Source organism: Euprymna scolopes, chromosome 26 (genome assembly GCF_053919585.1).
Source record: "Euprymna scolopes isolate OS-2025 chromosome 26, ASM5391958v1, whole genome shotgun sequence".
Lineage (NCBI taxonomy): Eukaryota > Metazoa > Mollusca > Cephalopoda > Sepiida > Sepiolidae > Euprymna > Euprymna scolopes.
Window position 1 is genome coordinate 62,312,198 of NC_136507.1, and position 71,783 is coordinate 62,383,980.

The window sequence follows — 71,783 nt, forward strand, 5'->3', positions numbered from 1 at the left end:
ATTATAGTTCTCCATTCATAAAATTCAGATTTAAACTTTTATTCATCTGGTCTCTCAATTAACAGATAAAGAACAAGGTAAAATTTAGTTGCAATTCTAGAGGTTTATGGTTCAATCCTAAGTGCGGGTGATACTAAGAATACAATTGTGAATTATTGAAGACTTCTAGTTGGTCATGACTGACGAAATGAGAGCATACTACTCCTGTGGATTAAATAAAGAGTTCCATTTGAAATTCCATGCAGATTCATAAGTTCAAGAGAAAGATTCCTGAGTTCGACAAGAGACACTTAGAAATGGTCAGAGGTTACATCATCAGAAACATTCTAAAAAATGGCACATTCTAAAAAATGGCACTCAAGATGAGAACAGTAGTCCAAATAATACAAATTTATTTTATTTTTAATTTCTATATTTTGTCATTAAGATTTTTTGTTTGTTAACAGGTTTTAAACTCAGTGCCATGAAAATTGCCATTACGCAATGAAGATAATGTTAAGCAGTGTCGAAATTAGGCAACTTAGCCATGGATGATATTACCAATGGGATGGGATTGTTCAATTCCAGTAAAAAGAAGCATAGTTCTTAGGTGTGTGGGTTTGGAGGGGTTAGTCATCGTCGACTCATACCACTGTTTTTTCTAACTGATCTGACCTTTTTATTTTAAACTCAGATGTCAACCATTCTTAATTCAATCCTGAAATGATACTGTTTTGCAGAATTGGGTCATCATGACATGCACTTAATGTGCTTATGTCAAACTCCATATTTCAGTTTTTTAATTTTTTAGATGAAAATTGGTTATTCATATTATTTGGGTTCATCGGGCTACTGTTCTCATCTTGCATGTGATTTTCACAATGTTTCAGCTTCTAAAATTTGTACTAGAATTTCCACAAGGACCCGTGGCGCAGTGGTTAGAGTACTTGGAAAAATCAATTGTAAAAAAGTGACCTTCAAAAGGTTGAAGGTTCAATCCTCAGTGCGGGTGACCGAAAAATACAATCGCGAATTACTTAGGACCTCTATCCAGTCATGGCTGATGGAACAAGAGCACACTATCCCTGTGAAGTAAATAAAGGGTTCCACTCGAAATTCTGTCCAAATTTCCGAGTCTGACAAGATACGCCTGAAGAAGGTTGGAAGTTACATTGACCAAAACATTGTGAAAATTACACTCAAGATGAGTTATAGTAGTTTGATGCATCCAAATAATACGAATATTCATATTAAGTTGACCTAATCACTATTGACACATGGTCACAAATATTTAACAGGAAAAGCATATTTTCTTACACAAAAATTAGTTTGCATCCTTTTAGATACAATTGCGTGTGATACTATCAAGGTCCCCCCTCCCAAAAAAGTGTTAGGAAGTAAAAAAAAGATGAAAACCTATAACAAAAAGGAGGAAGTAAGTTTATCAGCAGAACAAGTATATAAGAAGTGAGGTTAAGATAAAGACAATGAGGAGAAAGAAGTATTAGGAAGTAAAAAAAAAAAAAAGTTTATCAACAAAAAAATGTATAGAAGTGAGGTTAGGATAAAGACAATGAGGAGAAAGTTGTTCACCAAGGCGCACAAAGGCAGCTGAAATAGTATTGTTAATCAAGGTGTGGCAGTAACTGGGACAAAAGATCTGACATAGAGGTTGATATATTTAGAGTTAGTTTATGACAGTTAGTTGCAGTTTCCAGTTTGAGACAGTAGAAGGTAGGTTTCGGCCCAGAACAGATCAAGATGAGCTGACATCAACTGGTTAAAAAGAGAGAACTAAGATGTGACTCTTAGTGCTTAGAGTGTTGTTTTCTGCTATGGTGTTCCACACACACCTAGAACACAATTGATGATTACAAAATGTGTCGGAGTTTTCGTTTTTTCTTGCATTGTTTATTCGTTTTTATACTTGTGAACGTGTGCTCACCCCTTTCGCAGTCGCTAATACCAAGAGACAATGACATGGCAGAAGAGAAGAAATCTATGCTACATTGCGTAGGGGTTGGGAATTATTGTGAGACCCAACTAGCCACGATGGTCAGAGATTACCACAGAGGAGGATTAAGGAGAGCTGAATTAGAGCTATGGTTGAAAACTGCCCCAAAAAGGAGGCCAATGAGAGATGAATCGAAGCCTTTTTATTTGGGTAACAATCCAAGGATGATATCAATTAACCCTGCCAGTTAAAAAGAAAAAGCGGTTGATCGATGATGTGAAATGCATTTTCTTTGTAATGGAAAAAGCAAATATCAAAGGTGTGAGTTCCATATGGAAACGTTGATTTAATTTGAATAAAATAAAATATGCATCAAGTATTTTATTTTGGAAAAAACAAAGTCGAAAATATGAAACTATTTTTGTAAAAGTAATTATTTGGAAGTATCTAGCCATTGTTTGGGTTAGAGGAGTGACCGAAGCCAGCCAGTCCATGAGAACCTTTGTTGTCTGGAAAATTACCTCATTGGGATGTATAAGGGAGGTGGCTAATGATACGATCAAGGCGAAGCAGATTATGACAGACTGGCCAAAGGAGAACCGCCGGTCTGACCAGACGCCACCCACTCCTCTAATATATAAGGGGTCGCAGATGAAGAAAAATCAGTTGGAGCTCAAGTTTTTGAGGAGTCTGAAGTTTTCAGCAGGTGGTCCACCACCCCACATCCCTAACCACACAAAAGCACTTATCCACTAGCCGATTCACAAGTAAGGTTGTAAAAATAGAAAAGAGCTCCGGTTGAATACTATCGAAACTACCAGAAAAAAAAATTATAATCAAAATTTTCTTTTATCATTTTTTTATTTTATTCTTTTATGAAAAACTGTATATAATTTTTTTATTTGTCGTTTTTTGTTATAATTGATTTTATATGGAAACTACCACCAGACTCAGCGTCAATTTATTGTTATTATTACTTGTGAGAGAACTTAAAGAAAAACCAAATTGAATGATCTTTTTCAGTGGGCGACCAAAAAGAAAAAGAATCGCCAACTATCGCATCAGAGCATCAGAGCAGGATCATATCAACCCTGTTTTCGTGGAAGCGACTGAGACTGCATCATTGAACTTTTGCGGATGTTCGAGCCGAACCACCTGGGACTAGACTTGTAACCATGTGGACACTTATGATCTTCTTCATGTTACATATCAACTAGGGGAGGTCGGGTCATCACACTACATTATAATCGCCAAGCATGGGAGCGCGTGGTTGCATATGCACGCTAATATAAAATGCAGAGTGTTTTAATCTTTCTTGCTGTAGGAAAAAAACCTTTTCATTTTCTCTTGTTCGAATTAGTTGTATGGCATTGCAATGATATTGTCCCATTGACTACTGTTTACTTTTTAACCCTTATCCTCTAGTGGCTTCTGGGCCTTGATAAGTGGTGACTCCTATGTAAAAAAAAAAAAAAATATCTTAAGAACTCTGTTCTTTGTAAACCTGTGCAACAAAATGAGAGCCTTCATTGGCTTTTTATTCTTCATAAAATTTTCCATTATTACTATGGCTATGACAACAGCATATTCTTATCATTGTTTTGACTCTCGAGTATATATCCGACACAGTATGACACAATTAATCAATTGAGAACCACATCACTCTATATGAAAGCATATAAGATATCAACGGATACACAACCGAGAGTCAAAACAATGAAAAGAATATGCTGTTGTCCTAGCCCTAGTTATTGCTCATCCAGTTGATCTACATGTTTGTTCCATGTTTGACGCACATTCATACACTTCATGAATTTGCATATTTTTCAATTCTTTTTTCTTTGCACCAATCATAATCATTACTTTGGTTTTATTCAGAAAGAAGCAACATTTCTTTTCTCATAATCACCCCAATCAAGGCAAATTGCCATGGAGATGTAAGGGACTACTGCAAGTAAGGAACCATGCCTACAGGGACAATGTAACTAGGGAGTTGAGCAGCGAGATGTCTGTTCACATTACACTTAAATTTCTGCATGTTAGTACAGTTGGAGAGGCAGGATATGGAGAGAGAATTCCAAAATTTTGCAATTTAAGGAAAAAAAACTGTTAGAGTAGACGGCTTTCCAGCACTGCGGAACCTCTACAGTGAGATTTTGCTGCTTGTCAGATTAGCCGAGGGTATTTACGTCGAGAGGGGTACCAGTGCCATGAGTTCAATGGAACACATTCCATTAAAGTTTAGGTTGTTTTTTTTAGAGGCCGAATGCTTTAAATTAGAATTAATCACATAAAAATATTTTTATTATTCAAATATGTGATTTATCCCAAAAATAAATTTGTGACATTTATAATTTGAATACAACTTCAGGCACGGCTCATGCATATATGACATAATCTAAAGATCCAATTTTCACAACTCTATGCATTAAATTAGGCCATATTTCGGCAATAATGCATCAAACACTGTTTTCCAAATGGTCTATTATGTCTGGTTTACCAGCGTAAACATGGGACTTTAGATTATTTTCTTTGGAGATATGTAATGGGGTTAAATCGTATGAACGAGGTGGTCAGTTGACAGGTCCATTTTGTGAAATTATATGTTCATCAAATGTTTATCTCCGTAAATTGATCGTATCGCATGCTGTGTGGCATGTGGCTTCGTACTGCTGAAACCACATGATGAATTATTAAACCAAGCTGAACTCAAAATAACCAATAGTTGCCAAATCTGCAATTAAGTCAATTTAAGGTTCACTGCCTCTAAAAACACCTCATAATTGTAAAACAAGCACAGGGATGCAATATTGTGGTGATGGGACAAGGGTTGGAACTTGGTTGACAGTGTGGCACCTATTAGATTGGAGACTTTTTTTTTTAAACCTGTCATGCATGTGTTCTCTTCCTCCAAGTAACGAGGTCATTTTGTTAACTGCTATCAAAAGCCACTTTCCTTAATATAATTATTCAATTAACTGAAATAATATGCTCTTAGAAGAATAAAGTATTTATTCAACCAGATGTTCTTCTCACAGCTGAAATGTCAAAAGAGAGAGAGAAAGAGAGTCATTTATGTTTTAAGCACATGGCTTAATTATTATCAGTTTGAAAGACGATTTTTAGTATGTATTTTCTGAACTGAGGCTTCCACAAAGCCTATTAATTTTCTCCCAGAAATTCTCGCAGCTTGAAAATATGTTATCTTCCTTGTATTGAGATAGCCTGGTCTAATAATAATCTTAACGAGTTACAAACTGAATCCTTTATTTATTTAAAAGGTGTGGAAGGCTGAATTAAAGCAATTTAAATAGATTATGTAAAGGGTTATAGGTCGAACGTGACAACAGATGGTCTATCAGGACAACGGAATGAACACCTCGTGAACATAAGAGGTCAAAAGGAAAATCAAGAACAAAATGGAGGGACGACCTGATACAACACATGGGTCCCACATAGCAGCGGATAGCTCAGGACAGAGATAGATGGCTAAAGTCTAGGGAGGGGTTGATTGATTGATTGATTGATATGGGTTGAAATTCCGAGAGATTTACTGATAATGGCAAAAGGTGCTTGAAGACTACAACAGAAACTATGTTTCTGAATTTTTGAGATGAGGATTGATAATTTGGACCAGTGGCGGCTCGTGCCTGGAGCTGTGGAACTGCAGCACCCCCAATCATTTCTACTCAATATTATCGATACACGGTAAAAATAATACGTTTATTTTTTCCTTTCTATGTGATAATATATCATATTAATAATAATAATAATATATATATATATATAATCCTGAAGCTTAATGTCAATAACTGTCCCCATATTCATATAAGTATAAAAGTAAAACTTTGCTTGGAGCTGCCAAATTCACAGTTACACATTCTTAGCGAAGTTCGCTTATACGATGAATGTTAAGAAGAACCGTGAAATTTTATCTAAAATAATAGATTGTATTTTCTTTTGTGGGAACTTTGAAACTCCCTTACGAGGACATGATGAAAAAGATGATTCAGTAAATGCAGGTGTATTTAGAGGATTAGTAAATTTTGCATCTAAATTAGATCCAGATTTAAAGAATCACTTAGAAACCAGTAGTGTCTTCAAAGGTGTTTCCAAGACCATTCAGAATGAGATACTTGACTGTCTTTTACAAATATACCATGATGAAATAAGGGCAGAAATTAGCAAAGCTTCCTTTGTAGCTGTCAGATGTGTCTGAACATACACAAATGATCATTGTTTTACGGTACGTTTTGGATGAAAAAATACTTGAACGCTTTTGGGGATTCTTTATTCCAGAAAACCAAACCGCTGATGGAATATCAAAATATATTCTACAACAATTGGATATAATCCTTCAAGGGAATCGCCAAAAACTGATAGCTCAGACATTTGATGGTGTAAATGTCATGAAAGACAAAAAAGCTGGTGTTCATGCGAAAATGAAAGCAGTTTAGAGTAATGCACATTTCACTCACTGTTATGCGCATCAACTTAATTTAATAATGAGGAATGCAGCAAGCATTACACGAAATGCTAGAATATTTATCTCTAACATTTTGGCTATTCCGACTTTCTTTTCTAGATTACCACAGCGTCTGTCCATTCTCAAGAAGCATCTGGATGTAAGCATTCTACGTCCATCCGCCACAAGGTGGAACTTTAACATACGGACCATAAATAGAGTTCATGAAAATGTTCAAGCATTAAAAAAATGTCTCACTGAAATTCAGTCAACATCATATGTAGATGAAACCGTTACAGAAGCAACAGGAATTCTGAAATATTTGAACGATGAAAATTTCATATTTTGGTTAGAGCTATTTCATCAAATTATGTTTCATGTTGAAATTATTTATAATCAAATGCAATCTCGGGAAATTAGCATATATAAAGTCAATGAATACATAGCAAATTTCAAAACTGCTATAAGATAAGAAACTCCAAATACTGTGAAAATCCTTCACAAACACTCAAGGCCGAAGCTAAAGAACTGTGTGACTATATATCTGTTGATATAACGGACATATATTCTTCAACTAAACATTTAATAAATTGTTTAACAAGAAAAGCTTTGCTAGTTTTAAGAAAGAACTACCTACAGACAAGATATCCTTGACAACTGAAGCATATCCCATGATTGACAAACAAAAGCTTGAAACTGAGTTAGAAATATTTTATAGTAGGTCAGATATCCATGAGTATTGCAAAGTAATTGATCTCCTGAAATTTATTTTGGAAAACAATTTAAACGATGTCCTTAGTGAAATCACAAAACTCATAAAAATTATCTTGACAATTCCCATGACTACATCAGAGGCAGAACGTTGTTTTTCAACTCTGAAAAGAATAAAAACTTTTCTAAGGAGCACCATGGGTTGCGAAAGACTAAATGCACTTGCAGTGCTTTCAATTGAAAAAAAGTTCTTCAGCAGTCATTCAGAAGTTAAGGAGAAAATTATCAATCTTTTCTCACAAATTAAAACAAGAAGAATGGAATTTACTTTCAAATAAATATAATAAGTAAGCTATTCCAAATATTTACATCTATTTAGAATTCCTTTAAGTTGTTGTATTTTTATGCGTGTGCATACGTATAAATTATGTATATTTTTTAAAACAATACGCATTTTTTTAAACAGCACCCCCACTAATCTTAGGCACGAGCCGCCACTGATTTGGACTCATCTTGGGTGTTATTCACACAACGTTTCAGTCAATGCAACTACTGATCAAATGTATCTTGTCAAACCCAGGAATCTACATGTAATTTTGAACAAAACTCTTTATTTAATTCCCAGGGACAACATGCTCTCTTTAGTCTGCATGACTAGGTTGAAGTCCTAGGTAATTCGCAACCGTATTTTGAGTGTCACTCACACTGGGGATTGAACCTTCAACCTTCAGAAAAGTGTGATGTACAACTGAATTTTACCTAGTGATTTATCCACTACAAAGGTTACATCAACCGAAACATTGCATGAATTCAAGATGGGAACAATAGTCTGAGTAATCCAAAGAATACAAACAGCAGAAATGTTATGAAAATAACAGCAACTAATATGAAAAAAATAATAATAAAAAACACGTAAATAACTATTCACTATTCCACATCTCAATAAATTTTGTCAAATGCAATTGAATCGTGTTTCGGAATTTTTGAGATGAGGATTAATCATTTAGATTATTTATGCTACTATTCGCATCTTGGTTGTTATTTTCACAGCATTTTGGCAACTTTAACTTTCAGCCTTCTTCAGGTGCATTTTTTTTTTTTAACTTGAGAATCTTTATGTCAAAACTCTAGAATATATACAGAATTTCAAATTGACTCCTTCATTTAATCGACGAGGGAAGACTGTTCTTATTCTGTCAACCATGGTTGGGTAGAAGTCTTCAAGTGATTATCATGTTATTTTTTGTTATTATCGTCTCTGGTAAGGATTGAACCTTCAACCTTCGGATGACTGGCTACATGTACCCAAGGTGCAATGGATAAAGGTGTAGCAGCAGGAGCAGCGTATACTTGCAGCTTATGACTTTGAACAGGTGTATTTTGTAACAGCTTTGCTGATTGGTTGTAACAGTCAACTTCCTTTCTGGCTTGCCAATCAAATGCCATCTCTCTAGTGAACTGCACACGTGACAAAGTGCATAAAGGTTAAATCATGGCAACTTCCCAGATCTTGTACTGACAACAACTCCATGTGGCATGGACCTGTCCCCAACTTCTCTCTTGGGATGCCACATAACCCACTTGGCCTTTGGGCCTGGAGTTTGACTAAGACATAATATAAATAATCCCGCATTGTAACTGAACTTTAATACGCTACATAAATGAACTTTTTCTCTTCTAACATGCTTGTATAATCATTCATCAACGTCTTTACACAAGAACTATTCCCAATACTAACCCTTTCTCTATACAAAGCTACTAACAAAGATAATCAATAGAGTTGTTTTTAAATGTTAGGATGAGACTTCTAGTCTGCCTTCATTTCTATAAAGATGTTCATTAACAATCAGTTATAAATGGCAATGCTTCATTCAACATATTAAGGCCACCTTAGGCAGTTACAACACAACGTGACTTCAGTTTGCGTATCTTCAGTCTCAATAGCAAGGAGTCAGAACTAACTATGTTCACAAGGCACATGTCACAAATCCACCAAGTCATAGCCATGGTGTTTCTCTGCGTCTTCAAAAAAAACGAATTAGTGAGAGTCCAATCTCTACTTGAATTTCTAGAATGAAATAGATCTGTACTGAAATAAAACTAATGTCACCTCAAATGATCCAGCCTCATTCACATATATAAACTCTTCTCGTCATTTTTTTTTTTTTTGGACAAAATGGCAAACATGTTGTGGAACCATATGCTCTCCTCTCACTTGACAAGAATTGCCGATCTCATTGCTGTGTGCCAGGGTTTCCTTCTCGTTCATCTTCTCTTTTGCCAGTTCTGACTGTGTCGCTGTCTCTCACATTGATGACTGCTGGGGAGGCTTTTTGAAGCTCGACCCTTCGGACGACAAATATCGAAAAATTGGCTAAAAACATTAATTCTTTCACTTTCAACTAGGCACTTTTCTACAAGGAGGGGTCGATTTTTTGTGAGCCATTTTTGCAAGTTATCGTATCGGTTTGCTTGACTTTGCCTTTCGTTTGGTCATACGTAGAGAATATCTTCAACATGACCCCCCCCCCGCCCCAGCATCAAAGCCAGCCTGATCACTGCCGAGTATTTGCCAAGTTCCTGCCAGTGCTTGTGGAAAAGGCATGTTCCCAGTTCTGGATTCGTATCGAGGCAGTGATTGATGCTAAAGGCGGCTACATTGAACAGATGTCAGCTCTACTACATAATCAAGTTACCTGAATTGATTTTTTCAATAAAAATTTTAAAATAAAACTGTAGTGTTGTTTTATTTAGGGGAAACAATTTTATGGTTCCACCCTGTTCACAAAATGAAACTTTGAACAAACACACGTTTCTTACGCTTTTGTCCTTTTCTCACTGCGAACATTCTGCAAACAAAAACTTTTTACTCACTCTAAAATATCGTCTGCATAACTGTGAATGTGTATATGTATAAATATGTTTTGTTTGTTGACTCTGATTTTCTCTCCTGAGTACGACGTCTTTTGGGTGAATTTAGCACTTGCTAAATGGTGACCCATTTTCAATCATTCATGTTTTCATTCATTTTCAAAACTTATAACATTACATTGCCAGCGTGAATCTGGATACATTTACAAATATGTGACCATTATCTATTACTATCCGGGAGCCATGCTATACATGTAATGAAAAAATAAAATAAAAGGAAAATAAAGACAGTTTTATTTATGGAAATTGCTTCAGACAAAGCATGAAACCACTTGATGTAAGAAGCTCACGAAAGTGATTAGTTATTACCACAAAGATGGGAGATGCTGATTAACCTTAGTCTTGAAAAGACCAAGCTATAGGTAAGAGAAAATCAATCAACTGGAAGAGAGTTCTACAAAATTGAAATTCTAGGAAAAATGATACTGGAATAGGAAGTTGTATTATAATGAGATTTCAAAATAGCGAATCGATAAAGACCACTAGACCAACGAGTCAAACGAGTTGCAGCAAAAGAAGCAGATAATGGATCAGACAATTCGGAAGAACACATATCATAATAGTATTTATAGAAAAAACTGAGACCAACAACATCACGTCTGTGAGAGATAGGTTGCTCATTTACTTATTTCTGGCTTGAAAAAGTATTTTGGTTTAAATATGTTTCTAAAAAAAAGGGGGGGATATTAATTTTACTCATGCATAATGCTCATATCAGTTCTGCGATGGAGGTAACTTATTACTCTACAGATTTATAAAAATATTTGTAAAAACGTTAATTTTTAACTGTATATATTTAAAACTAGCCTCGGTGGTAAAATATGCTTAAATATATCATGCAGATTTTGTATTTATTATCACAGAGTCAATTCTCCATTGAATATTAGATTGTATACCTCATATATAATACTAATTTCAAAAGTTAAAATATATATATATTTATATATATATATATATATATATATATATATATATATATATATATATATATATTTTTTTTTTTTTTTTTTTTTTTTTTTTTTGAGTGTCAGCTAGAATCGAAACCAAAACATTTGGAGCTCTAACTGCATTCTCTACCATTTGAGCTATCACTTAGAAATATTTAAAATTAAACTACTTCAAGCTATGAATAAATTTGCGCATGCGCAGAAGTAATAGAAATATGTCGGCAAGTTGAAATGAACATTTTGCATTTCAGCTTGCCTACGCATTATTCATTAATCCAAAACAAAAAGATTTTACTCGTTATAAACTATTCTTGGTGTATGATTATTATTTTCTGTTAATTTCATTGTTATGTAACGAGTAGTTTAAGAGTTTATCGATTAAATATTTACACACACACACACACACACACACACACACACACACACACACACACACACACACACCTACTGTTTTATTCATATATAGATGACAAAGTGCTGTTTTATTACATCTTTGGGCCTCCGTAGATTTGATTAGCTGAACGCTTGGTTCATTTCTTTTGTGATTCCTTCAATCATGGCTTCTGTGTTGACACCGCGCTGTTTATCCCAGTTCGCCAGACAAATCCGCCTGGTCGCCGTAAGTAATGTTTATTTTGTTTATTTAACCGCTAAAATTTTATCATTATCTATCTTTATTCCTTAGTATACTTTTTTATTAATTCCATATTTATTCGAATAGAATAATCTTTATAAATGTCCACACGATTCGAATAATGAATGAATGACCTTACCCTTTAACCTTTTTAGGTTTTTTTGTTTATTTGACTTTGTCAATTACGAACATGTTATTTTTTTGTTTATTTATTTTTTAAATTTAATTTTATTTTACAGAAATCTTGAGGTTTTAATTAGAATTTGGATTATAATCGTTGCTATTAACGATATGCATTAAAAGATGGCTCTTCGTTAGCGAAATTCAAAAATCGAAATATTAAATGTCAAGTAAAACCAATGGTATCCACCTAATTGTCATGTCGTAGTAATGAACATATCCAAAAATTACGAAAAACGATAAGGTAGGAAATTAATCATTAATGAAAATACTTTTCGAAGACATTTAGCGAAACAATTTTGGTCTAAAATTTTCAGTTTGCAGAAAATAATCACCTCTCTTGTTGCAGTAAGAACTATCCGGTATAAACTCAATTTTCGCTAATTTTAAGGGGTGAAAGTACAGACTTAATGCAAAATGGGCAATCGTGAAGAAAGAGAGAGCCTGTTTCCTCGGTTTGACTATAGGTGGCGTTACTGTCTGTCCACCCCGTTACGGAAGCACAAAATGTATATAATGCTACCCTTGAAATAAAAATAAATGTTTTTGTTATATTTTAATTTTTTAAACATGTTTTTTTTTTTGTTTTTTTTTGCAAATATATTTAAGTTTTATTTTTTTTTAAACATTTACGTTTTGTTTTTGTTTTTGCAAACATATTAAGTTTTATTTTTCCAAACATTTACGTTTTGATGCTTGTTTATTTTTAAACATTTACGTTTTTTTGTTTTTACTTTTTTTTTTTTTTTTTGCAAGCATAAACTAAATGTTTTTGCTATATTTTTCTTTTAAACATATTTATGGGTACAACAGTTTTTCCGCGAGTATTTTTTACGCTCTTATGATAAAAAAAAAAAAATCAACGTTTTTTTTTTTTTTTTAAATCTTTTATGGCCCCCCCTTTTTTTTTTTTTTTTTTAAAAAAATTTTTCTGCACTTATTTTACCTTTTCCGCGAGTATTTATATATATATATATATATTTGAAAAAGGATATTGTAAAACCTGAATCTTACTTGAAACTACTATTAAAAAATAGCGCGGTACAATAAGTGCATAAGCAAACTTTTCAAAAAGAAAAATATTTAAAAAATATTTAGTTCATGCTTGCTAAAAAAAAAAAACGTAAATGTTTGAAAATAAAGAAGCAACAAAACGTAAATGTTTGGAAAAATAAAACTTAAATATGTTTGCAAAAAAAAAAAAAAACGTAAATATGTTTGAAAAAATAAAACTTAAATATGTTTGCAAAAAAACAAAAAAAAAACATGTTTAAAATTAAAATATAACAAAAACATTTATTTTTATTTCAAGAGTGGCATTATAAACATTTTGTGCTTCCGTAACTGGGTGGACAGACAGTAACGCCACCTATAGTCAAACGGAGGAAACAGGCTCTCTCTTTCTTCACGATTACCAGTTACCTAAAATGTGCTTTCTAAATTAAGCAATTTGAGTTATGTCCCGTTTCTGCAATAGAATTTTTAAAAATCGATTTGTCGCCTTTCTGTATACAAGCAACATTATTATTTTTATATATATATATATATATATATATATATATATATATATATTACATGAGTAGAGTCAGCCGGAAGTAAAGTGGAAACGTTAATCGTAAAGATAATCGAAAGAATTTTGAATGAACCCACATCTAATTTAATAGTCTGGATAACAGCTTAAAATTCAGACGGTATTCTACCCTAATTCCCTTCCGATCCGGTTATGTATAACTTCTTTTGGTACTTGTACAGTTTAATCAAGACATTAAAAAATGAAAATATCGAAAAAAGTTTAAATTGTACGTATTCATTATGGAACGAAGTTCTCCGGAAAAAAATTTCACTTAATTTCGTCAAGTAGTTTTTTTTTTTTTTACAGCAAAAAAAAAACAATTTGTTATGATACCGAGCAAAAGGTTAGATTTTTAGGAAGAAAAGCTAGTATTAAAGATGGGGAGGGAGTGTCGGCGCTTTAAATTAAGTTATTTCCCCGTGGTGTGTTCAACAAATTTCATAATGGCTGACTTCCAATGCGCTCTCATAAAAACGTGTTTTTCTGCTGTAAAAAAAAAACTACTCGATCAAATTAAGTGAAATTTTTTTTCAGAGATCTTCAGTCCAAAACGGATACGTACAATATAACTTTTTTCGATATTTTCATTTTTCAATGTCTTGATTAAACTGTACAAGTACCCTTCTTTTTCATAATTAACATGGCTGAACGCGGATTATTTTGGTCATAGCTAATATTTACGGAAAGTTAATGCAAATCAGACTAACGACCGACTCGAACCCCTAGTAAATGGTGTTTGATCAGAATTGGTTCCTAATATTGAACGTCATCCGTAATATAACTTCCGGTGAGATCCAGATTTTCTCCAACGTTGCTGAATAAAAGCAAATTACTTTGGCCAGGTCATAAATGCGATCCGACAGTATTATAATTTTTTTTTTTGTTATTATTACATTTTCACCCCAAACAAGGCACATTGCCACTTTGATGTAGGGGGTTACTATTAGGGACATAAGTTGCAGGGATACTATGTAGGTAAGTTGAGCAGCAAGATGTCTGTTTACATTATACTTGAACTTCTGCATGTCAGTACAGTTGGGGAAGTAGGAAACTGGAAAGGAATTCCAAAGTCTAGCAGTTCTGGGCAAGAAACTATTAGCATAGAAGGCTTTTTTACATCTAGGGATCGCTACTGTGTATGGGTGGAACTTTGCTGTTTGTCGGATTTGTCAGGAGTATTTACGTCAAGGGAGTACAAGGACTAATAGTTTATCAGAGCATCCACCATTAAAATGCTTGTAAAACAGGCAGAGAGATGCAACATTTCGTCAATGGGACAGGGGCTGAAGTTTAGATGACAGTTAAGGACCTATCAGGTTGGCAACTCTCTTTTGAATCCTGTCCAGGAGTAAGAGACTAGTAGCAGATGCACCAGCCCAAATGTGACAACAATACTCCATACATGGGTGAATGGTGGCCTTGTAGAGGTACAGGATACTTTCAGGCATAAGTAACTTTCTAGCATGGTAGAGAGAGCCCACCTTCTTCACAGCAGCCTTGGCAATGCTCTCAATGTATCTGTTCCAACTCATATTCCCTGTGAACATTAAGCCGAGGAGTTTGAAAAAAGTACTTTCAGGTAATGTATCTTTAGTCATAGCTATTAGTGGTTAAGAAGGTTTCTTGTAATTATTGAAGGAAACAAGCTTAGTTTTGGCAGTATTGAATGTGACCATCAATTTTTGTCCCCATTTCACCACAGATTGGAGGTCATCCTCTAGTGTTTCTGCCATCGCCTTACATATGTGTTCATTCATTTTCCACTTGTGCCTGTTATAATAGAGTGTGGTGTCATCAGCAAATATATCCATCTCAGAAACAATTTTATCAGGGAAGTCATTTACGAATATTATGAATAATAACGGTTTAAGGATAGATCCACATTTATATCATATTGTTTAGATGTACAACAGTCGAGGGCAAACTGGATTCTTTTCTTATTTAAGAAGGATTTAATTATGTTAAGTATTCTTCTGTATGATCTAATTTTCCTGAGAAGACTGTCGTGCCATACCCTGTCAAAAGCTTTAGATATATCTAGGGCTACTGCCCTCCCCTCCCCCGCTTTGTCCAATATATATACATTTGGAGATTACAGTTAGGATATATGCAGTAGAACGGGCTTGCCTAAATCCATATTGTTGGTCGGTCAGAAGTTTAGCAAGTGGAAGGTGATGGACTAGAACTTGATTATGGATTCAAATATTTTGGCGAAAAGCAGGAGGAGGCTAATAGGGCGATAATTTAATAGGTCACTTCTTTTTTGCAGAATTCTTGTAAACTAGTACCACAAAAGCAGTTTTCCAGCAGTCATGAAAGCAAGATTTGTTAAGGCATTTGTTGTAAAGTTTGGAGAGGATTGGAACAACCTCAGTCGGGATGAGATCGGGCTCACATGCTTTTGAGATGTCTAGGTTTTTTATGATATCATGCACCTGAGAAGGGGTGATTTTCAAATCATCTAGTGTGGTGTCAGTCCGCAAAGGAAAATCAGGGAGGGAGTGGTTTGCTGGGTCCAATGTAGAGATTGAAGCTAGCCTTCTCGGTTGCCTTGCAAACAACCTCATGATTGTTGGATAGTGGAGGAATTGTTAATTGCCCATTATTTACTACACTTGTAGATTTTCCAGAAATCACAATTTCGTAATTTCTGCGCTTTGCAGCGTTTTCAGGTGGTTTAGGTATATTCTCTTTTAGTTGTCGCTATTAAGTAAACCATTTGGGAGAGTGGGGTTTGCTATAGAACTTCCACGTGGGAACATGAGCTTTAATTGCCACTTTGAATCATTCAGTGATCTCATTTGTGTACTGTTCTGCAGGAAGAGAAAAGATATTTCCCCATGGGGCATCTCTGATGAGATCCCTGATGACTTCCCAGTCAGCCTTCTATAATACCTTGTTGTTTTGAGTAATGGCTCTTCAGCTTTGGGTCAAGAATTTAGGGCGATTTCTCCCATTATCACAAGTGATCAGCATTCCTGAGCTGGCAATGGGTATTCATTACACAATCATCCCGGAACTGTGGTCAGAAATAGATCTAGAAGTGAGGCTTGTTGATCTTGCTGGTTTGGGAAACGTACCAGAAACGTAACTGTCTGTGATAGGGAATGAGATATAGAGAAGCTATGTGTTATGCTACCAGCTGTGTCTGTGTAAGTAGAGAAACCAAGCCAATTACTGTGGTGGACATTAAAGTCGCCGGTACTTGTGCATTTAACGAATCAGACGTAACTCAGCATTTGTCCGGCGCATGACGTCAACAGCCGGATAAAACCGAGCGTTGGCGATAAAATAAAAACGACGCTACAAAATAACTGTACAATGAAATTGTAAAATGTAGAAACATAAAAAAAATTAAGTAAAAAGCAAAAAACTTTTCTTTTTTTTTTGTTTGGAATTGTTTTCTGTTTTCAAAATGAATATAAAACAAGTATTTTTTTTAAATAATAGGAAACTTTTTTTTTTGTCTGAACTTTTTTTCAATTTTTAACGTAAAAAAACATTGTCTTATACACGTAAAAGTTAATTTTTTTCAACTCTTCATGTCAAATAAATGGAAAAGCCTAAAAAAGGGGCAATAAAAAGCATGGGGGGGGACAAGGGTTATTTGTACATTTTCTTTTTCGCCAGAAACAAGGATTTCTTTATTTATTAGTGGAAGGAGGGTTTCAGCGTTCCTATTTGGTACAGTGACCAAGAAACCCTCCTTTTCGTCGGGCTCGTATCCACCGAAGACCCAGACCGGTGTCACAAGTCTGCCGGCGGTTAAAAATGGACTCGTCGATTTCTACCGTATGGCCTGGGCCTCCAATCTGCCGGGGATTCCTCAGAAAATAATCCCTGCATATATCACGCAGGAAAATTTTCCAATCCACGATTGTGTGGCGAGAACGTAACCCACATTCGCGATGGAGATTTTTTTGTAGATGCCATCTCGAACGCCCATAAGTAAAGTATTTTTATTATACACGCGATGGTTAGTCGGGATTTTGAGAAGAAGGTCCCAATCCTAATGGAGGTCCATCAACGACATGTTACACTTCTACACCTCCAACCGTAAACGTCGGAAAGGCCTGTTCTCTTTGCAAGTACACAATCCTGGCCAAAATGTAAACACCTTTTCTCTTCTGCCAACAATTTCCGTTGCTGGCAAAAGTTTAGTGCAGCCTCTGGGGTCTGGAGCTGGTCCGCAAGGTTTGTAATATTCATTATTTCGTCAGTTATCTTTTTAAAACAATTTTTTTTAACTCTCTTCAAATAAGCGTTTCTTGAGTTGTGACACTCTTCCAATTGATAGCGAAATTCTCGTCTGCTTAATCGACAACGCTCGGTTATATCCGGCTGTTGACGTCATGCGTCGGACAAAGCCGAGCAAATGCTGAGTTACGTCTGGTTCGTTAAATGCACAAGTACCAAGTCGCCAAATACATGTACTTGTGTGCTAGTATCAAGGAAGAGTGCAATATCTATACTGTCAGAGATTTGGTTGATTAGAGTACGGTCCTGGATCGAGGGAGAGTGATAAAGAAAATATAAGTAGCTAACGCTATGTTGCAGGTGAAGTCTAAAGCACATAAAAGCCTGGTCCTCTGATTCTACTTTTTATTCTCTAATCAAGAGGAGGGTGTTTCAAATATAGACTCCAAATCCATGCATATTTTTGTCTGAGTCCTTTTGCCAAAGTGGGAGATAACCAGACATGTTAAAGATGTTAGACGGGATGGAGGAGTGTAAGTTAGTTTCACTTAGCGCCAAGATATCCGGGGTGTTTGCTAAGAGAAATGATTCAACATCATCTAAATTAGTTCTAAGATCACAGATATCGTGAATGCAAGCCTCAAGGGAGGAGGCAAATTGGTTATGTTTGAGTTTATGTCTGGTTTGATCATAATTTTTGACTGAACTACCATTTTATTTTATTTTATTTCAAAGTTTGTTCTTTTTCTTTAATTTTCTTCCTTTGAAGATTGTAATGCTGGGTATGGGGCAACCAAACCAGCTGCCAACATTGCCCCGCTTTTTATTGAAACCAACCGAGAGCTCTTTTTAGTATCCTCGCCGTTCCCTTAAGTGCAATTGTCTGGATCTCTTTTGCACTTGGTTCACCAGGAATATTAGTTAGGTAGGACTTCAGGTTCTTCTTCATAAGCCCTGTGGCACCTATGATAACTGGTATGATTGATATCTCCTTAAGATTCCAGTTTATTTCATATCATACATGAGACCTTGGTATTTGGTCTGTTTCTCTCTTTCAGCTCTGTTCAGACCGCCATCATTAGGAACACTCATTTGAATGAAGGTTGTAATTCTCTCTGACTTATTCCATATAACTATGTCAGGTTTCACAGCAGCATTTTCAAGATAGGTGGCTGTAGGGATTAGATGGTCCTAATGTATGGTATATAAGTCATTTCCAACTGTTCTTTCAGGTTGATGTTCCCAGGACTTGCTGCTACACTGGATGTTTAATTTTTTACAGATGGTCCAATGGAGGTACTTACATACTCCATCATTTCTCGCTGTGTAGTAGCCGTCCCCTAGAAGAGCCTTGCAACTTGATATCAGATGACTAACACTTTCCAATTCTGTATGTTTCAGTTTTAGGATGATAGATGCTGGACAAAGTGGTTGTGCCAAACATGCAATACAAGATGACCATCAACCGACTCTTCATCTAATTTAAACACAAACAACATCATTTTGCTCTGAGTTTCCATTGTTTTTTTTGTTAATTCATTTTTCTTTCCCTCGGTGCATTAACATTAAATATACTGATTATTGCACAGTAAGAATATCTTTTTCATCAACCATCTCCCATAGAAATGGATGAAAATGTCCCGAAAAAAACTTGTTGGATTCAATGTTTAACATCCAAAAGATGGATTAGATTTTATTATTCTTCCACATCGACTTCCTGTCATGACATCGTTTCCTTAACACGTCAGTTGAAATTCTGTAACTTTTCATGGAAAATTTCTATTTTTACTTAATTTAACTTCTTGTTTAAAATTCTATTTTTTACATAATCTACCACATCCCACATTGCTATAAAGGATGATATATTTATATTGAATTAGTATATGTATAACTGCCAAATATGTTTATATTATCATATTCTAAAGAATTGTGGTGGTGGTGAAGAGGGGAGAACAAAAAGCAGAACATGCTAAGAGCTTGTATTCTTTAAAAGAAGCACCCGGCAAAAACGACTGCCTCCGTGATGCACCATCGTGATGATGAAATCAGAAAAGTGTGGTGACAGTTTGGAAAGACAGAGAGACTAGTGGTCATGACTGGCGTGTAACTGCATGCGAGGACGAATTCGTAACTGCCTGACTGTGGAATGCAATTAAAAAAAAAAGCACAATAAAAAGTGTGGCATATTTTGCTTGATAGAAATCATTTTTGCCACCACACACAGCTGATGTCGTTCGCTTGTGTTTCGATTATCATTGGTAACAATAGTTAAGCATTCTTTCGTGGTTTCCAAGTTTCCGCATCACTTTATTTGTCTGAGGACTCACACCACGACTTAATTGAATTGGAACGAATACTGCTGCTCAAGTCCAACATAAAACAAGTTCTTGATGAGCCGTTCCACTTAAGTTAACAAATTTACCGAATTTCCATTACTAACGATTACTATATTGTCCAATCGACTACTGTACACTCTTAACCCTTATCCTCGAGTGATCTCTGGCCTTGATAAGTGGTTATGCCTATGTAAAAAAAAAAAAAAAAAAAAACTTGTTGGTGAAGAGAAGAAAAAAAACTTCAGCATTAGAAAAAAAAAAGCAAACATACCACAAGCTAAGTGGCTGACTAGAGTCGAGGGTGACACAAAGGCTCCCTTTACATTAGCTGCTACACCAAGATGTAAAGGAGGGTGTCATTCCATTCTCAGGATTGCTCCACTTGCCCTTGATCCTTCCTTTATAATGTTAAGTGTTTAGCAAGGAGGCATTAAACATCATTTTTCAAGTCTTTGGTACGGCTTGACCAACGATTGAACCCTGTTCACCCGACCCATTAGCCAACACTGTTAGCATTATGCTAAATGATAGCTGATATCCTTTGTTTTCTCAATTATTGCTACTACTTGCTTTAAAGAAATAAATGGGAATAGAAACTTGTGTGATGCATCTACATTCAGCATTTTTAAAAATGGGGCTTTTGGAACATGAAAGGTTGACCATCTCTGGCCAAAATCATTTGCTCCACTAAATGCACAGATTGAATGGACACATGTTTTTTGGTTTTGTTTTTTTTTAATTAAAATTCTTTGCAGTTTTCTGTCTTTATGATTTCTTGTTTTCTTCTTTACTTTCAGAACAGTAGCATAAAAAATGTCAGCTGCAGTTATCAAACAACTGCAAAAAAGAACCAATCAGCAGTGAGTTTAGTTTTTTTTCTGTGAAAGGGAGATAATGGAGGGGTAGTTCTTTTATAGTAATTTATAGACTCTGATTAAAAAAATTAAAACTGCATTAAATTTTGATCTTATAAGAAAATAGATTATAGTGAGGTTACAATGACAGTTCAAACTTCAGAAAGAAAGACTTATTTCATTATGCTTTTTTAAATTTTAAAATTGTTCAATTATTTTTTTTATTTCAAATCTTATTTCCATTTAAGTTCATTTTTTTTTTTAATTTCATTGAAATTTTCCTTCTTAAAATTAAAAACAAATATTTCTCAGTTTAAAAAATATTATCAAAGCAAATTTCAAAATTGATTTTTTGTTAATAGTATTATATTTTTGGAATAAATTGCCAGATCAGATTCAGAACAGCAGTGGTGTAGAAAAATAATGGTTAAAAAAAAAAGAAATTAAAAGAAAACTTTTTGAGTACTATCGGATGAACTATTTAACCGAAATTGATACCTAATGAATTTTATGTTTGAAAAGGCTGAACCTGTTTCCAAGACTGCGGGTCGGCATGTTGTCACCATGATTCCTGGAGATGGAGTTGGTCCAAGTCTGATGACCAGTGTCCAAGATGTCTTCTCAGCTGCTGGTGTACCTGTTGACTTTGAGGAGCTTTTCATCAGGTAATAAATTTCAAAGTTTTCTAAGATTTGTTTTAGAAAAAAAAACAAAAAAACTTTTGGTACTTGTGCTATGGAATAAGTTTTTGGTTTTTATTTTGAAGATCACAGAAAAAGGGGAAACAATTCAATTTCAGAATGGGGGAAGTGGGGTGATCAATTCAAGTAGACCATATCTGACAACAATACAATAACATAAAATGAATAAAGTTTCACAGGATTGTCTCCCTTTTACTGTTGAAATCTTAAGGAGGGGTTGTATAATTTTTGTTTTTCTTTTATAATTAGAGGGTCTCATATATTGCTGATATGCTTGGTCTGCTTAGTATTTTTTTTTCTTTTTTTAGCATATGTGCCACTTCTTTAAGTCATCTAACTCTCCATCTTCAAATTCAGAACTGAAATATTTGTTTATTTTTTTTTTTTTTTTAAATTCTACATTTTACTGGCTTTCTAAATGTACAAATTTCAATTCAAATTCGATCGATGAGAAAACAAATCACTAATGTAGATGCTTTTTATTTGAGGTTTCACATTTATTTGTTCTGATCTACAAGTTTGTATTAAGTTATTTCTCCTCAGCTTCACTCCTCACCAGTCTACTCACATATCGTTTTATAAATCCCTTCTTCCTTTTCTGAAGACAGAATTCTCCATCTGGTTCCCATCTGCAATACCTTGGTTGCCAAATTCTCCAGACAATTCAGCTTACTTTTACATAAACCTCTGGATATGTTTGTTATTATTTTAGTTGTGTTTATACTGTATTAGTTTGTAAACTTTTACATTAAGATCATTTGAACGAAAATTAACTCTGGTAAAAGTAAAAAGCAAGCATTTATGGGATTTTAATTTCAGTATTTCACAACATTCCCTGGTATATTGGAAAGATTAATTTTTTAACGGCATTTTTCAATTTCAGACAAAGAGTTATAATTTCAACATTTGTAAACTTCATAATGTTGCAATATTTTTGGCATAATATTAGTGTATGATCATAAAGACTTGGACGATTTATAGCCAGGTGTGATCAGAATGAACCAATCAGGTGTATACGCTGTATAAAATATATTCAATCTGTCTGAAGTTTTTAGTCCTGGCTTTTCGTCTTGACATGAGAAGGGAACTATGGTCTACTGAATCTGACGGAATTTTTGGTAATAGTCAACTAACATATTTTCCTAATTTCCGGTGTAGCATTACCGAAAGTGGTGACAAGGCAAATCAGTTCTTTCACTTTTATTGTTCTTCAGTATTTCTATTATGAAGCGATTTATTGAAATAAATGTATAAGAAAATGACACTATTGAAAACTATACAATAAAAATTAACAAAGTTAAACAGATAAAAATAGCACAATTTATCTTTATTTGCATTTTTAATAATAAAAAAAAAAAATTTTAAATGAAAGTTTTTTTTTATTTTATTTGAAATTCTATAAGAAATATACATTTATGAAATCATAAAAAAAAAAATGGGGGGGGGGGTAAAAATAAAGTTTTTTTTTTCTTTGAATTTATATAATAAATATATATTACATAATAAAATATATACATGCACAAGGAATATATAGGTGTGTGAGAAAAAAATGAAGGAACTGATTTGCCTTGTCACCGCTTCTGGTATCCCTATGCCAGAAATTCAGAAGTACATTAACTGACTATAACCAGATTTTTGTTATGAAATGAAAAATATGTTTGCCCATTCAAACACAAAGTAAATATTGAAGCCAACTTCATCGCTAAACATGTCAACATCAACAGGTTTTGTACATTATGCCCCATACACCTTTTCATAATCAATTTTGAGAATGAAACTTTTGCTTGAAATAAAAGAAAAAGGTTTGTCTATATGAGTTCTAATTAAAACAATTTTCGTTTTTGTGTCAGTGAAGTTCAACCTGGACAAAGTGCCAGCATGTCGTCTGTTATCGAGTCAATTGAAAGAAATGGTGTTGGTCTGAAAGGAATCATCGCCTCACCTGCAAACTCAACCACGGGTGCACTAGGGAGCCTGAATATGAGACTCAGGTAAGGAATTGACAATTTTTTTAAAGCATATCATTTGTTAATTTATTATTTTTTTTTATATGTGTACTAGACCAGTGTCCGAACATTGCCCTAGTAAAATAGAAAAATAATTTAACTCAAAACCTGGCTTAGGACAGTGAAGCAGGATGCTGAACTGATTCTGGGCCTCTACCTATTAAGGGTCCATCACTGGAATTATGAATGACTTACTCATAACAGAAGCAGCCTTGAATCACTTTGCTTAGTCGGCCAGTGTTTGGGATGTGGTGAACTTGTTGGAAAGAGCTGACCCTACCAACTCAGGGTGAATGCCGCAACCATGACGATGTACACATATTAACTATCTCTACTATTATATATATAGTCACTTTGTGTGTGTGTGTGTGTGTTTGTTTGTGTGTGTGATTGAGAGTTCCTTCCTTCCTCATCGGTTCTGAAATTTTCAAATTTCAAAAAAAAAAAAGCTAATTTATATGTCTGCCAGTGTTCTTAGATTCGTTTTGTACAGAAATTCATCCGATAAGTATTGAAAATAAAAAAAATCAGATCTTAAAAACAGCTTTTCTCTCTGATAGATAAAAATAGAATAATTTATGGGGGAATATTTTACCTTACACCGGCCAAGAGAAATTAATAAAATCTCAGCAAATCAAAAAAAAAAGGCGGATTTATTATAATCAGGAGATATAGTTTAGTGCTAGAGCATTCAACTACAGATCAAATGATCCCATGTTCAAGCCTTGGTGTACCTCACCATTTTATTTTAAGTTTATTTTTATTATTGAGTTCAATTTACAATAAAAGAAAAGGTACCATTTAAAATTGCTACAAATCATTTCTTTTTTTTTGCATATTTTTAAACTATACATTAACCAGAAGTGACTTTTCTAGGGCATTCATTGTCAAGCCCAAATAACAGCTGACATAATATTGTAAACAAACACAGACAGATTTGATAAACAACATCATTATTAGTATTTTATTTTTTTTGCAAATTAGTCTACCAGACAAATTATTCCTCGTAATATATAACAATCAATAGAGGATTGATGCTATAATACATACACAATCTGCATAAATCAAAATATCATGTTTAAGCATATTGTACGACTGGGTAATGCCGGGCTGCCAGCTAGTCCTTTATAAAAATAGCAAAGTCAAGCAAGCTATAAAGCTTGCTTGACTTTGCTATTTTTTGCCAATAAATTTGATTTGAAATAGCATTTAATAGTAATACACACGGACGAAAAAACGCTTTGGATAATCACAGATTTCAAGGTAGTTCTACTAAAATAGCCATATTTTTTAAACCAAAGCACTTCAAGTCTTCAAATTACTACTGTTTTGTTCGGAAATGAATATACTTTCAAATGAATTAATAAATATGAATGTACATTATATATTTTAAGAGTTTTAAGCAAATAAAGTGATAAAAATGTGAACGTCATAAAATGGCGTTTTCGGTAAGGTTTTGTAATGACCCCCCCCCTGTTTTCTAAAGGTCCGTACCGTGATTGTATGAAGAATTTCGTCATGAAATTTGGGAACCAGTTAGAAGAGGTGTTAATCTTAATACTGTCAAGTGTCCGAAATATTTTTGACGATTTTTTTTTTTTGTTGTGTTAAAAATAAGACTTTAATATGACGAGTATTGAACATTTTGAAAAAAAAATTCTTCGGACACCCAGTAGTAAGTAAATCAATCTTTTTACTATCTTTATCAATTAAAAGTATTATTTTATGTTGAGTAGGACCGCGGTAATTGATAATTCAAAAGGACCTACCCGAAAAAAAAATTGTTTCTATTTCTCGAATTTGGTCAAATGAAGTTAGTATTACTAGAAGCAGCAGCAGCTCCAGCCTGTAGAATCAGCCATAGCACAGTGTATAAACAACATGCGTTCTTTAATTTTTATTCAAGAACGAATTAAGAAAAACATGAAAATATGAATATAAATGTTCTTATGTTTAATTAGAGCTATTTTGTTATCAGAATAACATTAGTTTAGAACTATTCGGTTTTCAGAATGTATAATAACAACAATCCCAACCAATTTGGCATTATGAATCTGTTGCAATTTCTCACATTTCTCGTCAAATTTAAAAACATGGTTAAAAAAAAAAAAATAAACTTTTGTAGATATATAGCTTGCATGCACTTTTATTCTTTAAATTAGTTTTGAACAGCGAATTAAAACAATGTTTTGCTGTGAACAGCCACAAATGTTTTTTTTCAAAATCAAAATAAGTATCAAAATCTCGTTTATACATAGATTCGAAAAAGTTGTCAAAAAACAAATATATAACAAATAAATGTTATCAAAAGCAAGATAAGTTACTTTTCTACCAAACTGGATATATTTTTTGTGTTTTTATTCAATGTAACATGTTTATTCAGCTCGAAAAACATACAGTGTTTACCGATGTATTGGAAAATTAAAAATGGCACCCAGCCCGACTCTCTTTGACACGGTAAGTTTGAGAAAAGGAGTTAAAATAGAAAAAAACTATACAAAATACTGTTAAAAACTCACCGAATATATGTCAGTCTATGTCACGGTAACATATATTGAGCGAGTTTCTAGCCGTATATTGTCTACTTTTTTATTTTTAACTCTTTTCCCCAAACTTACCGTTTCAAGAGAGTCGGGCGCCATTTTAAATTTTCTAAAACATCGGTAAACACTGTTTTCAAGCTGAATAAACATGTTACATTAAATAAAAACACTAAAAAATTATCCAGTTAGGTAGAAAAGTAACTTGCTTTTGATAACATTTATTTGTTATATATTTGTTTTTTTGACAACTTTTTCGAATCTATGTGTATAGTAATGCAAACCCTCAAAATCTATATCAATATTCTTGAAATTTTAAAAGCAGTTAGAAAACACATCAAACTACAATTAGGAAGCTTTTTATTTCGTTATTTTTTTTCTACTTATTAAGCGAAAGATATTTTTACAACCTGCTCCAGCGTAGTATAAACGGCCTATGGAATTAACACCTTCAACCTCGAAAATAGAAATCAACAAAATTTTGAACGCTCTCTTTGAAAAAATGCTCTCTTAACTTCACCTCTAATACAAATTATGTGTGGCAAGTCTCCTCCTAAAACACTCTTTAACCCTAACAATAACACTAAGTTCGAGTGGCAAGCCCCCCCCCCCAACAAAATACCTCTGTAAGCCACATACAAGCATCTAAAACAAACAAACAAAAAATAGATCCTTCCTTAAAGAAAAATACACATAAAAATAAATTGGTTAACTGTCCTAAAATGCTAGAATGGCCAGGAAATGATGAATTATTTTACATTAAATTTTTGTGAAACTAACTGCTCCCCCCTCTAATATTGTTTTTGTTAGCTTTGTCTCTGTCAAGTTTTCAGTATGTTCACACATAATTTTCCTTAGCCCTACAATTAATTCAAAGTCCGAATGGCAACCCTCCCCATATTCTCATTGCATAGAAACCCTCTTAAAACTACACATAATCATCTTAAAAAAAAAAAAAGCATGCATATTTTCCCATAGAAAAAAAAAGTTAACTGCCCTAAAATGCTAGAATGACCTGTAATAGGAAATTATTTTACATTCAATTCTAAAATAATTTGTTTATCTTTCATTAAAGTTTTTCATGGCATTTTATACATAATTTCCTAAAAAGGTAGAATCACATTTTGGAGGAGTGGTCAGAAGGAGTTGAGTGGGGTTAAACAGGTGTTAATCTACAATAATACCAAAGAAATATTGCAATATATTCATTTTTAAATGGTCTTATGTTTAGATTTAAGTTTTTTGTACATAAAGCACATTACAATTTAACTTTGAGTTCTCCAACTTCTTTTCTGTTTATGGATACATGGCATTTTTAAGAAATTGCTGCATATTTATGCACATTTACTGCAGATTATTTGGAAACCATAAACTTTGGGAGATTTTCAGTTGCATATTCTGATTCCTTGTACAAAAATACACTTATATGGTAAATTTCATTTCTTAGTCTTGTGTTTTAACAAAGATATGACATTTTTACTGAAAAAGTAGTGTAAAAAATGTGACGAAACGCATATGGTCTTAAAGAGGGAAAAATATCCAAACGTGTGAGGCACAAAAATAGCCATAACTTCCTTAATTTTAATTAGATTTAAAAAATTTAAAAAGATTCTTTCTTAGCTCATCAAGCTCTTTCTATGCATACCAATATTGAAATATTTCAAGCTATTTCAATTTTTTCATGTGTATTGCTACATTTAAACTGACAAATGAAACTTAACGTTTGACTAACCAATTTTCATTTGTTATTGTTGTACCATGTTATTGACTTTATTTAAACAATTACTTAGATTACTGCTAATATGAAACATGTTTAACTAATTATCTAAAAATAAAACCCAAGGAGAACTTATACTTTGTACTGAAGAATATAATAATAGTTATCTACCTTATGTGCAAAAACAAAATTAAAAACTAAAATAACTTCACTACCTCCAGGCCAACACCGGGTAAGTACAACTCGGTAAGAATATAATACAAGGTGATCCCTTCTCCCCCCCCCCTCTCCCACACAAAAAAATGCTACCCACGGAAACATTAATAGAATTAACAATTTTTGCAATCTAACCATATTTGGGCTAAATAAACTTTAATCTATGCCTGACTTGTCCATCAAATTTCAGTCATAAATGTCGAACAGTCTTCGTTTTATCATTGTTCAATAATATGCAAGGACACTTTGGTGATCAGCTAATCAGTAAGTGTTGTAATGCTGAATGGGCTTTTAATATGTCCCAAAAAGAAATATATTTGTTTGAATTAGCTGAGTGGTCTTGGCTACCTAATCAAGTAATGCAATTTAATAAGTCACCTTAATGAACGGTTATTTGTAGGGTAGCTGGTAATATGCTTAAGCTTTAGGCTTTTGGTGTATCTCTCTCAGGCTTCTATATCCATCCGTATTTATGGCTTACATTAGCCAATCATGTTCTTGTGAATATATAACTCCACACACCCTAATTTTATCGGTGAAGTTATCTTGAAGATATTGTCTATGAAAACAATCTCCAGACTATTCCTGAACTGAAGAGGGCCATCACAGACAAAATCACAACATTGCCAAGAGTGTCAGAGTTATTGACAAGTTTCAACATCATATCCAGGTACCCTTATGTAGGGGTATATCCAGCTCCCGCAAAATGGGCACTATAAATTAGACAAAAGTAAAAATTGTTCCAATCGAGAAAATCACCCCTCCTAACTGAAATCAAACAGATGCTACACTTTGACACATTCGCTGCCAGTTATAGCTGTATTAAATTTATTGTCATTACCAAGCTATTTTTCTGCAATTTCCAAAAAATAAAGGCAACAAATAATGCACATGAATATAATATGGAAAATATATTAAATTTGTATTTATTTTTAAAGGAATTGTTACAAGCCACTTTTACTAAAGGAATTGTCAGTTTTTATCAGTTTGTATATTTTTTGTAATAAAAATCACTCCAATCAGCTTTTATAGTGAATCATTCAACTTATAACTTATATACGTCTTCGCTAGAAAAAAAACATAATACATGGCAGGGCCCAAATACGAGATAACTCATAAACATACTATTCAATATGTGTTATTTTGAGGTGCCTGTTCAAGTTAAAAACAGTTATCGTACGTGCCAAGTATGCATTGACTAATAGAAAAAAAATGTTGTTACTACGAATTTACTCATAACAAATTTACAAAAAAGTGTAACATATTTATATTAAAACTTCTATCTCTCTATCCATCTTTTTCTTTCCCCCTTCCCAAGTTCCCCCCCCTCTCTCTTCCTATGCACTTTTTACTTCTCTGTCCAGCTTATTTGTCTCTCTAGACAAATACACATACAGACAACTTATTTTCAAGGAATGAGTCCATATAAGGGGATTAACTCCTTGATAAAAAAAAAAAATCAATCTCCCTTTAGTGTATACATAATCTAGTTGCAAAACAGACGAAATCTGCACCAAATTTGAAATTCTATGGAGTAAGGAAATTGTTGTCTTGTATCATTTGTGTCGAATAATACATGTTTGCAATGTCTAAACTACATTAATTTTACAAATTTAAAATTTTTAGTTTATATTTTTATATATATATATATATAGAGAGAGAGAGAGAGAGAGAAATAAAAAGGAACAAACCATGTTATGTGTTCATCAACGTTTCGTCTTTATTTCAAGACTTCTTTGAAAGACAAAACTTCATGAACACATAACTTGGTTTGTTCCTTTTTATTTCTCTATTTTGTCGGAATGAATAATTTCTTTTTTAAATTTTAGATACTATTCATTCGACAGTTATCATACGTACCGAATGTGTATTTACTGATAGAAAAAAAATTTTGTTGCTACACGTTTACTTGTTGCGTGCAAGGCTAAGCAAATGCCAATGTACAAGAATACTCATATTAGCAGCAAATGTGTTCATCCAAGCCGAAACATTTTTACTCTTCTTTTTTAATGACTCCCTTTTCCCCATGATTGTGAATTATCTTCAAATGATGTTGGCTGATTCACATTATTTGGGTTAGGTCCGAATTACTTATGGGTAGAAAGATCTCTGAGTTTGACAAGATACACCTGAAGAAGGTTGAGATTACATTGGCCGAAGCATTGTGAAAAATAGCATTAAGGATGAGAATAGTGGTCCGAATAATCCGAAAAATACGAATTATCAATCCGCATCTCGAAACTTCAGAAATGTTGAGTGATGTTTTGTCAATTTTTTTTATTGCAGGCAGAAACTTGATATATTTGCCAATGTAGTTTGGATTAAAAGTATTCCCGGCATCAAAACCCGTCATTCAGATCTGGATTTTGTCGTGATCCGGGAACAGCAAGAAGGGGAATACAGCGGATTAGAACATGAGGTCAGCAGAAAATCAATATCTTTTTTTTTTTTATCTTAAATGTGCCCCCGACCAAAATAAAACTTTTGCTTTTTTTTTCACAGCTATAATTACAAATTTAAAATATTTAATTGTATTAATTTGTTGGGAAAATGATTGATTTTAGAAACATTTATTCATTGAACTTATGCAGGATTTATTCATCAAATCTTTTCATCGGATCAATTTGATTAACAGACACCGTTGAAATACTGATGTGAAGTGCCTTACTTATTTCTGTGCCACTTTAATGTGAGTTTTCTTCAGCAATTGTTTCCACGTGTTCATTGTTAAGAGTCCACAGCCGTCCTCTATCTTCGTCTTGTCTGAAAAATTGTGACCACTTCTCCCTATTCTTTGTTTGTTTATTGGCAACTGTATATATAATGTTTAGATATATAAGAGGGAAACCAAGAAGAATTAAAAGATTTCTTTAAATTGATACCTATTGGGATAATAAAAAGCTCAACATCTAAGGTGGAGCTTAGGTACAAAAAGAAAAAATACAAAAGTATACCTAAATATAAAGAGCATCTATATCCTTTTATGTTAATGATGTAATTCCCTTATTGAATAAATGATTAAATTTATATACATCAATATATATTTTTGCATGGTCGATTTTTTTTTATTTATATAATGTTTATGTATCTCTATTTCTATCATTATATTAAAGGAACTTTGTCTGTGTGAGTCTGTTCCTTATGGAATCCTAAATAGCTGGGCCAATTTTTTTGAAATTTCATACAAATGTACTTTATGTGCCTGGCAGTGTTCTTTGATAGATTTTGTATCGGAATGTCTTCAATAAGTATTAATAATGGAAAAACTCTAATGAATAGGCAATTTTGACCACAGTTAACACCTTATATAGCCCAACATCACAACTGCATTCGAGAAGTTTTGTTAACACACAAGCAGAAAGACCTGGTATATAAAATCAACAGTAGGTTCTTTGATATGGCAAGAGCACGTTTGAAATGAATTTTTCTGTTTCAAGTACAATTGAATCATAATACCTGACTTTTGCGTTTGAAACTTTATGCTATTATATAAAAATAATTTCATGAAATCGACAGTAGATTCTCTACAGTGGAATATATTGTGGACTAAGTGACTGCTGCAGAGAGGCATGTGAAGCTTCCTCACGCTGCATCACGGTGGGCCCTCAACTAGAGCAAGCAATTAATCAATTTCATTGAAAAATGCACGATTTTACCAATTTTGATGGCAATGAAATATGGGAATGTGAAACTTTTGTTGATCTTTATTCAATCCCGAGCAACATCAGGTCTCCCTACTAGTATATATATATATAGTGTGTGTGTGTGTGTGTGTGTGTGTGTGTGTGTGTGTGTGTGTGTGTGTGAGTGAATTAATTCATATTATGACTACTGATTCATTGTTTTTCTAATTTGTTTTAGAAAGAAAAAGTCAGAAAATGTTTTCTAAATTTTTCCATTTTTTCAAATGTGTTTTATTTGTATTATTGGATGTCTGTTCTCATTTTGGATGCTTTTCTCACAACATTTCAGCTGATATAACCCCTCCCCTCTCTCCAACTTTCTTCAAATACACTTTCTTGAACTTGGAAATTTTTAGGTCAAACTAGGAATGTCAAACAGAACCCTTTATTTCATACACAGCAGTAGTTTGCTCTTTTAATGTCAGCCATGACCAAATAATTAGTAATTTTATTAGTATTATTTGTACTGAAGATTCAATCATCAGCAGACTGTCACTTAGAACTGATTACAACTTAGAACTTATATCCGTTGCACCATGGGGCCCTTGCAGAAAAAAAGTCGAAGGCTACACCAACTGAAACTGTTTAGAGACTGTTGAGCAAAACATTTGTCTCCTTTTATTCAGTGACCACGATTAGCATGTGTCCTCGGTAAGGAAACCGTGGCACATGAACCTAGAATGATTTGAGTACTTAGGTGAGGACAATTATGCAAATTTAGGCATTGTTCGGAGTCCATCTCAACAATGCCTAAATTTGCATAATCACCTTTGCCTCGTATTCCTATGGTTCTAAGTTCGCATGCCACTGTTTCTTTATAGCGGGCGCATGCTAATCATGGCCGCTAAATAAAAGGAGATAGATGTTTTGCTCTACAGTCAGTTTTGTTTTGGACGTCATGTTCATGTGCATTTTGATAGGTGTTGGTGAAAGGAATTATCACTGCTATTATTATGAGCATAAACCGTCACTGTTGTTGGCGAAAGAACATGATTACTGTTACTGGAATCACATCAAAATGCCTCTCTATAACCAAACATATCTTTCAGTTCCTATAGAACAATAATAAAACAAAGCAAGAAACGAATTTTCGTTTTAATTATTTATTCCTTGATCTTATCGCACTATTATCCCAGAAACTGTGAAATAACATCCCATATTATCTCAGAAACGCTGTGAGAATGACATCCACAATAAGAACAGTAGTCTGAAACATCGTGTTTTATATTTTATCGTTTTACCATTTCCTTTCCTGCCTTTTTCTTCGTTCAGAGCACCCGTGGTGTTGTGGAGAGTCTGAAGATCATTACTCGTGACAATTCTCTCCGCATCGCAAAGTTTGCCTTTGATTATGCCATGAAGAACAATCGGAAAAAAGTGACCGCCATCCACAAAGCCAACATCATGTACGTAGCACGAAAAACAGATGTTCCTTTTGCTTTATCTTTTGTTAAAACTTTCGCTGATATTTATCTTTTGAGAAATCATTTTCGTAAACTCTATAGAAGGTTGAATTTTTAGAAAGAGAAATGGATCTAATATATGTACTCCAAGAAAGATTTGATGAGAAAGACCAAGAAGTTTCAGAGTTGATTTTTCCTGGGGAGCAAAGCGATCCATGAGAGTTTGGCCATATTAATTTTGAAGGTAATTTTTTTTACAAATATCAAGGCCCGGAAGCCACTCAGGGATAGGGGTTATTGCGTGTACAGTAATCAATGGGATAGTATCATAGTAATCGTTAGTATTGGAGATTTGATAAAGTGTCTTACTTAAGGGGGCGGTTCATCAGGAATTTGTCTATGTTAGACTTGAAGACATTCAGGTTGTAGTCAGGTGGGAAACCAGCAAACGGAAGAGAGTTCCACAGGCGTGCACTTCTAAGCTTTGTTCATGGAATTTACGTTTTAATTTTGGCACAGATAAAGAGTGGGGAAAATTTTTAATCAATTGCCGTCAGAATAATTAAACACATTAGCTTATAACAAAGTTATTAAAATGGTTAATATCGATTACTAAGGTGAAAGATAAAAAAGTTTGAAAATAATTTTTATCAGATGAATAAAAAAACATGCAGGTTGATCTTTTTAAGAAAATTAAAATTCAAATCAAGAAAAAAAACTTGTTGTAAGGTAAGTATCAAACTTTTACGAGACGAATAAAAAACATTCAAACGATTTGTTAATCTTTGATTGAAAAACATTGCATGTTTTACCTCCATTAATAAAAGATGAAAATTGACAAAGTCTGTACTGTAACGCAGTGGCAAAATTAGAAATTCAAATTCTACAAGTATATCAGACAATATAGTGTGAAGTTAAAATGCATTTTTCAAATTTGGTTTCTGTTTCAGAATGTGAAATATTAAAATGAAAATAAAAAGGAAAGTCATACAAATGAACTTTAGAGAAAAAGTTTTAAACTTCCCCAAAGATAAAAATCACATGATGACAAGTCCAGGGAATATGGTGGCCATAAAGCTTTGCTTATTGTTCTGATAAGCTTCCACAATCAATATTCTCTACTGCAGCGAAAACACCAGACTTAGAAAATTTTAAATGTTGATTTTAAGAAATTAGGAAGCTTAATCTAAAAAAAAAAAAATTGATTAGAGAAAGATTAGAAAGATTGGGCTACTTTTAAATCGGCCGCTTAATCTGAAAAAAAAAATGATTAGATAAAGATTCGAGAGATCAGGCTACTTTTAAGTGGACCACTCTGTAGAACTGAACTTACAATGTCAAAAAAAATGTGTGGTCTTTAGGTTTGAATTTAAACTACATTTGATCATAAGGCCTCGGTTTTCTGTCTTGTGGAGTCATCCCACGCTTGTCATTACTCCTAAATTCACCCTGACCCGGAGGAGTGATATTATCTGTCAGTCTCATCTATGGGTTAGATAGAATCAATTCTTGTGTAGAAATATTTTAATGTGTGCGTAACATATGAACAAAATTTACACCATGGAGATTAAAATAATGTAGGATTTTCCATTAGAAGATAATGTTAGAGAATGTCATGCAAGAGTTTAGAAGGAATTTCTACCATTACCAACCAGCAGAGTGTTACCAGTGTCAATCAGAGGAAGAGTCTATTAAGTATGTGTACACAGTGTGCTGATGTTTTGAAGTGAAGTCTGGACTGAGGATATGTTATACATGGATAGAAATGATATCAGAATGATATGAAATGCCTTAAATAAGTTTTCAAACTTTTTTATATAAACATTTAAAATTGTCATAGACTCTTGAAAATTCAGTATGTTATTGCTATACATGCTATGAGATGACTGGCCAATATTTATGATTTCAGGTTCAAATAAACAGCTACAGCAGGAATTGGGATACACCCTACTAAAGCTTGATTATCACAGCTGGTGAATGTCCAAAAATGCAATCTAGATGTAAGAATACTTTAGAAGAACAATATGCAATAAAATTCTGTTTTAAACTTGAAAAAATGCCACAGAAACAGATAGAATGCTTCAGACTGCCTTTGGACCATCTTGTATGAATTGAGCATCAGTTTTTGAGTGGCATAAGAGTTTCAAGTGATGCAGGGAGTCTGTGAGGAATGATGAGAGATGTGGAAAGAGTAAAAAAAGTCATAACACCAGAGTTGATTGACCAAATAAAAAATTTCATGGATAAGGACCATCGTGTGTCTATAGAGACAATAAGTGCACAGTTTGATGTGGGAACTGTACACACAATTATTTACAAGGAACTGAAGATGCGGAAGATTTGCGCAAAGTTTGTACCAAGGGGGGTGCTCAGAGAAGATCAGCTTATTTGACCAAGATGGCCATCAAGACAGTTCCTCACCCTCCCTATAGTTCAGACTTTGCTTCCTGTGACTTTTGGTTACTCTCTAAGCTGAAGGAAAACCTTAGAGGCTGTCATTATGAGACAATTAAGGAAGTGAAAGAGGCTGCGACGCTCACACAAGAGGATTTCCATGGTGCCCTTCAGAAGTTGTTGGAACGATACAACAAGTGCATTGCAGCCGGAGGAGATTACTTTGAAGGGGACTAGAGTTTTATGCATGTGCTATCAAGAAGAGTACCTGTGGCAAGGGTCATTGACATGCTCACACAAGAGAACTTCCATGGGACCTTCCAGAAGTTGTTGGAACGGTACAACAAGTGCATTGCAGCCGGAGGAGATTACTTTAAAGGGGACTAGAGTTTCATGTGTGTACTATCAATAAAAGTGCTCATACGAAAATAGTCTGGAAACTTATTGAAAGCACCTTATATGATAGATGTGTAATATGAGTTTTAAAGTTAGACTTATTTCGAATAATCTCAGAAAATGTTTAAATCTGAATGGTATAGAAAGATGTGCGCAGAACAGGGGACTTTGTTGTTTTGGTCTCACTTCATGAATGGATGAGAGTGCTTGGATGTAGGACAGGTAAGATAGCATGGTCAGTTGGCAAGGAAAAGTCAAGGAAAACATGGTAGGAAACGATAAGAATGGACGTGAGAGAAAGAGGGATAAATAACAACCTGGTCAGAGATAGGTTAGCTTAAAAGCAAAGCATGCAAAAGATTACTATTTCTTTAACGTTTTTCTTTATTATTTTTTTTTTTTTTTTCTTATATGGAAGAAGAAATGATTTGATTGCCAATATTTTCCATTTTTTTCTGCAGGAAACTTGCCGACGGCTTATTTCTCGAGTGCTGCAAAGAAGTAGCTGCCATGTACCCAGACATTGAGCTCGATACAATGATTGTGGATAATTGTTGTATGCAAGTAAGTATCAGTTGTTTGATTGTGCACTGCCTTTGCACGTATTCTAATTTTTTTTTTTTTTTTTTTTACACAGTGATCACCACTTATCAAGGCCCGGAAGCCACTCAGGGATAAGGGTTATTGCAAGTACATTACGTTAGTGTGGAGATTTGATGAAGTGTTTAATTAAGGGGGCGGTTCATTAGGAATTTGTTAACATTGGACTTGAAGACATCCAAGTTGTAGCCCGGAGGGAAGCAGGCAGACGGAACAGAGTTCCACAGGCGTGCAGTTCTAAGAAAGAAGCTTTGTTCATGGAATCCGCGTTTTGATTTAGGCACAGATTTCAATAACAAAATCAAAGTTTTCTATTAGTGATGAGATGATTCCAATATTTTTCCCGATTCAGATACAATTACCGATTCTGTCCTAAATTCCCAATTCTAATACAATTACCAATTTCAATTCTTTATAAATAGGGCTGTGACAACAGATTATTCTTTTCATTATTTTGACTCTCGAGTATATATCAGTTAATATCTTATGTTTTTATATAGACTGATCCGGTTCTCGGTTGATTAACTGTGTCGGATACATACTTGAGTCAAAAATATGAAAAGAATATGCTGTTGTCACAGCCCTATTTATGAATCTCTAAATATTTAACTATAAAATTATTTTTCTTCTGATTACCACAAAAACATATGTTAAATGTGCAGATATTTTCTCAAGTATCAAACTATACTTGTGGGGATGTCCTATAGATTCAATATTTTTTAGAAAAACGTTTTTCTAACTTCCTCCATCTTAAAATAGTCAACAACTAAAAGATTATAGGACTATATCACAATTTGAAGATAAAAGATCGATATATCTATAAAAGTGAAAGTGTCTGTCTGTCTGTGTACATTTCCCTACACAATAACTCTGTCAATTTTCAGTTTACAGACTCGAAATTTGATATGCAGGGTATGGAGATTTGGGAAAATCTTTGTAATTGGTTTTTGGACAGAAATTTGGCTGTTATGGGGTCAAAGTTCAACGATTTCACCTTTGAGAACTCTACCAAACTCCTCCGACAATTTTGGGTATAAACACTTGAAACTTTAGATATAGATTCCTTGGACGTGGATCTAACTTAATAACTTGATTTGAGCCCCAAACAATAAATGTTAAAGAGACATAATAGGGGTTAAAGTTTTTAAAAAATTGACCTTTGCGGTCTCTACCAAATTACTCAGACAATTTCTGGTCTAAACATTTGAAATTTTATATAAAGGGTATTCAGAGATAGGACAAGCTTTTTAATTGGTTTGGGTTGAAAATTTGAGCTACCAATATATAAATGTATGTTTGCATGTCTGCCTAAAACTTTCGACAAAGGCGACGGATTTCACAAAATCAATATTGTTTTGAAGCTCGACCCTTTAGACGACAAATACCAAAAGATTGTCTAAAAACATTAATTTCTTCACCCTCAACTAGGCACTTTTCTAGGGGGGGGGTCGATTTTTTCACTGATATTTTCGAAATTAATCCCCTCTTTTCGATTGTCTAGCCTTAATTAAAACCTACGTCACTTCCGATCTGGCGGTGGTCGTAACAGCAAAGACATCACGTTTTTTTCCCGTTCTTTTCCTCCTTCGCGGTACGGGTTCGAGCCTGCCTTCCTACTACCACTTTTTTTTTTTTTTTTTGCTCAACATACACCTCCAAACACCCAGGCAATGCCGGGCTTAAATGCTAGTAAATTAATAAAATATTTATTTTCTAGTCATGGGTAAAATTCTCTGTATAGTTAGAAATTTAAAAATTTCATTTAAAGAAAAACCAAAAAAAAAAAAGAAAAGCATTGTACTTTTTGCTTTTTTAAAAAGATTTTCTAAATAGTTTCATATATTAAAAAAAAATGGTACTTAAATTAAAATTTTTAAGATTTTTTTCAGTGTTTTTCTTGTGCAAAGAATTTCGTAAAGAAATGTTTAATTGCTTCAATCAAAAATATATGTAAATTTTTAAAAGACAAAAAAAAATTCAAAATTTACTTACTGCAATGGCTTAAATGTAACACTATTTATTTAACAGCAAAATGGCTTCTTTTTTTTATTTTTTAATTTCAGAAGACCTTAACTGCAACCGTTACGTTTTTGGAATGATATTTTGTTTTTCAATGTTTCGAAAAAGCCGAGTGTCAAGGTTTTAAACTGAAACCACGTCATTGTGTTTACTTTCATTTTAGTTTCTAGGAATATTTTTTAAACAGTCTTGATAAAAAAAGAAAAAGTATATTGTTCTATTAAATATTTTATTATTTAAAAAATTTTACTTATAAAGGTTGAAAAGACATTTTTCATTCACTGTTGTTGATGAAAAAAACAAGTTGCCAAAAAGATAACCGTTATATTTTTAGTTGCCAAACAGAACAGATACTACATCTCGATCATAGATCTGATATTATTGTAGATGAATTTGTCTGATTTCAATGTTGATATTCTTTTCTTGTTTTGTTGCAGCTTGTGTCTAAACCTGATCAATTTGATGTGATGGTCCTACCGAATCTCTACGGCAATATTGTGGATAATTTATCTGCTGGTCTGGTTGGTGGAGCTGGGGTTGTTCCCGGTGGTAGTTTTGGTCACAATGTTGCTATGTTTGAACCTGTGAGTATTAATTAATGTTTTATTACTTGTATATATTATCTATTGTTTATAATTACTGGTTCCCATATCATATTAAATTCTATACTAGGTCTACTAAATAATGGTTATTTCCCAGCATATGTGCTGCTTCAGTAAGTATAGTCCTTAGCCGTTGAGCCCCTGGAGGGGCATAGGCCATCTACAACTTTGTAGATGTTTTTGTAGCGAGTTCTTTTTACAGGGTGAGGGTGCTGGCACACACCCAACCTTCCCAGAAGGTATATACAGTGCATAGCCTTCCCAAATGGTCACCCATCTGGTACTGGCCAGGCTCAATGTTGCTTAACTTTGGTGATCTGGCGAGAACTGGTGTATCAACGTGATTGTGCTGTACTTAGTAAGTATAGTAATAAAACGTTAATATCTCTCTCTCTCTCTCTCTCTCTATATATATATATATATATAGAGAGAGAGAGAGAGTAATAAATGGTGATATTTACAACTAGAAATGAAGATAGGTTTTAGGCTCCTAAAAATTTGTGCTAGAATTGTCTACAAGGACCCGTGGGCGCAGTGGTTAGAGTACTTGGAAAAATCAATTGTAAAAAGTGATAATCTCCTGAAAGTTGAAGGTTCAATCTTCAGTGTGGGCAATCGAAAAATACAATTGTGAATTACTTAGGACCTCTATCCAGTCATGGCTGATGGAACAAGAGCATGCTACCCTCGTGAAGTAAATAAAGAGTTCCGCTCGAAATTCCATCCAAATTCCCGAGTTAGACAAGATATACCTGGAGAAGGTTGGAAGTTACACGACCGAAATGTGAAAATCACACTCAAGATGAGAACAGTAGTCCGATGTATCCAAATAATACAAATAACCAATCCTCATCTAAAAAATTCAGAAACGTTAGATGTTGGTGTTATTAATATCAGTTCTGTTCTAAATTCCCAATTCTAATACAATTACCAATTTCAATTCTTTATAAATAGGGCTGTGACAACAGCATATTCTTTTCATTATTTTGACTCAAGTATATATCAGTTAATATCTTATGTTTTTATATAGACTGATGTGGTTCTCAGTTGATTAACTGTGTCGGATATATACTCAAGAGTCAAATATCATAAGTTATTTGATCATACACCACCTTTGCACATATTCAAATATTTTCAGTAACAAAATCAAAGTTTTCTATTAGTAATGGGACGATTCCAATATTTTTCCCCATTCCGATACAATTACCAATTCCATGCTAAATTCCCAATTCTAATACAATTACCAATTCTGATTCTTTATAAATAGGACTGTGACAACAGCATATTCTTTTCATTATTTTATCTTTGTTCAGTAAAAAAAAAAATAAAGCCTTTTTCTCATATTTTCATCCTTATTTTATTAAAAAGTTTTGTTTGAAAAAAATTATAATTTTCTATCATCACATTTTCGCAATGTTAAAGACGAATTTTTAAAAAAAACCTTACCGTAACATTTACTTTCTAATGGACGAATCTTTTAAGAAAAAGAGAGTTGTCTCCCTCAGCACAATGACAAATTGTAAAACAGCGCCCATTAGTTATGGTGAAAGTAAATTTTTTGGTTTGAATAAAAAAAAATTTTTTAATTCAATATATGTCTTTTTTCCTCTTTCATTTTAGGGTGCACGTCATCCATTTGCCGAAGCTCTGGGCAGAAATATTGCCAACCCGACAGCTATTTTACTGAGTGCCTGTTATATGCTCCATCATATTCACTTGGATTTTCATGCCGATGCCATTTCGACTGCTGTTCTTAAAGTCATCAATGATGGAAAAGTAAGAAAAAGAAATTATTTTTTGCATCATTTTTTTCTCTCTTTTCAGTGAAGGAGGAAAAAGACAATGTTTTCACTTTTATTGATATTTGTAATAGAATGATTCCAATATTTCTCCTGATTCCGATGCAATTACAGATTCTGTTCTAAATTTCTAATTTTGATACGATTATGGATTTCGATTCCTTAAAACTTCAAAATATTAAACTATACAGTTTTTTTTTTGTTTTTTGTTTTTTTTCCAGATCACTGCAAAAAGTCATGTAATATGTGCATATATTTTCATAAACGTAAACGTACACTTGCAGTGGGATGATTTATAGATTTTAGTTTAAAATCAAATAAAATATATTTATCATTTTATCGAAATATATTTATCATTTCATAATTAGGTACTTGTACAGTTTTGTCAAGACATTAAAAAATGAAAATATCGAAAAAAAAGTTTTAAATGTATGTATCCGTTATGGAACGAAGTTCTCTGAAAAAACATTTCACTTGATTTCATCAAGTAGTTTTTTTTTTTACAGCGAAAAAACAATTTGTTATGATACCGAGCAAAATGTTCGATTTAGCTAGTATTAAAGATGGGAAGGGGTGTCAGCGCTTTAACTGGAGTTATCTCCCTTTGTTATTTCTAAAATTCAAACAAAATTTTTTTATAAATCCAAAATGGCCGCCTTCAACGTGCTCTCATAAAAACATGTTTTTTCGCTGTAAAAAAAAAACTACTTGATGAAATTAAGTGAAATTTTTTCCAGAGAACTTCATTCCATAATGGATACATACAATTTAAACTTTTTTCGATATTTTCATTTTTTAAAGTACCCATAATTAGTAACAGCAATTAAAAATTAAGTTAAAAAAAAAAAGAAATTAAAAGAATGGTTTCTGGTATTGGAAAGTAAGCATAATTTTTCCAATACTGATATGCTAAACATTCCGATTTTTTTCAATTCCTGGTTCCAATTAATCACCCCAACAGTAATTTACACTTAACTCTTGATACACGGTGTCCAAAAAGTCACTGAAGGGTTTTCAACTTGAATAGATTCTTTATTTTTGATAATATCTTTCTGTAATTTTAACACGATCTGACTAAGACATTGAGAAATTAAGAAAACAAATGCAAAATTCAAACAATCTTTATTTATGAAAAATAAGTCTTTTAAATGTTACCCATTTTTAGCTTTGCATATTTGTGCTCTTTCTAAAACATTATTCATGACAGTAATTGTCTGTATTTTTGAGATGAGGTGTTTTCATTGATTTAGATTGTCGGACTGACTTCTTCATCTTGGTTGTTATCGTCACAACGTTTCGGCCGTTTTGCCCTCCGGCCTTCATCAGGTGTTTTGTATCGAACTGGGGAACCGTTTATTAGGAGTCTCGAACCCAACCCTTTATTATTATTACGGGGGTACCGTGTTCGGACTCCAGCTAGTCTCTGGGAACGAAGGCAGTAAAAAGTAACATTCAAAACAGAGAATCAGCAACTATGTCCCAGAGCCTAGTTGGAGTCCGGATTGCAATTTAACTCCCTTATTTCATTCCTGATGTTTTCCTTCAATTCTTGCAGGGTTTGTGATTTGTTAACATAGACTCTTTCTTTAAGATATCCCCATAAGAAAAAGTCGGGGCTAGTCAAGTCTGGGGAACGTGGTGGTCATTTAACGTTGCCATCCATAAGCTCTTTGAGTCAAACCAATTGACCCCTGGTTTTGGTAAAACAATTTCACAACTTGCGTACGTTGTTCAATGCTATATTTATCTATAATTAATTTCTAAAATATTATTTTTAAAATATCTGAAATAGAGAAAAAAAAAAAATAGTCATTAATGGTAAAAATGACAAAGATTTTCAACCCTTCAGTGACTTTTTGGACACCTTGCAAGTTGTCGCTGTGATTTAAAAAAATGATGAACAACGAAAAATCAAAGATATAAGTGAAAAGTAGAAAGTAGAACTTGGGTTTACTTTCAACATCTGCGTAACTCTCGTTGCTTTTATTTTGTCCTTTAGTCTTCGCATTCCATAAGAAATGTTTCTGACGAAGGTAGAAGAATTATTGTTTTCTTAGCTGGAATGTATTCATGTAACATTTATCGTTGGAAAGGGTTTTATCATGGTGTGGTATTTTTTTTGTTTGTTTTTTGATTTCTTGATTCTCTATCCTAACAAAATATTCTTGGAACCTTGTAGTGCCACACAACTAAGGTCACAAAATAAAAGTGTGACACAATGAGGTGTCTGATTGGTGCAATATACGGGGGGGGGGGGGGTTAATTAAGTTACATTAGAGAATAATATAGTAATAGAAAGCGGAGTCCAAACAGGCATCAGTGTGAAATATAGACAAAAGTTTTAAATTTTATCTTTCAAAACGGACGATTTACGTTTTCAGTTTTAAATTGCATGCACAGATGCACAACAAAGGTTGCAGCTGTGAAATGTCGAATGTGAAAACAATAATTTAGGGAAAAACTCGTTTTCATTCAAAATTTTAAAATGTAAACTAATCATACAAGGATAGTTTCAAAATTAAAGCCTCCTATTTTTTTTTTCAATTGAAAAGCTATAAAGGTGGGAGCAACCTTTTGTACTCTATAATTTATTTTTCTACATAGTCACCACCATTCTCAATGCACTTTTGTCAGGAATTCAATGACGCATCTCTGCTTCTGACACACGTTTCTAAACAGTCTCACACCATCAATATCTGCAGCAAAGAGATAAAACTTTCATGTCATGAATGCATAAGTTCAGTCATCATAACAAATCGATTTGCAATCCTCTCTGATCCATTCAGGCGGAATAAAAATCTAGAAACCATTACTTTAAGAATGTCCCTCATAGTTTTTGATTAATTGCAGATGGTCAAATGCAATTTAAAAGATTAGTGAATACACCTGTACAATATCGGATATCCACTTTAATTGTAAAGATTAAAAAGCATTCTAGTATCAATAATTGTTGTGATCCTGGTTAGGAGTCACAATATTAAGGTGAAAGAGTCCTGGTGTAGACTACGAGCGGTTAAACTGCGAGTGTGCTCTCTGCTCGACGGCAGAAATGTTTGGCTTATAAAGGGCCAGACAAATCCATATTCTCATGAATATAGGGGTGTTAACTACCCCAGAACAATAATAAATTTATATTTAACTAGCAAGGTTACAAAATGTTGCCTGGGCCCAAAAATGTCACATATATCTCTACCTCTATCAATTCATTGTCTTCCTCCCTATTCCCAAACCCTTCTTTCTCCTCCCACAACACATTCTTTTCTAGTTTGACACACACAATATAGATTTCTCAAGGAATCAATCAGCATTTTCTTTCCAAATTAGATAATAAAATGACCCTAACCCTAACTCAGTTGACTCCCAAAGAATGAATAATTATTTGTAAACTTTTTATATTATTCATCCGAAGCAACATTGATTAAGAATATACTAACTTTGTTTATATTTGTTTTGTAGTTTTTAACTTTTAACTGGACATACAAAAACACATACTTGAATGCCTACTAGACACTATCCTCTAGTGTCTACTGTCTCTCTATACAGACTTGTCCAAACAACATGGCATGAGGATATAAATTCTGACTAAATATTCAAAAATCGCATCGTATTTGCAACCCAGATAAGATCTCCTTGGTATGGCTAACCTACACTGGTTTTTACAAGGAATAGTGCATTGCCTTCTCCAAATGATGTTACTTCAAGTAGCAACACAAAGCTGGATACTCCACCAGACTAAATGAATTCTTGTCCTGGGATCCAGTAAGACCAAGAAGCCACAAGGAAGATGGTCAATTGGGGAAAGGAAAATTATGTTCTTAATTTCTTTACTAACTCAGTGTTTGAGATGTCAAAGTGAACTTTAATGGAATATTTGAATATCTATGTAGCTCATATTGAGATCAAGTGTTAGCCCCAAGAAAGGGGCCCCTTGATTTCTGAGAACTTTGACTGAAAATGAAACACTCAGGAAGACAACTACTTTTTATATAATAGACTAGCAGGTTTACCCAATGTTTCTCGAAGCAAGAGTGTAACATATTTCTATTAAAATGTCTCTCTATCCCATTTTCTTCCTTCCTCCTTCTCTCTCTCTCTCTCTCTCTCTCTCTCTCCTACACCTAATCAACTCCTATCGCTGGACACGTACAACTCTTCTTTATATAATAGTTTTCTTGATGATGAGTCAGCATTTTCTTTCCAAATAAATATCTCACGACCGATACAATCCTCTATCTGTAGACGAGCAAAGTACATCCTCAAATAGAATGCCACATTTTGGCAGGAGCTGCTTAGTGCACCCTCTCCAGCCTTAATAGAGTTCAAAACCAGCTTTGAAACCAAGTAGGTGCTGCACTTTTCTCTTCCCTGCAACCTCCTTCCCACAAAACAGATTTTGTGAACCTGGCTCTGCTCTATTATTTTCATCGCAAGTACTCATCTGAGCCCCAATCTGTGGTCCCCCTTGTCAAACTTTCACAAAAAAAAAAAACACTTGACTAGCTACAACCACTATCAACAGTTTCTTCCACTCTCTATCTATGGCAAAATCTAAATGCAGATTCCATGAACACAGCTTCTTTCCTGGAACTGCCTATCTGTGGATCACTGTTTATTGGCCTGCTTCCTGGCTGACTACAGTATGGTAGCCTTCAAGTCTAATGTAAACAAGTTCTTGTTGAACCGTCCCCATAAATAATCAAGTTGTACCCAACTTACACCATTAGGGATTGCTACACTACTACCTTACATTCATTAAACCTTATCCCTGAGTGGCCTTTGGGCTTTAATAAATGGTGACTCCCTTGTCAAAAAAAAAAAAAAAAAAGTAAATAAAATAACTGAAAAATCGATCACAACAAAACCTAACCCAATTGGCCTCCAAAGAATGAATAATTTTTGTTTTTAAATTTTAGATATTATACATCCAGAGCAGTACTGATAATAATTTACCAACTTTATGGATGTTTGTTTTGTAGTTTTTTACGTTTAGCTGAATATACAAACACACATACATGCTGACAACTGTTATTTATATAATAGATATTGTCAAATGTGTGTGCAAGTTCAGACAGGAAAGGGTTATCTTAAGTTACTTATCGTTTGATAATTATAATCTCTGGCTTTTGATAGTTGACTTTATTTTTTCTTGATTGTGAAAAAGATAATTTTAGGTTCTTGTCCAGAATTTCCCCTATATCAAAAAGTAAATAAATAAAAAATCTATATGTGTACATCAAAACGAAAGTATCACATTTCAAAAATCATGTAAATTGATCAAGTAGTTTTATTTTTAAAAAAAATCAAAGTTTATGAGTAACTGAGTAGCAACTGTCTCGCATGCCATTCCATTTTTGAAAAATATAAAAGGGAGATAATTCAACCATAATCCGTACTTGCTAGATTTACTTTGTAATGCCTAGAAATTCCCATTAATCGCTTAAAAATGATTTTCTTTATAAAAATAAAATAACTTGATCAATTTACATGATTTTTGGAATATGATATTTTTGTTTCGTCACAGTACCATGTTTTTAAACATTTTCCAAGAAGTGTCTTTATTTGTCATTGCAGATCCGAACTCCAGACATGGGAGGATATTCAACAACAACAGACCTCACCATGGCTGTCATTGACAATTTGAGACTATGATCTGATATTTATGGGTTTCGAGGCTGCACTGACTCGTCACATATTTTAATATACTCAATACAAGTTTAAATAAAAACTGTTTAAGATCTGAATGTTTATTTCATTAAAAAGTGAAGATGAATGTACGAATTTTGCCATTTTTTAAATTTTAATTTTTTTTGCCTTGTATTTATTAAAAAGGGGAGACAATTCTTGAATGTAAAAAATTTTTTTTTTTATAAATTTAATAAATTTTTTTTTTTTTTCTTTTTGAAGAGCCAAGATTATTTCTACTTTTTTTAAAATTGACATCCAACAATAAGCTTTCATCCCAATAACAGCTTCCCCTTAGTGAGAACAGACGACATCATAAATCGAACAAGAATTTTCTAGATTGTTTCTTTTTACATTCAACAAATGCATTTTTTATTGTATAAATAATGGTTGGCCAAAAAAAAAAAAAGGACAAAAACTAATTTAATAAACAAAAGAAACCATTTGTCAGTTATCAGCAGTTGTGATTTCATTACCTACGTGTTTCTTGCATCTTCCGACAATTCATGTAACTTTCCCAAAATATGCCGCCGATAACACAGTTCATATTGGAAACGCTTTAATAATGAAGATTAAAAACGCCGCCTGATTTTTCTTGTTGAGTTGATGAATCTGTTTCACAACACAACCAACATCAAATCAGTTTTTTGTTTTCATTTCTCAAATAATGAATAGCATGAAAAAGTGAATGGAGGAAGAGAAACACTGAATCTATTCCTTAGATTTTGTTCACTAGAAATGAAAAATGCCAGCTATTATACAAAGAAAGGTTTTCTATTATTTCCACCTAAATCTGAAAAACTATAGAAGATATACTTACAAATTTGACATAATCTGACTTAATGACGGAATTAATATGCTTTTATGGTAAAAAAAAAAAAAAATTTTAAATGACTGAAATATTCAGTAATTTAGGATCACCAGAAACCAAATTATTGAAAAAAAATACTTTCAATCAAGGGAAATAACTTTAAAATGATTTTCCCTTTGAACCAATCAAAATTGAAAATTATAAAGAATCCAAATGCTATGGCAACAAGACAGGGAGCAAGGGTAACATAGATATCCTTATTTCCAGATAACGCCAGGTCTTGGTTTAAAACTAAGGCATGACTGACCAAGCCTTTTTGAACTAACGTTAGATACAGTGTATGAGTGCATTGATGAAAATGCTTCTTTCAAATGCAAATGTACCTATTTACTATGCCTCCCCACGGGACAGAGTTAGACACCAGGGTCGTTTTTTAACGTGGAGAAAAGGTACAAAAATAAAAATTGTTCCAGTCGTGAAGGATTTCTCCTCCACCGAAAGAGAACAAGAAATAGAAGTGCAGCATCTGAAGAACAGATACTACACTTTGATCTTGACCAAAAGGCCAAATGCAAATGTAGACACATTTAATATTTGCCTTACATGAAAATATTCTTAAAATATCCTGTGTTTAAAGGCATTAATTTGATTATAAAAGTGTCAGATTTATGGAAAATGAATTGCAATTGTTTTTTAAGGGATTATTTTATTCAATAGAAAACGTTTTTTAATTTAACAAAATAAATACAGGTACTTGTTTAGTTTAATCAAGACATTAAAAAAAAATGAAAATATTGAAAAAATATTATATTGTACGTACCTGTTATGGAATTAAGTTCTCATAAAAAAATATTCCCTTAATTTGATCAAGTATTTTTATTTTTTATTTTTTTTACAGCAGAAAAACGATTTGTTATAACACTGATGTCGATGTAATGTTCCGACTCTGTCTTGTAACGTGGCATTTTTTTAATTGGCCAATAATGTTTGCATATGAAAGACTGAGTGATCTCCCCATGGCGCGCTCCTCCCTCCCTTCCTCATTGTTTAAAAATCCGAACATGACTGTTTCTGCTTGCTGTCCTAACAAATTGTTTTTCCACTGTAAAAAAAAAAACATATGAAAACTACTTGATCAAATTAAGTGAAATTGTTTTATGAGAAGTTAACTCAATAAAGGGTACGTACAATATAAATTTTTTTTCTCAATATTTATATTTTTTTAATATCTCGATTAAACTTAACACGTACCTAAATACATTTTAAATGAATCCAACTTTTGTGTTTGACCCCTTCCCCTCCAAGTAATTTTTTTAAAAAGATAGCAAAAATATTTATACAACTTGGAAATTCACTTACACAAAACAAAGATTTCTAATTTTGTTTCAGAAGTTTTTACATGAAACTTGATAATCTAAATGTTAATTTACTTGTCCGGTATCACAAAAAAAAAAACAACATTCAACGCAACGCAAACATTAATTGATGAGAAACGAAGTAACTGCCTTTATAGTTGCTATTTATCAGTTTAAAATCATTAAAACTGTTTCCTCAAGAAATTTTCAAACAAACAAAACGGTTTCAAATTGGCTATTTTATTTTATAATATAAAAAGTCACGTTAAGAGGAGACTAATTTTTTTTATTATAGTTTCTTTTTTAAATTCAAAAAATATGTGAAAGTGAATTGACATCAGTTCCTTTATAATTTCTATGAAAAATATTTAGAAAAAAAACAATGTTTTTTTTGTGTTGAATTTTCATTGAAAAAATCTAAAATTTTAAAATCCTTTTTAGCTTTAAAATGTTAACAATAATTTGCTAAAAAATTGTTTTAAATTTGTCGTTTTTTTTTTTATTTTAATTTTTGTTCATTTTATTTATAATGTAGTTGAAACATTGCAACTCCCGTGGAATTTCCACGGGTTCTGCTAGTTTGCATCATTCTGGCTACTATATTCTCACATGACCTTTTTTGACAACCTTTTGTCAAACCTGGACGTCTCTTAGTTCGAAGGTCGACAATCTATATCTGAAGAAGATTGGAGGTTACATTGGCTGAAACGTTGTGTCCTTTTCTTATGTTTTATTTCAATAAATCGCTTCACAATAGAAGAACAATAAAAGTGAAGAAACTGATTTGCCTTGTCACCGCTACCAGTAGCAGCCAACGCCGGAAGTTAGAAAGTACATTAATTGACTATATCCGTGCAGACATGCATAACATCCAAGACGAAAATACTCACACAAATAATCCAACACAAATAACACATAAAAGTTTTCTAATAAAATAAACAAATCGATTCTACCTTGGCTAAATAATGTACGAGTGTTGAAATATTTCATTAATATTTTGGAGTATTCTCCGATTTTACAAAATTAAAACAAATCTTTTGCTGAGATCAGCCTTGATTTTTCGCTTGTCAGCCATGACTGCAAATTTCTGTAATAAAGTTTGAAACAAGTGGAAGAAATAATTTCAAGCTTGGTCACTGGGTTTTTATCTTCTTATTTTTCTACCTCAGCATATATGTCTTGAGCTTTTTTTTTTCTTTTCAATTATCTGTTGTTAGTACGTTCGACACTGAATGGGCCTTATTTATAAGCAACCACTTCTGAGCAGCTATCAATCAATTCTTTGATTATCTCCCTTGTTTCTTTTTTAATTTTTTGTATGCATTGCAAATAAATTTAAAGTTGTTTATTTTTGTTTTGTTGTTCTCTTTTGGTTTCGCTTGTATCCTAATTATGAATGTGCATGCAATCATTTATATACAGAATGTGTTTGAAAACTTGCACTATTTCTATTTTAGCAGGAATACTGAGTTTATATTTTCTATTTTTCAAGGAGAGTAGAAAATGGACCTTGGGTTTACTTTTGGCAACCTTGTAATTCTTGCTTCCCTTATTTTTATCTTAGTCCTCACATTTCATTTCACAAGCAGAGTGTCTGACAAAGGGAGAAGAATTGCTGTTTTCTCAATCTATCTAACACTTATCGTTGGCTGTTTTTTTTTTTTGTACCATGAAGTTTTTGTTTTTTTTAATTTTTAGCTTCTTACATCAAGTGGCTTCAGGTTTTTTGTGGTTTGTCTGAAGCAATTTCCATAAAAAAAATAAATAAATAAATCATCAATGGCAGCCCCTATAATTACACAACAAATGGAGAGCCATATTGTAAAGGTTGAATATAGCAACTTAAAAATAGAACCACTTTTAAAAAATTATTTGTTAAAGGCTTAGATGGAAAGGTATGATTATCAGAATATAAGAAATTTTAGACACACTGGTAGCATTAAAATATTTGAATTCATTAGGTTCAGCACACCATTGGTGGTAATTCTAGAATATCCCTCTGTCTGTTTTACAAGTATTTTAATGAAATGTGCTCCAAAGAATTCAAGCCCTTGTACCCCTTTGATGTAAATACATCTGACAAGCAGTGAAATCAAACTCCTACACAGTAAAGATCTCTGGATGCCGCAAAGCCTTCTACTCTAAAAGTTTCTTCCCTTGAACTGCTAGACTTTGGAATTCCATTCCGGGTACTTGCTTCTCTGGTTGTACTGACATGCAGAAGTTCAAGTGTAATATAAACAGACATTGCTGCTCAAATCCCTACATAGTATCTCTGCAAATGATGTCTCTAATAGTAGCCCCTACATAAAAATGGATGAAAATGCAATAAAAAAAATTGGCGCTTCTACAGAATTGGGACGAAATTTTGTAGTCAATAAATGGAGTTTTCAGATAAAAAACAGTGGTTTCAACTGATTTTTTTTTTTTTTTGTCAATTCTAATAAGTAACAATGGTAGCTTCCAAATTATGCAGTTGAAATTACCTGAATATTATTGAATTATTAAACAAAACAATTTTTAATTGTGTTAGCAAGTGAAAAATTGCCGCTATCTTGTTTAAATCAAAACATAAAATTAGCTCCCTTTTGAACTTTCCTATGTCTTACGATCGTTTTCATCAAATTCTATTTTTTAATTTCTTTAAATAATTTTCTACCTTATCAATTTTCGCAATTTTTGGATATAATCATCTTAAAAATATGAGGAATAACTATATACATAAAATTCAGTTTTATGATTTCCCAAATTTCGTCCCAATAGTGTAGAAACACCAAATTTTTTTTTTTTTTTTTTTTTAATCTGAAATGTTGTCTATAAAGACATTTTTTTTTTCTTCTATTTTCTTCCTTTGAAGATTGTAACGTTGGGTATGAAGCAGCCAAGCCAGCTGCCAGCATTGCCCTGCTTTTTATTGAAACCAACCGAGAGCTCTTTTTTGTATCCTCGTTGTTTCCTTAAGTGCAATTGTCTGGATCTCTCTTGCATTTGGTTCACCAGGAATATTAGTTAGGTAGGACTTCAGGTTCTTCTTCTGTGGCACCTATAATAACTGGTATGATTGATATCTCCCTAAGATTCCAGTTTCTTTTCATATCATAAGACATTTTTTTTTTTTTGAAGATTGTAACGTTGGGTATGGGGCAGCCAAACCAGCTGCCAACATTGCCCTGCTTTAAAATTCGTATGATGATTAAAGCTAATTTTACATCAGAAAATGTTAAGGAACCATTACACAAGGTTCACAGAATGCGGAAATGGGTGATAGGAAATTTTCCTGATAATGAGCATGAATGCATACGGGACATTATCCTCAAGTATCTAAGCATCCATCACGACAAAGAAACATGATGGTACTTTTCCTAAGTAAACCATGACTAAATATTCAAAATCGCAAAGTATTTGTGGCCTAAATAAGATCCTCTTGGTATGGTTAACCCACACCGACTTTTACGGGGGAATGGAGAACCTTCTCCAAATGATGATACCTTAAGAACCAGCACAAAGCTAGAGACTCCACCAGACTAGATGAAAGCATGTCCTGAAATCCAGTGAGACCAAGAGGCCACAAGAACTATATACTATATTAAAATGGTTGATTGGAGAGAGGAAATTTATGTTCTCGACTTATTCAGTGTTTGAGATATAAAGAAGAATGCTAATGGAATATTCAGATATCTATGTATCTTATCTAGAGATTAAGTGTTAGCCCTAAGAAGGAGGCACCTTGATTTCTGAGAACTTCACAAACAAAAGGTAGAGAGATCAAATCTTTTTGGACTCCTATGTATGGGACATAGAACCAAAATAATGTCGAATAAATTTTTTTATAGAAAAATACTCAATATGAACAATGTTGCGCTATTTTGGGGATAATTGCACCTGATATGATCACAAAGATTTGAACGATTATATCTATAGCCAGGCGTGATAAGAACGAAATAATCATGTACCAGAATCACTGTAGAAAATATATCAAATCTCTGAATTTTTCAATCATAGATTTTCATCTTGAAATGAGTAGAGAATTATTGATCATCCTGGCTGTATTAATGCTACCATTCTTTACCTGAAATTTGAAAGATTGTTTATGTTTTTCGTGACCAAGCAATATTTTGGGGGGCTGGGGGTGGGGGATTAATCCAGTTTAGTCACATAAATTCTTGAGTTGAGAACAAACGACATCCAAGTTGTCTTCACATTTTTCTCACAAAACATTGGCTTATTCCCTTCCACCACTCAATCACTTGTTTCCCAATTAGCCGTCATATTTTTTTCTTCATCCTCTTCCCAACTGACAACAAACTTACATGTATGAGATAATGTTACTGCCCGCAAAAAAACAAACATCTTTTTATGCTGCCACCTTGAACCCCGATAGCACTTAAATTTGCATTTATCTTCTTATTTTCATATTATTTTTTGTATCAGATAGGTTCCAGGTTCAAGAGCCAGTGCTTTTCTACGGAGGGCACCCGCCAACCATGGGCGCTTATTGCTGTGACTTTCCACACTGTTATCACAAAATTCTTTACAATTCAAAGCTTCTTTGATCGGATTGATATTGCCAATATTTGCTTAGAACAACTACATTCAACATTCGCAATTAGATGATTTGTTTTTCTCTACGATATATTTTTTTTTCTTTTGCCATCTCTTTTTAGATCATATTTTTCTATTTACAAAAATGGCTCTCCCCTCGAGAAATGCACGAGATTTATACTTCATATAAAAATCGTTATCGAAGCTGAGATTGAAATAGAATAAAATATTTTTATCCTCAAAAACTTTTTTCTGTGAAAATGCTTTCTTTCTAAGAATCTTCTTTCGATCTGTCCTCAAATACGTTATGCATTCGATACCCACTGTATATTCACGTTTCTTTGTTATTGTAATCGATGCTCAGTCATCTAATCAGTGATGGGGTTGGATTTTCAAAGATGGACAAGAGTTGGATTAGAGTTGTTTTTAGCTGAAATTTTTTTTTAAAAAATATCAAGACTTCTGACTTAATGAAACCCAACCATTGTCCTTATTTGTTTGCTTCTCTGAGGGCAGAGTTAGATACAAAATCAGTTTTTAATGTGGGGGGAAAATCCAGCTCCTCAAAAATAAAAAAGAAAAAAAATGTACTATGGATTGGGATAAAAATAAAAGGACAGAAAAGATGAAATGTAGTATTAGAACAGATACTACACTTTTCTCCTTGACTCAAATAAAATTAATGAAAATAAAAAGAAAGAATAATTTGTGCCTTTATTTAGCTATTTCATAAGAGGATACGGTGAGGACAGAGAAATGTACAACTACATGCTTCCTACTCAACAAAAATTATTGACCTATATAATAAAACTAGCGGGGGTACCCGGCGTTGCCCGGGTGTTTGGAGGTGCGTGTGGTGTTAAATAAAAAAGAAACCGGGGGGGGGGGGGGGTAGGATCGAACCCGAAGCCCTGAGGCGAAGTTTGAAAATAAAATCGGCCAGCCAGAGTGAGTTACTAAAAGATGTTTGAATTTATTTATGTTAGAACCAAATTGACAGGTGCGTGCCTGGAAGTCGTCGAGCGTTACGACAACGATGACGTAAGCACTGTTATAAGTGAAGTAAAAAAAGAAAACAATGTTAAAACTTAAGCAGGAAAAAAAAACACAAAAAACTAACGTAAGGCAAACGAACGATGAAAACAGAAAAACGAACACGTGAAAAATGGCTTATTTAAGCCTGTTTCGATATTAAAATTAAAAAAATTGGTGGGTAACTGGGTGTTTTTAGGTGTGTGGTTGGGGGTGTAAAAGCGAAGTAAAAAAAAAAAACCCAGAAAAACGAACGTTACATGAAAAATGGCTTAAATAACACTGGTTCAATATTTAAATTTAACAAATCGAAAAAAAAAAAAAAAATCTCACACCACGATTCGAACCCAAAACATTCAGATAATGAACCAACGCGCTAATCAGCTGACCTAACGCGACATACATGAAATTTGTTCAGTTTTTCAACTATTTAAAGTAAATCAGGTCATGACGTCATCTGGCACATGCGTAGAACCGGTCGTCGTCACGAGAAGACCGTTTTTGTTGACCTGTCGAAAATTGTCGATTTCGGGGTGAAAAATGAACGTTTTTGGCCAATTTTTCGAGTGAAGGATGGGGCTTCGATATGATACCGAGTTTGTGAATTTTCGTTGTGTTTGTCGAAAGTTTTTAGCAGACACACAAACATACACACATACATACATTTTCGCTTTTATATATATAGATGTCCATATAATAAAATGTCCAAATTTTATGTATAGAAACATACCTTTATCCAGAGTAGAAGACTGTCCATGTAAAAATGTTTTTTTCTCTTTATATTCTGGTGGAATTAAGCACAAGAGGGCCGAAACCCTTGTGGAGAGAGAGAAATGACACCTGGTTTCACTGGCAATTGTAGTAGTCTTTAAACTTTGATGTCTATATTTTAAATTGAGCAGGAATTTTAAATTAGTAGTCACAAATTTAAAACAGTCCATAAACTGTACCTAAATATCAGAAAATTCACTGCCACTCCTAAAACTGTTCATGAACTAACTCTAAATATATCAACCTCTATGTCAGATCTTTTTTGCCAGTCACCTGCCACACCTTGATTAGAATCCTATTTCAGCTGCTTTTGTGTACAACTTCCTCTCCATTGTCTTTCTATTAACTTCACTTCCTATATCTTTGTTTCTATAGATATGTTTGGTTCTGTGTTCATGTGTGACCACACCTGGTAGGAAACGACCCTTTAAGTGCTAACATCCATATTTTAGTCATCTGTCGAGGCTTCATTGTCATCGGTTGATTTCAGCTTATCTCAGCCTCCTAAAGCTCTCTCAGCCTGGTCCAAGCCATAACCTGCCTTCAACTGCCCAACTAGAAACTGTTCTCAACTGTCACAAACTCAAAACTGTCCATAAATTGTCTTGAACTGTTGTAAAACTCACTGCCCCTCCTAAAACTGTTTGTAAACTAACTCTAAATATATCAACTTCTATGTTACATCTTTTGTCACAGTTACTGCCATACCTTCATTAACAATACAATTTCAGATGCCTTTGTGTTCCTTCGTGAACAACTTACTCCTCATTGTTTTTCTACTGACCCCCCCCTTTTTTTTTACTTCCTAACCACTTGAGGGGTGGGAAGCAACAGTAGTATCACAGAAATAGAGAAGATCACAGTTTTATTTATTTTCGAGAGCTCATTTTCACACATCCTCTCTGCTCACTTCGTAGCCACACTTGATGACATCACTCGTGTGATTTTCACTTTTTTCACACTCCAAATAATCCTTTTGCTTTGCTTCTTGAAATGTTTTTAAAACATTCACACGGAAACTAACAATTTTATTATACTGGTTAAAATAAGAAGCTATCAACAAATGTAATACATAACAGATACACTGCCCTACAGCATGAAGTAAAAAAAAACAAAACAAGAAAAACACAATGCCATAGAGCAAGCTTTGGTCCTTTAAATTTTTCCACTTTTCACAGATTCCTAAAACTAAGTGTAAGAAATGGATTAAAAAATCTCTCAATCATAAAAACAAGTTGGAATCTTTGAGTTTAACTACTTTTTTGACTTAGTGGAATTTCTGAATATATCATAGTTTTTTTATGGTCTCTCCGAAAACTCATAATTAATTGGCAAGAAATATTTCCAAATAAAAATCTATCAGCATTTATCTAATTTTACTGCATGCCTGTGGAACTCTGTTCCGTCTGCCTGCTTCCCACCGGACTACAACTTGGATGTCTTCAAGTCCAATGTTAACAAATTCATAATGAATCGCCCCCTTAAGTAAACACTTCATCAAATCTCCACATTAACGTAATGTACTTGCAATAACCCTTATCCCTGAGTGGCTTCCGGGCCTTGATAAGTGGTGATCACTGTGTAAAAAAAAAAAAAAAAAAAAAAAATTGAATAATATATTTTTAGAACAAACTATCTACTCAAGTGTATAATGCCTTTGTAGAATATTTTTTTAAATAAACTGGATAAATTCGAAAAAAAAAAAAAAAGATTTCAAAATTAGTTAACAAGGGTATTTTTAAGTTTATCTAATAAAACATAGGAATTTGACCTGTATACTTTTATTATATATACTGAGATTGTAGGTAATTATATATATAAGTTATAAAAATATATATGGCAATTAAGCTACAAAGAATATTCTACATTTCATTCTCATGAGAATCTGTCAGGCTGATGAATTCGCACGAGAATGAAACGCAGAATATTCTTTGTAGCTTAATTGCCATATATGTTTTTATAACTTACTACCTAGCTCTACCTATATATTGAGCACTGTTCAAGTAAATACTGAAAATTTATGCATAAAACATTTTTGTGTATTAATTTACATGATTAAATGAAGTAGTCATATATATATATATATATATATATATTTCAGACATCATCATGGCAAGTAAGACAAAAAAAGAAAAAGGTAAAAAGTGTATTGTCTAAATATTCCTGATGACGACTTTGGTATAAGCTGAAAATTAGAAATTTTAAATAAATAAATGTTTATTAAAAAAATAAAAATATCGCATATGTTTTATCTTTTAACAGTCATGTTTTGACTTTCATTTTCATTGTGCTTCTTGACAGTGGATTTCTGTACTTCTTGACAGTGGATTTCTGTGCTTCTTGACAGTGGATTTCTATGCTTCTTGACAGTGGATTTCTATGCTTCTTGACAGTGGATTTCTATGCTTCTTGACAGTGGATTTCTGTGCTTCTTGACAGTGGATTTCTATGCTTCTTGACAGTGGATTTCTATGCTTCTTGACAGTGGATTTCTGTGCTTCTTGACAGTGGATTTCTGTGCTTCTTGACAGTGGATTTCTATGCTTCTTGACAGTGGATTTCTGTACTTCTTGACAGTGGATTTCTGTGCTTCTTGACAGTGGATTTCTATGCTTCTTGACAGTGGATTTCTATGCTTCTTGACAGTGGATTTCTGTACTTCTTGACAGTGGATTTCTATGCTTCTTGACAGTGGATTTCTGTACTTCTTGACAGTGGATTTCTATGCTTCTTGACAGTGGATTTCTGTGCTTCTTGACAGTGGATTTCTATGCTTCTTGACAGTGGATTTCTATGCTTCTTGACAGTGGATTTCTATGCTTCTTGACAGTGGATTTCTGTGCTTCTTGACAGTGGATTTCTATGCTTCTTGACAGTGGATTTCTGTGCTTCTTGACAGTGGATTTCTATGCTTCTTGACAGTGGATTTCTATGCTTCTTGACAGTGGATTTCTATGCTTCTTGACAGTGGATTTCTGTGCTTCTTGACAGTGGATTTCTATGCTTCTTGACAGTGGATTTCTGTACTTCTTGACAGTGGATTTCTGTGCTTCTTGACAGTGGATTTCTATGCTTCTTGACAGTGGATTTCTGTGCTTCTTGACAGTGGATTTCTATGCTTCTTGACAGTGGATTTCTATGCTTCTTGACAGTGGATTTCTGTGCTTCTTGACAGTGGATTTCTATGCTTCTTGACAGTGGATTTCTGTGCTTCTTGACAGTGGATTTCTATGCTTCTTGACAGTGGATTTCTATGCTTCTTGACAGTGGATTTCTATGCTTCTTGACAGTGGATTTCTATGCTTCTTGACAGTGGATTTCTGTGCTTCTTGACAGTGGATTTCTGTGCTTCTTGACAGTGGATTTCTGTGCTTCTTGACAGTGGATTTCTATGCTTCTTGACAGTGGATTTCTGTGCTTCTTGACAGTGGATTTCTATGCTTCTTGACAGTGGATTTCTATGCTTCTTGACAGTGGATTTCTGTGCTTCTTGACAGTGGATTTCTATGCTTCTTGACAGTGGATTTCTGTGCTTCTTGACAGTGGATTTCTATGCTTCTTGACAGTGGATTTCTATGCTTCTTGACAGTGGATTTCTATGCTTCTTGACAGTGGATTTCTGTGCTTCTTGACAGTGGATTTCTATGCTTCTTGACAGTGGATTTCTGTACTTCTTGACAGTGGATTTCTGTGCTTCTTGACAGTGGATTTCTATGCTTCTTGACAGTGGATTTCTATGCTTCTTGACAGTGGATTTCTATGCTTCTTGACAGTGGATTTCTATGCTTCTTGACAGTGGATTTCTATGCTTCTTGACAGTGGATTTCTGTGCTTCTTGACAGTGGATTTCTATGCTTCTTGACAGTGGATTTCTATGCTTCTTGACAGTGGATTTCTATGCTTCTTGACAGTGGATTTCTGTGCTTCTTGACAGTGGATTTCTATGCTTCTTGACAGTGGATTTCTGTACTTCTTGACAGTGGATTTCTGTGCTTCTTGACAGTGGATTTCTATGCTTCTTGACAGTGGATTTCTGTGCTTCTTGACAGTGGATTTCTATGCTTCTTGACAGTGGATTTCTATGCTTCTTGACAGTGGATTTCTGTGCTTCTTGACAGTGGATTTCTATGCTTCTTGACAGTGGATTTCTGTGCTTCTTGACAGTGGATTTCTATGCTTCTTGACAGTGGATTTCTATGCTTCTTGACAGTGGATTTCTATGCTTCTTGACAGTGGATTTCTATGCTTCTTGACAGTGGATTTCTGTGCTTCTTGACAGTGGATTTCTGTGCTTCTTGACAGTGGATTTCTGTGCTTCTTGACAGTGGATTTCTATGCTTCTTGACAGTGGATTTCTGTGCTTCTTGACAGTGGATTTCTATGCTTCTTGACAGTGGATTTCTATGCTTCTTGACAGTGGATTTCTGTGCTTCTTGACAGTGGATTTCTATGCTTCTTGACAGTGGATTTCTGTGCTTCTTGACAGTGGATTTCTATGCTTCTTGACAGTGGATTTCTATGCTTCTTGACAGTGGATTTCTATGCTTCTTGACAGTGGATTTCTGTGCTTCTTGACAGTGGATTTCTATGCTTCTTGACAGTGGATTTCTGTACTTCTTGACAGTGGATTTCTGTGCTTCTTGACAGTGGATTTCTATGCTTCTTGACAGTGGATTTCTATGCTTCTTGACAGTGGATTTCTATGCTTCTTGACAGTGGATTTCTATGCTTCTTGACAGTGGATTTCTATGCTTCTTGACAGTGGATTTCTGTGCTTCTTGACAGTGGATTTCTATGCTTCTTGACAGTGGATTTCTATGCTTCTTGACAGTGGATTTCTATGCTTCTTGACAGTGGATTTCTGTGCTTCTTGACAGTGGATTTCTATGCTTCTTGACAGTGGATTTCTATGCTTCTTGACAGTGGATTTCTATGCTTCTTGACAGTGGATTTCTGTGCTTCTTGACAGTGGATTTCTATGCTTCTTGACAGTGGATTTCTGTACTTCTTGACAGTGGATTTCTGTGCTTCTTGACAGTGGATTTCTATGCTTCTTGACAGTGGATTTCTATGCTTCTTGACAGTGGATTTCTATGCTTCTTGACAGTGGATTTCTATGCTTCTTGACAGTGGATTTCTATGCTTCTTGACAGTGGATTTCTGTGCTTCTTGACAGTGGATTTCTATGCTTCTTGACAGTGGATTTCTATGCTTCTTGACAGTGGATTTCTATGCTTCTTGACAGTGGATTTCTGTGCTTCTTGACAGTGGATTTCTATGCTTCTTGACAGTGGATTTCTGTACTTCTTGACAGTGGATTTCTGTGCTTCTTGACAGTGGATTTCTATGCTTCTTGACAGTGGATTTCTGTGCTTCTTGACAGTGGATTTCTATGCTTCTTGACAGTGGATTTCTATGCTTCTTGACAGTGGATTTCTGTGCTTCTTGACAGTGGATTTCTATGCTTCTTGACAGTGGATTTCTGTGCTTCTTGACAGTGGATTTCTATGCTTCTTGACAGTGGATTTCTATGCTTCTTGACAGTGGATTTCTATGCTTCTTGACAGTGGATTTCTATGCTTCTTGACAGTGGATTTCTGTGCTTCTTGACAGTGGATTTCTGTGCTTCTTGACAGTGGATTTCTGTGCTTCTTGACAGTGGATTTCTATGCTTCTTGACAGTGGATTTCTGTGCTTCTTGACAGTGGATTTCTATGCTTCTTGACAGTGGATTTCTATGCTTCTTGACAGTGGATTTCTGTGCTTCTTGACAGTGGATTTCTATGCTTCTTGACAGTGGATTTCTGTGCTTCTTGACAGTGGATTTCTATGCTTCTTGACAGTGGATTTCTATGCTTCTTGACAGTGGATTTCTATGCTTCTTGACAGTGGATTTCTGTGCTTCTTGACAGTGGATTTCTATGCTTCTTGACAGTGGATTTCTGTACTTCTTGACAGTGGATTTCTGTGCTTCTTGACAGTGGATTTCTATGCTTCTTGACAGTGGATTTCTATGCTTCTTGACAGTGGATTTCTATGCTTCTTGACAGTGGATTTCTATGCTTCTTGACAGTGGATTTCTATGCTTCTTGACAGTGGATTTCTGTGCTTCTTGACAGTGGATTTCTATGCTTCTTGACAGTGGATTTCTATGCTTCTTGACAGTGGATTTCTATGCTTCTTGACAGTGGATTTCTGTGCTTCTTGACAGTGGATTTCTATGCTTCTTGACAGTGGATTTCTGTACTTCTTGACAGTGGATTTCTGTGCTTCTTGACAGTGGATTTCTATGCTTCTTGACAGTGGATTTCTGTGCTTCTTGACAGTGGATTTCTATGCTTCTTGACAGTGGATTTCTATGCTTCTTGACAGTGGATTTCTGTGCTTCTTGACAGTGGATTTCTATGCTTCTTGACAGTGGATTTCTGTGCTTCTTGACAGTGGATTTCTATGCTTCTTGACAGTGGATTTCTATGCTTCTTGACAGTGGATTTCTATGCTTCTTGACAGTGGATTTCTATGCTTCTTGACAGTGGATTTCTGTGCTTCTTGACAGTGGATTTCTGTGCTTCTTGACAGTGGATTTCTGTGCTTCTTGACAGTGGATTTCTATGCTTCTTGACAGTGGATTTCTGTGCTTCTTGACAGTGGATTTCTATGCTTCTTGACAGTGGATTTCTATGCTTCTTGACAGTGGATTTCTGTGCTTCTTGACAGTGGATTTCTATGCTTCTTGACAGTGGATTTCTGTGCTTCTTGACAGTGGATTTCTATGCTTCTTGACAGTGGATTTCTATGCTTCTTGACAGTGGATTTCTATGCTTCTTGACAGTGGATTTCTGTGCTTCTTGACAGTGGATTTCTATGCTTCTTGACAGTGGATTTCTGTACTTCTTGACAGTGGATTTCTGTGCTTCTTGACAGTGGATTTCTATGCTTCTTGACAGTGGATTTCTGTGCTTCTTGACAGTGGATTTCTATGCTTCTTGACAGTGGATTTCTATGCTTCTTGACAGTGGATTTCTATGCTTCTTGACAGTGGATTTCTGTGCTTCTTGACAGTAGATTTCTATGCTTCTTGACAGTGGATTTCTGTGCTTCTTGACAGTGGATTTCTATGCTTCTTGACAGTGGATTTCTATGCTTCTTGACAGTGGATTTCTATGCTTCTTGACAGTGGATTTCTGTGCTTCTTGACAGTGGATTTCTATGCTTCTTGACAGTGGATTTCTGTACTTCTTGACAGTGGATTTCTGTGCTTCTTGACAGTGGATTTCTATGCTTCTTGACAGTGGATTTCTGTGCTTCTTGACAGTGGATTTCTATGCTTCTTGACAGTGGATTTCTATGCTTCTTGACAGTGGATTTCTGTGCTTCTTGACAGTGGATTTCTATGCTTCTTGACAGTGGATTTCTGTGCTTCTTGACAGTGGATTTCTATGCTTCTTGACAGTGGATTTCTATGCTTCTTGACAGTGGATTTCTATGCTTCTTGACAGTGGATTTCTATGCTTCTTGACAGTGGATTTCTGTGCTTCTTGACAGTGGATTTCTGTGCTTCTTGACAGTGGATTTCTGTGCTTCTTGACAGTGGATTTCTATGCTTCTTGACAGTGGATTTCTATGCTTCTTGACAGTGGATTTCTGTGCTTCTTGACAGTGGATTTCTATGCTTCTTGACAGTGGATTTCTATGCTTCTTGACAGTGGATTTCTGTGCTTCTTGACAGTGGATTTCTATGCTTCTTGACAGTGGATTTCTGTGCTTCTTGACAGTGGATTTCTATGCTTCTTGACAGTGGATTTCTATGCTTCTTGACAGTGGATTTCTATGCTTCTTGACAGTGGATTTCTATGCTTCTTGACAGTGGATTTCTGTGCTTCTTGACAGTGGATTTCTGTGCTTCTTGACAGTGGATTTCTGTGCTTCTTGACAGTGGATTTCTATGCTTCTTGACAGTGGATTTCTATGCTTCTTGACAGTGGATTTCTGTGCTTCTTGACAGTGGATTTCTATGCTTCTTGACAGTGGATTTCTATGCTTCTTGACAGTGGATTTCTGTGCTTCTTGACAGTGGATTTCTATGCTTCTTGACAGTGGATTTCTATGCTTCTTGACAGTGGATTTCTGTGCTTCTTGACAGTGGATTTCTATGCTTCTTGACAGTGGATTTCTATGCTTCTTGACAGTGGATTTCTGTGCTTCTTGACAGTGGATTTCTATGCTTCTTGACAGTGGATTTCTGTGCTTCTTGACAGTGGATTTCTATGCTTCTTGACAGTGGATTTCTATGCTTCTTGACAGTGGATTTCTATGCTTCTTGACAGTGGATTTCTGTGCTTCTTGACAGTGGATTTCTATGCTTCTTGACAGTGGATTTCTGTGCTTCTTGACAGTGGATTTCTATGCTTCTTGACAGTGGATTTCTATGCTTCTTGACAGTGGATTTCTGTGCTTCTTGACAGTGGATTTCTATGCTTCTTGACAGTGGATTTCTATGCTTCTTGACAGTGGATTTCTGTGCTTCTTGACAGTGGATTTCTATGCTTCTTGACAGTGGATTTCTATGCTTCTTGACAGTGGATTTCTGTGCTTCTTGACAGTGGATTTCTATGCTTCTTGACAGTGGATTTCTGTGCTTCTTGACAGTGGATTTCTATGCTTCTTGACAGTGGATTTCTATGCTTCTTGACAGTGGATTTCTATGCTTCTTGACAGTGGATTTCTGTGCTTCTTGACAGTGGATTTCTATGCTTCTTGACAGTGGATTTCTGTACTTCTTGACAGTGGATTTCTGTGCTTCTTGACAGTGGATTTCTATGCTTCTTGACAGTGGATTTCTGTGCTTCTTGACAGTGGATTTCTATGCTTCTTGACAGTGGATTTCTATGCTTCTTGACAGTGGATTTCTATGCTTCTTGACAGTGGATTTCTGTGCTTCTTGACAGTGGATTTCTATGCTTCTTGACAGTGGATTTCTGTGCTTCTTGACAGTGGATTTCTGTGCTTCTTGACAGTGGATTTCTATGCTTCTTGACAGTGGATTTCTATGCTTCTTGACAGTGGATTTCTATGCTTCTTGACAGTGGATTTCTGTGCTTCTTGACAGTGGATTTCTATGCTTCTTGACAGTGGATTTCTGTGCTTCTTGACAGTGGATTTCTGTGCTTCTTGACAGTGGATTTCTATGCTTCTTGACAGTGGATTTCTATGCTTCTTGACAGTGGATTTCTATGCTTCTTGACAGTGGATTTCTGTGCTTCTTGACAGTGGATTTCTATGCTTCTTGACAGTGGATTTCTGTGCTTCTTGACAGTGGATTTCTGTGCTTCTTGACAGTGGATTTCTATGCTTCTTGACAGTGGATTTCTATGCTTCTTGACAGTGGATTTCTATGCTTCTTGACAGTGGATTTCTGTGCTTCTTGACAGTGGATTTCTATGCTTCTTGACAGTGGATTTCTGTACTTCTTGACAGTGGATTTCTGTGCTTCTTGACAGTGGATTTCTATGCTTCTTGACAGTGGATTTCTGTGCTTCTTGACAGTGGATTTCTATGCTTCTTGACAGTGGATTTCTATGCTTCTTGACAGTGGATTTCTGTGCTTCTTGACAGTGGATTTCTATGCTTCTTGACAGTGGATTTCTGTGCTTCTTGACAGTGGATTTCTATGCTTCTTGACAGTGGATTTCTATGCTTCTTGACAGTGGATTTCTATGCTTCTTGACAGTGGATTTCTATGCTTCTTGACAGTGGATTTCTGTGCTTCTTGACAGTGGATTTCTGTGCTTCTTGACAGTGGATTTATGTGCTTCTTGACAGTGGATTTCTATGCTTCTTGACAGTGGATTTCTATGCTTCTTGACAGTGGATTTCTGTGCTTCTTGACAGTGGATTTCTATGCTTCTTGACAGTGGATTTCTATGCTTCTTGACAGTGGATTTCTGTGCTTCTTGACAGTGGATTTCTATGCTTCTTGACAGTGGATTTCTATGCTTCTTGACAGTGGATTTCTGTGCTTCTTGACAGTGGATTTCTATGCTTCTTGACAGTGGATTTCTGTGCTTCTTGACAGTGGATTTCTATGCTTCTTGACAGTGGATTTCTATGCTTCTTGACAGTGGATTTCTATGCTTCTTGACAGTGGATTTCTGTGCTTCTTGACAGTGGATTTCTATGCTTCTTGACAGTGGATTTCTGTACTTCTTGACAGTGGATTTCTGTGCTTCTTGACAGTGGATTTCTATGCTTCTTGACAGTGGATTTCTGTGCTTCTTGACAGTGGATTTCTATGCTTCTTGACAGTGGATTTCTATGCTTCTTGACAGTGGATTTCTGTGCTTCTTGACAGTGGATTTCTATGCTTCTTGACAGTGGATTTCTGTGCTTCTTGACAGTGGATTTCTATGCTTCTTGACAGTGGATTTCTATGCTTCTTGACAGTGGATTTCTATGCTTCTTGACAGTGGATTTCTATGCTTCTTGACAGTGGATTTCTGTGCTTCTTGACAGTGGATTTCTGTGCTTCTTGACAGTGGATTTCTGTGCTTCTTGACAGTGGATTTCTATGCTTCTTGACAGTGGATTTCTATGCTTCTTGACAGTGGATTTCTATGCTTCTTGACAGTGGATTTCTGTGCTTCTTGACAGTGGATTTCTGTGCTTCTTGACAGTGGATTTCTATGCTTCTTGACAGTGGATTTCTGTACTTCTTGACAGTGGATTTCTATGCTTCTTGACAGTGGATTTCTATGCTTCTTGACAGTGGATTTCTGTGCTTCTTGACAGTGGATTTCTGTGCTTCTTGACAGTGGATTTCTGTGCTTCTTGACAGTGGATTTCTATGCTTCTTGACAGTGGATTTCTATGCTTCTTGACAGTGGATTTCTATGCTTCTTGACAGTGGATTTCTATGCTTCTTGACAGTGGATTTCTATGCTTCTTGACAGTGGATTTCTGTGCTTCTTGACAGTGGATTTCTGTGCTTCTTGACAGTGGATTTCTGTGCTTCTTGACAGTGGATTTCTATGCTTCTTGACAGTGGATTTCTATGCTTCTTGACAGTGGATTTCTGTGCTTCTTGACAGTGGATTTCTATGCTTCTTGACAGTGGATTTCTATGCTTCTTGACAGTGGATTTCTATGCTTCTTGACAGTGGATTTCTGTGCTTTTTGACAGTGGATTTCTGTGCTTCTTGACAGTGGATTTCTATGCTTCTTGACAGTGGATTTCTGTGCTTCTTGACAGTGGATTTCTGTGCTTCTTGACAGTGGATTTCTATGCTTCTTGACAGTGGATTTCTATGCTTCTTGACAGTGGATTTCTGTGCTTCTTGACAGTGGATTTCTGTGCTTCTTGACAGTGGATTTCTGTGCTTCTTGACAGTGGATTTCTATGCTTCTTGACAGTGGATTTCTATGCTTCTTGACAGTGGATTTCTGTGCTTCTTGACAGTGGATTTCTATGCTTCTTGACAGTGGATTTCTGTGCTTCTTGACAGTGGATTTCTGTGCTTCTTGACAGTGGATTTCTGTGCTTCTTGACAGTGGATTTCTATGCTTCTTGACAGTGGATTTCTATGCTTCTTGACAGTGGATTTCTATGCTTCTTGACAGTGGATTTCTATGCTTCTTGACAGTGGATTTCTATGCTTCTTGACAGTGGATTTCTGTGCTTCTTGACAGTGGATTTCTGTGCTTCTTGACAGTGGATTTCTGTGCTTCTTGACAGTGGATTTCTATGCTTCTTGACAGTGGATTTCTATGCTTCTTGACAGTGGATTTCTGTGCTTCTTGACAGTGGATTTCTATGCTTCTTGACAGTGGATTTCTATGCTTCTTGACAGTGGATTTCTGTGCTTCTTGACAGTGGATTTCTATGCTTCTTGACAGTGGATTTCTATGCTTCTTGACAGTGGATTTCTATGCTTCTTGACAGTGGATTTCTATGCTTCTTGACAGTGGATTTCTGTGCTTCTTGACAGTGGATTTCTATGCTTCTTGACAGTGGATTTCTGTGCTTCTTGACAGTGGATTTCTATGCTTCTTGACAGTGGATTTCTATGCTTCTTGACAGTGGATTTCTGTGCTTCTTGACAGTGGATTTCTATGCTTCTTGACAGTGGATTTCTGTGCTTCTTGACAGTGGATTTCTATGCTTCTTGACAGTGGATTTCTATGCTTCTTGACAGTGGATTTCTATGCTTCTTGACAGTGGATTTCTATGCTTCTTGACAGTGGATTTCTGTGCTTCTTGACAGTGGATTTCTGTGCTTCTTGACAGTGGATTTCTGTGCTTCTTGACAGTGGATTTCTATGCTTCTTGACAGTGGATTTCTATGCTTCTTGACAGTGGATTTCTGTGCTTCTTGACAGTGGATTTCTATGCTTCTTGACAGTGGATTTCTATGCTTCTTGACAGTGGATTTCTATGCTTCTTGACAGTGGATTTCTATGCTTCTTGACAGTGGATTTCTGTGCTTCTTGACAGTGGATTTCTGTGCTTCTTGACAGTGGATTTCTGTGCTTCTTGACAGTGGATTTCTGTGCTTCTTGACAGTGGATTTCTATGCTTCTTGACAGTGGATTTCTATGCTTCTTGACAGTGGATTTCTGTGCTTCTTGACAGTGGATTTCTATGCTTCTTGACAGTGGATTTCTATGCTTCTTGACAGTGGATTTCTGTGCTTCTTGACAGTGGATTTCTATGCTTCTTGACAGTGGATTTCTGTGCTTCTTGACAGTGGATTTCTGTGCTTCTTGACAGTGGATTTCTATGCTTCTTGACAGTGGATTTCTATGCTTCTTGACAGTGGATTTCTATGCTTCTTGACAGTGGATTTCTATGCTTCTTGACAGTGGATTTCTGTGCTTCTTGACAGTGGATTTCTGTGCTTCTTGACAGTGGATTTCTATGCTTCTTGACAGTGGATTTCTATGCTTCTTGACAGTGGATTTCTATGCTTCTTGACAGTGGATTTCTGTGCTTCTTGACAGTGGATTTCTGTGCTTCTTGACAGTGGATTTCTGTGCTTCTTGACAGTGGATTTCTGTGCTTCTTGACAGTGGATTTCTATGCTTCTTGACAGTGGATTTCTATGCTTCTTGACAGTGGATTTCTGTGCTTCTTGACAGTGGATTTCTATGCTTCTTGACAGTGGATTTCTGTGCTTCTTGACAGTGGATTTCTGTGCTTCTTGACAGTGGATTTCTGTGCTTCTTGACAGTGGATTTCTATGCTTCTTGACAGTGGATTTCTATGCTTCTTGACAGTGGATTTCTATGCTTCTTGACAGTGGATTTCTATGCTTCTTGACAGTGGATTTCTATGCTTCTTGACAGTGGATTTCTATGCTTCTTGACAGTGGATTTCTGTGCTTCTTGACAGTGGATTTCTGTGCTTCTTGACAGTGGATTTCTATGCTTCTTGACAGTAGATTTCTATGCTTCTTGACAGTGGATTTCTATGCTTCTTGACAGTGGATTTCTATGCTTCTTGACAGTGGATTTCTGTGCTTCTTGACAGTGGATTTCTATGCTTCTTGACAGTGGATTTCTATGCTTCTTGACAGTGGATTTCTATGCTTCTTGACAGTGGATTTCTATGCTTCTTGACAGTGGATTTCTGTGCTTCTTGACAGTGGATTTCTATGCTTCTTGACAGTGGATTTCTGTGCTTCTTGACAGTGGATTTCTGTGCTTCTTGACAGTGGATTTCTGTGCTTCTTGACAGTGGATTTCTGTGCTTCTTGACAGTGGATTTCTATGCTTCTTGACAGTGGATTTCTATGCTTCTTGACAGTGGATTTCTGTGCTTCTTGACAGTGGATTTCTGTGCTTCTTGACAGTGGATTTCTGTGCTTCTTGACAGTGGATTTCTATGCTTCTTGACAGTGGATTTCTATGCTTCTTGACAGTGGATTTCTATGCTTCTTGACAGTGGATTTCTATGCTTCTTGACAGTGGATTTCTATGCTTCTTGACAGTGGATTTCTATGCTTCTTGACAGTGGATTTCTGTGCTTCTTGACAGTGGATTTCTGTGCTTCTTGACAGTGGATTTCTATGCTTCTTGACAGTGGATTTCTATGCTTCTTGACAGTGGATTTCTATGCTTCTTGACAGTGGATTTCTGTGCTTCTTGACAGTGGATTTCTGTGCTTCTTGACAGTGGATTTCTATGCTTCTTGACAGTGGATTTCTATGCTTCTTGACAGTGGATTTCTATGCTTCTTGACAGTGGATTTCTATGCTTCTTGACAGTGGATTTCTGTGCTTCTTGACAGTGGATTTCTATGCTTCTTGACAGTGGATTTCTATGCTTCTTGACAGTGGATTTCTGTGCTTCTTGACAGTGGATTTCTATGCTTCTTGACAGTGGATTTCTGTGCTTCTTGACAGTGGATTTCTGTGCTTCTTGACAGTGGATTTCTATGCTTCTTGACAGTGGATTTCTATGCTTCTTGACAGTGGATTTCTATGCTTCTTGACAGTGGATTTCTATGCTTCTTGACAGTGGATTTCTATGCTTCTTGACAGTGGATTTCTATGCTTCTTGACAGTGGATTTCTATGCTTCTTGACAGTGGATTTCTGTGCTTCTTGACAGTGGATTTCTATGCTTCTTGACAGTGGATTTCTATGCTTCTTGACAGTGGATTTCTATGCTTCTTGACAGTGGATTTCTATGCTTCTTGACAGTGGATTTCTATGCTTCTTGACAGTGGATTTCTGTGCTTCTTGACAGTGGATTTCTATGCTTCTTGACAGTGGATTTCTATGCTTCTTGACAGTGGATTTCTATGCTTCTTGACAGTGGATTTCTATGCTTCTTGACAGTGGATTTCTGTGCTTCTTGACAGTGGATTTCTATGCTTCTTGACAGTGGATTTCTGTGCTTCTTGACAGTGGATTTCTGTGCTTCTTGACAGTGGATTTCTGTGCTTCTTGACAGTGGATTTCTGTGCTTCTTGACAGTGGATTTCTATGCTTCTTGACAGTGGATTTCTATGCTTCTTGACAGTGGATTTCTGTGCTTCTTGACAGTGGATTTCTGTGCTTCTTGACAGTGGATTTCTGTGCTTCTTGACAGTGGATTTCTATGCTTCTTGACAGTGGATTTCTATGCTTCTTGACAGTGGATTTCTATGCTTCTTGACAGTGGATTTCTATGCTTCTTGACAGTGGATTTCTATGCTTCTTGACAGTGGATTTCTATGCTTCTTGACAGTGGATTTCTGTGCTTCTTGACAGTGGATTTCTGTGCTTCTTGACAGTGGATTTCTATGCTTCTTGACAGTGGATTTCTATGCTTCTTGACAGTGGATTTCTATGCTTCTTGACAGTGGATTTCTGTGCTTCTTGACAGTGGATTTCTGTGCTTCTTGACAGTGGATTTCTATGCTTCTTGACAGTGGATTTCTATGCTTCTTGACAGTGGATTTCTATGCTTCTTGACAGTGGATTTCTATGCTTCTTGACAGTGGATTTCTGTGCTTCTTGACAGTGGATTTCTATGCTTCTTGACAGTGGATTTCTATGCTTCTTGACAGTGGATTTCTGTGCTTCTTGACAGTGGATTTCTATGCTTCTTGACAGTGGATTTCTGTGCTTCTTGACAGTGGATTTCTGTGCTTCTTGACAGTGGATTTCTATGCTTCTTGACAGTGGATTTCTATGCTTCTTGACAGTGGATTTCTATGCTTCTTGACAGTGGATTTCTATGCTTCTTGACAGTGGATTTCTATGCTTCTTGACAGTGGATTTCTATGCTTCTTGACAGTGGATTTCTGTGCTTCTTGACAGTGGATTTCTGTGCTTCTTGACAGTGGATTTCTATGCTTCTTGACAGTGGATTTCTATGCTTCTTGACAGTGGATTTCTATGCTTCTTGACAGTGGATTTCTATGCTTCTTGACAGTGGATTTCTGTGCTTCTTGACAGTGGATTTCTATGCTTCTTGACAGTGGATTTCTATGCTTTCTTGACAGTGGATTTCTATGCTTCTTGACAGTGGATTTCTATGCTTCTTGACAGTGGATTTCTGTGCTTCTTGACAGTGGATTTCTATGCTTCTTGACAGTGGATTTCTGTGCTTCTTGACAGTGGATTTCTATGCTTCTTGACAGTGGATTTCTATGCTTCTTGACAGTGGATTTCTGTGCTTCTTGACAGTGGATTTCTATGCTTCTTGACAGTGGATTTCTATGCTTCTTGACAGTGGATTTCTATGCTTCTTGACAGTGGATTTCTATGCTTCTTGACAGTGGATTTCTGTGCTTCTTGACAGTGGATTTCTATGCTTCTTGACAGTGGATTTCTGTGCTTCTTGACAGTGGATTTCTGTGCTTCTTGACAGTGGATTTCTATGCTTCTTGACAGTGGATTTCTATGCTTCTTGACAGTGGATTTCTATGCTTCTTGACAGTGGATTTCTATGCTTCTTGACAGTGGATTTCTATGCTTCTTGACAGTGGATTTCTGTGCTTCTTGACAGTGGATTTCTATGCTTCTTGACAGTGGATTTCTATGCTTCTTGACAGTGGATTTCTATGCTTCTTGACAGTGGATTTCTATGCTTCTTGACAGTGGATTTCTATGCTTCTTGACAGTGGATTTCTATGCTTCTTGACAGTGGATTTCTATGCTTCTTGACAGTGGATTTCTATGCTTCTTGACAGTGGATTCTATGCTTCTTGACAGTGGATTTCTGTGCTTCTTGACAGTGATTCTATGCTTCTTGACAGTGGATTTCTA

General features: G+C 34.8%; 1 protein-coding gene across 1 annotated transcript; it reads left to right on the forward strand.

Annotated features, from left to right (window-relative positions):
* Positions 1-11,465: 11,465 nt before the first annotated feature.
* LOC145248114 (isocitrate dehydrogenase [NAD] subunit beta, mitochondrial-like) lies at positions 11,466-46,692 on the forward strand. Its single transcript, XM_080109904.1, has 10 exons — positions 11,466-11,606; positions 20,705-20,767; positions 21,284-21,426; positions 23,313-23,453; positions 30,228-30,360; positions 32,897-33,030; positions 36,279-36,381; positions 38,874-39,020; positions 40,659-40,814; positions 46,409-46,692. The coding sequence occupies exons 1-10, from the start codon at positions 11,544-11,546 to the stop codon at positions 46,484-46,486; spliced, it is 1,161 nt and encodes a 386-aa protein (XP_079966030.1). The 5' UTR covers positions 11,466-11,543; the 3' UTR covers positions 46,487-46,692.
* Positions 46,693-71,783: the final 25,091 nt, after the last annotated feature.

Bases quoted from the DNA above. Each gene is read 5' to 3' on its own strand.
- LOC145248114 (XM_080109904.1), top strand. From the start codon at position 11,544: ATGGCTTCTGTGTTGACACCGCGCTGTTTATCCCAGTTCGCCAGACAA. The intron at 11,607-20,704 runs GTAAGTAATGTT...CTTTACTTTCAG, and splicing joins GACAAATCCGCCTGGTCGCC to AACAGTAGCATAAAAAATGT. The intron at 40,815-46,408 runs GTAAGAAAAAGA...TTGTCATTGCAG, and splicing joins AAGTCATCAATGATGGAAAA to ATCCGAACTCCAGACATGGG.